The following is a 67,305-nucleotide window of genomic DNA, read 5'->3' as shown; positions in this document are numbered from 1 at the left end:
GAGAGAGAGAGAGAGCGCTGGGTGAGGGGAGAGAGAGAGAGAGAGCGCTGGGTGAGGGGAGAGAGAGAGAGAGAGAGCGCTGGGTGAGGGGAGAGAGAGAGAGAGAGAGCGCTGGGTGAGGGGAGAGAGAGAGAGAGAGCGCTGGGTGAGGGGAGAGAGAGAGAGAGAGCGCTGGGTGAGGGGAGAGAGAGAGAGCGCTGGGTGAGGGGAGAGAGAGAGAGAGAGAGCGCTGGGTGAGGGGAGAGAGAGAGAGAGCGCTGGGTGAGGGGAGAGAGAGAGAGAGAGCGCTGGGTGAGGGGAGAGAGAGAGAGAGAGCGCTGGGTGAGGGGAGAGAGAGAGAGAGAGCGCTGGGTGAGGGGAGAGAGAGAGAGAGCGCTGGGTGAGGGAGAGAGAGAGAGAGAGCGCTGGGTGAGGGGAGAGAGAGAGAGCGCTGGGTGAGGGGAGAGAGAGAGAGAGAGAGCGCTGGGTGAGGGGAGAGAGAGAGAGAGAGCGCTGGGTGAGGGGGAGAGAGAGAGAGAGAGCGCTGGGTGAGGGGAGAGAGAGAGAACGCTGGGTGAGGGTAGAGAGAGAGAGAGCTGGGTGAGGGGAGAGAGAGAGAGAGAGCGCTGGGTGAGGGGAGAGAGAGAGAGAGAGCGCTGGGTGAGGGAGAGAGAGAGAGAGAGAGCGCTGGGTGAGGGGAGAGAGAGAGAGAGAGAGCGCTGGGTGAGGGGAGAGAGAGAGAGCGCTGGGTGAGGGGAGAGAGAGAGAGAGAGCTGGGTGAGGGAGAGAGAGAGAGAACGCTGGGTGAGGGAAGAGAGAGAGAGAGCGCTGGGTGAGGGGAGAGAGAGAGAGAGAGAGCGCTGGGTGAGGGGAGAGAGAGAGAGAGCGCTGGGTGAGGGGAGAGAGAGAGAGAGAGCGCTGGGTGAGGGGAGAGAGAGAGAGAGAGCGCTGGGTGAGGGGAGAGAGAGAGAGAGAGAGCGCTGGGTGAGGGGAGAGAGAGAGAGCGCTGGGTGAGGGGAGAGAGAGAGAGAGAGAGCGCTGGGTGAGGGAGAGAGAGAGAGAGAGCGCTGGGTGAGGGAGAGAGAGAGAGAGAGAGCGCTGGGTGAGGGGAGAGAGAGAGAGAGAGAGCGCTGGGTGAGGGGAGAGAGAGAGAGAGAGAGAGCGCTGGGTGAGGGGAGAGAGAGAGAGAGCGCTGGGTGAGGGAGAGAGAGAGAGAGAGCGCTGGGTGAGGGGAGAGAGAGAGAGAGCGCTGGGTGAGGGAGAGAGAGAGAGAGAGAGAGCGCTGGGTGAGGGAGAGAGAGAGAGAGAGCGCTGGGTGAGGGGAGAGAGAGAGAGAGCGCTGGGTGAGGGGAGAGAGAGAGAGAGAGAGCGCTGGGTGAGGGGAGAGAGAGAGAGAGAGAGCGCTGGGTGAGGGGAGAGAGAGAGAGAGAGCGCTGGGTGAGGGGAGAGAGAGAGAGAGCGCTGGGTGAGGGGAGAGAGAGAGAGAGAGAGCGCTGGGTGAGGGAGAGAGAGAGAGAGAGCGCTGGGTGAGGGAGAGAGAGAGAGAGCGCTGGGTGAGGGGAGAGAGAGAGAGAGAGAGCGCTGGGTGAGGGGAGAGAGAGAGAGAGAGAGCGCTGGGTGAGGGGAGAGAGAGAGAGAGCGCTGGGTGAGGGGAGAGAGAGAGAGAGAGCGCTGGGTGAGGGGAGAGAGAGAGAGCGCTGGGTGAGGGAGAGAGAGAGAGAGAGCGCTGGGTGAGGGGAGAGAGAGAGAGAGAGAGCGCTGGGTGAGGGGAGAGAGAGAGAGAGAGAGCGCTGGGTGAGGGGAGAGAGAGAGAGCGCTGGGTGAGGGTAGAGAGAGAGAGAGCTGGGTGAGGGAGAGAGAGAGAGAGAGCGCTGGGTGAGGGGAGAGAGAAGAGAGAGCGCTGGGTGAGGGGAGAGAGAGAGAGAGAGAGCGCTGGGTGAGGGGAGAGAGAGAGAGAGAGCGCTGGGTGAGGGGAGAGAGAGAGAGAGCGCTGGGTGAGGGGAGAGAGAGAGAGAGCGCTGGGTGAGGGGAGAGAGAGAGAGAGAGCGCTGGGTGAGGGAGAGAGAGAGAGAGCGCTGGGTGAGGGAGAGAGAGACGAGAGAGAGAGCGCTGGGTGAGGGGAGAGAGAGAGAGAGCGCTGGGTGAGGGAGAGAGAGAGAGAGAGCGCTGGGTGAGGGGAGAGAGAGAGAGAGAGAGCGCTGGGTGAGGGGAGAGAGAGAGAGAGAGAGCGCTGGGTGAGGGGAGAGAGAGAGAGAGCGCTGGGTGAGGGGAGAGAGAGAGAGAGAGAGCGCTGGGTGAGGGGAGAGAGAGAGAGAGCGCTGGGTGAGGGAGAGAGAGAGAGAGAGAGCGCTGGGTGAGGGGAGAGAGAGAGAGAGAGAGCGCTGGGTGAGGGGAGAGAGAGAGAGAGAGAGCGCTGGGTGAGGGGAGAGAGAGAGAGCGCTGGGTGAGGGGAGAGAGAGAGAGAGAGAGCGCTGGTGAGGAGAGAGAGAGAGAGCGCTGGGTGAGGGAGAGAGAGAGAGCGCTGGGTGAGGGGAGAGAGAGAGAGAGAGCGCTGGGTGAGGGGAGGAGAGAGAGAGAGAGAGCGCTGGGTGAGGGGAGAGAGAGAGAGAGCGCTGGGTGAGGGGAGAGAGAGAGAGAGAGAGCGCTGGGTGAGGGAGAGAGAGAGAGAGCGCTGGGTGAGGGAGAGAGAGAGAGAGAGAGCGCTGGGTGAGGGGAGAGAGAGAGAGAGAGCGCTGGGTGAGGGGAGAGAGAGAGAGAGAGCGCTGGGTGAGGGGAAGAGAGAGAGAGAGCGCTGGGTGAGGGAGAGAGAGAGAGAGCGCTGGGTGAGGGGAGAGAGAGAGAGAGAGCGCTGGGTGAGGGGAGAGAGAGAGAGAGCGCTGGGTGAGGGAGAAGAGAGAGAGAGAGAGAGCGCTGGGTGAGGGGAGAGAGAGAGAGAGAGAGCGCTGGGTGAGGGGAGAGAGAGAGAGAGAGCGCTGGGTGAGGGGAGAGAGAGAGAGAGAGCGCTGGGTGAGGGAGAGAGAGAGAGAGAGAGCGCTGGGTGAGGGGAGAGAGAGAGAGAGCGCTGGGTGAGGGGAGAGAGAGAGAGAGCGCTGGGTGAGGGGAGAGAGAGAGAGAGCGCTGGGTGAGGGAGCTGAGGGAGAGAGAGAGAGAGCGCTGGGTGAGGGGAGAGAGAGAGAGAGAGCGCTGGGTGAGGGGAGAGAGAGAGAGAGAGCGCTGGGTGAGGGGAGAGAGAGAGAGAGCGCTGGGTGAGGGGAGAGAGAGAGAGAGAGAGCGCTGGGTGAGGGGAGAGAGAGAGAGAGAGAGCGCTGGGTGAGGGGAGAGAGAGAGAGAGAGCGCTGGGTGAGGGGAGAGAGAGAGAGAGAGCGCTGGGTGAGGGGAGAGAGAGAGAGAGCGCTGGGTGAGGGAGAGAGAGAGAGAGAGCGCTGGGTGAGGGGAGAGAGAGAGAGAGAGCGCTGGGTGAGGGGAGAGAGAGAGAGAGAGCGCTGGGTGAGGGGAGAGAGAGAGAGAGAGAGCGCTGGGTGAGGGGAGAGAGAGAGAGAGAGCGCTGGGTGAGGGGAGAGAGAGAGAGAGAGCGCTGGGTGAGGGGAGAGAGAGAGAGAGAGCGCTGGGTGAGGGGAGAGAGAGAGAGAGAGAGCGCTGGGTGAGGGAGAGAGAGAGAGAGAGCGCTGGGTGAGGGGAGAGAGAGAGAGAGCGCTGGGTGAGGGGAGAGAGAGAGAGAGCGCTGGGTGAGGGAGAGAGAGAGAGAGAGAGCGCTGGGTGAGGGGAGAGAGAGAGAGAGAGCGCTGGGTGAGGGTGAGAGAGAGAGAGAGCGCTGGGTGAGGGGAGAGAGAGAGAGAGAGAGCGCTGGGTGAGGGGAGAGAGAGAGAGAGAGAGCGCTGGGTGAGGGGAGAGAGAGAGAGAGAGCGCTGGGTGAGGGGAGAGAGAGAGAGAGCGCTGGGTGAGGGTGAAGAGAGAGAGAGAGCTGGGTGAGGGGAGAGAGAGAGAGAGAGCGCTGGGTGAGGGGAGAGAGAGAGAGAGAGCGCTGGGTGAGGGGAGAGAGAGAGAGAGAGAGAGCGCTGGGTGAGGGGAGAGAGAGAGAGAGCGCTGGGTGAGGGGAGAGAGAGAGAGAGCGCTGGGTGAGGGGAGAGAGAGAGAGAGCGCTGGGTGAGGGGAGAGAGAGAGAGAGAGAGCGCTGGGTGAGGGGAAGAGAGAGAGAGAGAGAGCGCTGGGTGAGGGGAGAGAGAGAGAGAGAGAGCGCTGGGTGAGGGGAGAGAGAGAGAGAGAGAGCGCTGGGTGAGGGAGAGAGAGAGAGAGAGAGCGCTGGGTGAGGGGAGAGAGAGAGAGCGCTGGTGAGGGAGAGAGAGAGAGAGCGCTGGGTGAGGGGAGAGAGAGAGAGAGAGCGCTGGGTGAGGGAGAGAGAGAGAGAGCGCTGGGTGAGGGGAGAGAGAGAGAGAGAGCGCTGGGTGAGGGGAGAGAGAGAGAGAGAGCGCTGGGTGAGGGAGAGAGAGAGAGAGCGCTGGGTGAGGGGAGAGAGAGAGAGAGAGCGCTGGGTGAGGGGAGAGAGAGAGAGAGAGAGCGCTGGGTGAGGGGAGAGAGAGAGAGAGAGCGCTGGGTGAGGGGAGAGAGAGAGAGAGAGCGCTGGGTGAGGGGAGAGAGAGAGAGAGCGCTGGGTGAGGGGAGAGAGAGAGAGAGAGCGCTGGGTGAGGGGAGAGAGAGAGAGAGCGCTGGGTGAGGGGAGAGAGAGAGAGAGAGCGCTGGGTGAGGGGAGAGAGAGAGAGAGAGCGCTGGGTGAGGGGAGAGAGAGAGAGAGAGAGCGCTGGGTGAGGGAGAGAGAGAGAGAGCGCTGGGTGAGGGGAGAGAGAGAGAGAGCGCTGGGTGGGGGAGAGAGAGAGAGAGAGAGCGCTGGGTGAGGGGAGAGAGAGAGAGAGAGCGCTGGGTGAGGGGAGAGAGAGAGAGAGAGCGCTGGGTGAGGGGAGAGAGAGAGAGAGAGAGCGCTGGGTGAGGGAGAGAGAGAGAGAGAGCGCTGGGTGAGGGGAGAGAGAGAGAGAGCGCTGGGTGAGGGGAGAGAGAGAGAGAGCGCTGGGTGAGGGAGAGAGAGAGAGAGCGCTGGGTGAGGGGAGAGAGAGAGAGAGGAGAGCGCTGGGTGAGGGGAGAGAGAGAGAGAGAGAGCGCTGGGTGAGGGGAGAGAGAGAGAGAGCGCTGGGTGAGGGAGAGAGAGAGAGAGAGCGCTGGTGAGTGAGGGGAGAGAGAGAGAGAGAGAGCGCTGGGTGAGGGGAGAGAGAGAGAGAGCGCTGGGTGAGGGGAGAGAGAGAGAGAGAGAGAGCGCTGGGTGAGGGGAGAGAGAGAGAGAGCGCTGGGTGAGGGAGAGAGAGAGAGAGAGAGCGCTGGTGAGGGGGAGAGAGAGAGAGAGCGCTGGGTGAGGGGAGAGAGAGAGAGAGAGAGCGCTGGGTGAGGGGAGAGAGAGAGAGAGCGCTGGGTGAGGGGAGAGAGAGAGAGAGCGCTGGGTGAGGGGAGAGAGAGAGAGAGAGCGCTGGGTGAGGGGAGAGAGAGAGAGAGAGAGCGCTGGGTGAGGGGAGAGAGAGAGAGAGAGCGCTGGGTGAGGGGAGAGAGAGACGAGAGAGAGAGCGCTGGGTGAGGGAGAGAGAGAGAGAGAGAGCGCTGGGTGAGGGGAGAGAGAGAGAGAGAGAGCGCTGGGTGAGGGGAGAGAGAGAGAGAGAGCGCTGGGTGAGGGAGAGAGAGAGAGCGCTGGGTGAGGGAGAGAGAGAGAGAGAGAGCGCTGGGTGAGGGGAGAGAGAGAGAGAGCGCTGGGTGAGGGGAGAGAGAGAGAGAGAGCGCTGGGTGAGGGGAGAGAGAGAGAGAGCGCTGGGTGAGGGAGAGAGAGAGAGAGAGAGCGCTGGGTGAGGGGAGAGAGAGAGAGAGAGCGCTGGGTGAGGGGAGAGAGAGAGAGAGAGCGCTGGGTGAGGGGAGAGAGAGAGAGCGCTGGGTGAGGGGAGAGAGAGAGAGAGAGAGCGCTGGGTGAGGGAGAGAGAGAGAGAGAGAGCGCTGGGTGAGGGGAGAGAGAGAGAGAGAGCGCTGGGTGAGGGGAGAGAGAGAGAGAGAGCGCTGGGTGAGGGGAGAGAGAGAGAGAGAGCGCTGGGTGAGGGGAGAGAGAGAGAGAGAGAGCGCTGGGTGAGGGGAGAGAGAGAGAGAGAGCGCTGGGTGAGGGGAGAGAGAGAGAGAGAGCGCTGGGTGAGGGGAGAGAGAGAGAGAGAGAGCGCTGGGTGAGGGGAGAGAGAGAGAGAGAGCGCTGGGTGAGGGGAGAGAGAGAGAGAGAGCGCTGGGTGAGGGGAGAGAGAGAGAGAGAGCGCTGGGTGAGGGGAGAGAGAGAGAGAGCGCTGGGTGAGGGAGAGAGAGAGAGAGCGCTGGGTGAGGGGAGAGAGAGAGAGAGAGCGCTGGGTGAGGGGAGAGAGAGAGAGAGAGCGCTGGGTGAGGGGAGAGAGAGAGAGAGAGAGCGCTGGGTGAGGGGAGAGAGAGAGAGAGAGCGCTGGGTGAGGGAGAGAGAGAGAGAGAGCGCTGGGTGAGGGGAGAGAGAGAGAGAGAGCTGGGTGAGGGGAGAGAGAGAGAGAGAGCGCTGGGTGAGGGGAGAGAGAGAGAGAGCGCTGGGTGAGGGGAGAGAGAGAGAGAGAGCGCTGGGTGAGGGAGAGAGAGAGAGAGAGCGCTGGGTGAGGGGGAGAGAGAGAGAGAGCGCTGGGTGAGGGGAGAGAGAGAGAGAGAGCGCTGGGTGAGGGGAGAGAGAGAGAGAGAGAGCGCTGGGTGAGGAGAGAGAGAGAGAGAGAGAGCGCTGGGTGAGGGGAGAGAGAGAGAGAGAGCGCTGGGTGAGGGGGAGAGAGAGAGAGAGAGCGCTGGGTGAGGGGAGAGAGAGAGAGAGCGCTGGGTGAGGGGAGAGAGAGAGAGAGAGCGCTGGGTGAGGGGAGAGAGAGAGAGAGAGCGCTGGGTGAGGGAGAGAGAGAGAGAGCGCTGGGTGAGGGAGAGAGAGAGAGAGAGCGCTGGGTGAGGGGAGAGAGAGAGAGAGAGAGCGCTGGGTGAGGGGAGAGAGAGAGAGAGAGCGCTGGGTGAGGGGAGAGAGAGAGAGAGAGCGCTGGGTGAGGGGAGAGAGAGAGAGAGAGAGCGCTGGGTGAGGGGAGAGAGAGAGAGAGCGCTGGGTGAGGGGAGAGAGAGAGAGAGAGCGCTGGGTGAGGGGAGAGAGAGAGAGAGAGCGCTGGGTGAGGGGAGAGAGAGAGAGAGAGCGCTGGGTGAGGGGAGAGAGAGAGAGAGAGCGCTGGGTGAGGGGAGAGAGAGAGAGAGAGAGCGCTGGGTGAGGGGAGAGAGAGAGAGAGAGAGCGCTGGGTGAGGGGAGAGAGAGAGAGAGAGAGCGCTGGGTGAGGGGAGAGAGAGAGAGAGCGCTGGGTGAGGGGAGAGAGAGAGAGAGAGCGCTGGGTGAGGGGAGAGAGAGAGAGAGCGCTGGGTGAGGGGAGAGAGAGAGAGCTGGGTGAGGGGAGAGAGAGAGAGAGCGCTGGGTGAGGGGAGAGAGAGAGAGAGAGCGCTGGGTGAGGGAGAGAGAGAGAGAGCGCTGGGTGAGGGGAGAGAGAGAGAGAGAGAGCGCTGGGTGAGGGAGAGAGAGAGAGAGCGCTGGGTGAGGGGAGAGAGAGAGAGCGCTGGGTGAGGGGAGAGAGAGAGAGAGAGCGCTGGGTGAGGGAGAGAGAGAGAGAGAGAGCGCTGGGTGAGGGGAGAGAGAGAGAGCGCTGGGTGAGGGAGAGAGAGAGAGAGCGCTGGGTGAGGGGAGAGAGAGAGAGAGAGCGCTGGGTGAGGGAGAGAGAGAGAGAGCGCTGGGTGAGGGGAGAGAGAGAGAGAGAGCGCTGGGTGAGGGGAGAGAGAGAGAGAGCGCTGGGTGAGGGGAGAGAGAGAGAGAGCGCTGGGTGAGGGAGAGAGAGAGAGAGAGAGCGCTGGGTGAGGGGAGAGAGAGAGAGCGCTGGGTGAGGGGAGAGAGAGAGAGAGCGCTGGGTGAGGGGAGAGAGAGAGAGAGAGAGCGCTGGGTGAGGGAGAGAGAGAGAGAGCGCTGGGTGAGGGGAGAGAGAGAGAGAGAGCGCTGGGTGAGGGGAGAGAGAGAGAGAGAGCGCTGGGTGAGGGGAGAGAGAGAGAGAGCGCTGGGTGAGGGGAGAGAGAGAGAGAGAGCGCTGGGTGAGGGGAGAGAGAGAGAGAGAGAGCGCTGGGTGAGGGGAGAGAGAGAGAGAGAGAGCGCTGGGTGAGGGGAGAGAGAGAGAGAGAGAGCGCTGGGTGAGGGGAGAGAGAGAGAGAGAGCGCTGGGTGAGGAGAGAGAGAGAGAGAGAGAGCGCTGGGTGAGGGGAGAGAGAGAGAGAGAGAGCGCTGGGTGAGGGAGAGAGAGAGAGAGAGCGCTGGGTGAGGGGAGAGAGAGAGAGAGAGCGCTGGGTGAGGGGAGAGAGAGAGAGAGCGCTGGGTGAGGGAGAGAGAGAGAGAGAGCGCTGGGTGAGGGGAGAGAGAGAGAGAGAGAGAGCTGGGTGAGGGGAGAGAGAGAGAGAGAGAGCGCTGGGTGAGGGGAGAGAGAGAGAGAGAGAGCGCTGGGTGAGGGGAGAGAGAGAGAGAGAGAGAGCGCTGGGTGAGGGAGAGAGAGAGAGAGAGCGCTGGGTGAGGGGAGAGAGAGAGAGCGCTGGGTGAGGGGAGAGAGAGAGAGAGAGAGCGCTGGGTGAGGGGAGAGAGAGAGAGAGAGAGCGCTGGGTGAGGGGAGAGAGAGAGAGAGCGCTGGGTGAGGGGAGAGAGAGAGAGAGAGCGCTGGGTGAGGGGAGAGAGAGAGAGAGAGCGCTGGGTGAGGGGAGAGAGAGAGAGAGAGAGCGCTGGGTGAGGGGAGAGAGAGAGAGAGAGCGCTGGGTGAGGGGAGAGAGAGAGAGCGCTGGGTGAGGGAGAGAGAGAGAGAGCGCTGGGTGAGGGGGAGAGAGAGAGAGAGCGCTGGGTGAGGGGAGAGAGAGAGAGAGAGCGCTGGGTGAGGGAGAGAGAGAGAGAGCGCTGGGTGAGGGGAGAGAGAGAGAGCGCTGGGTGAGGGAGAGAGAGAGAGAGAGAGCGCTGGGTGAGGGGAGAGAGAGAGAGAGCGCTGGGTGAGGGGAGAGAGAGAGAGAGAGCGCTGGGTGAGGGGAGAGAGAGAGAGAGAGAGCGCTGGGTGAGGGGAGAGAGAGAGAGAGAGCGCTGGGTGAGGGGAGAGAGAGAGAGAGAGAGAGCGCTGGGTGAGGGGAGAGAGAGAGAGAGCGCTGGGTGAGGGAGAGAGAGAGAGAGCGCTGGGTGAGGGAGAGAGAGAGAGAGAGAGCGCTGGGTGAGGGGAGAGAGAGAGAGAGAGCGCTGGGTGAGGGGAGAGAGAGAGAGAGCGCTGGGTGAGGGGAGAGAGAGAGAGAGCGCTGGGTGAGGGGAGAGAGAGAGAGCGCTGGGTGAGGGGAGAGAGAGAGAGAGAGAGCGCTGGGTGAGGGGAGAGAGAGAGAGAGCGCTGGGTGAGGGGAGAGAGAGAGAGCGCTGGGTGAGGGGAGAGAGAGAGAGAGCGCTGGGTGAGGGGAGAGAGAGAGAGAGCGCTGGGTGAGGGGAGAGAGAGAGAGAGCGCTGGGTGAGGGGAGAGAGAGAGAGAGAGCGCTGGGTGAGGGGAGAGAGAGAGAGAGCGCTGGGTGAGGGAGAGAGAGAGAGAGCGCTGGGTGAGGGGAGAGAGAGAGAGAGAGAGCGCTGGGTGAGGGGAGAGAGAGAGAGAGAGCGCTGGGTGAGGGGAGAGAGAGAGAGAGAGAGCGCTGGGTGAGGGGAGAGAGAGAGAGAGAGAGCTGGGTGAGGGAGAGAGAGAGAGAGCGCTGGGTGAGGGGAGAGAGAGAGAGAGAGAGCGCTGGGTGAGGGGAGAGAGAGAGAGAGAGAGCGCTGGGTGAGGGAGAGAGAGAGAGAGAGCGCTGGGTGAGGGAGAGAGAGAGAGAGAGAGCGCTGGGTGAGGGGGAGAGAGAGAGAGCGCTGGGTGAGGGGAGAGAGAGAGAGAGAGCGCTGGGTGAGGGGAGAGAGAGAGAGAGCGCTGGGTGAGGGGAGAGAGAGAGAGAGAGCGCTGGGTGAGGGGAGAGAGAGAGAGAGAGAGCGCTGGGTGAGGGGAGAGAGAGAGAGCGCTGGGTGAGGGGAGAGAGAGAGAGAGAGCGCTGGGTGAGGGGAGAGAGAGAGAGAGCGCTGGGTGAGGGGAGAGAGAGAGCGCTGGGTGAGGGGAGAGAGAGAGAGAGAGAGCGCTGGGTGAGGGAGAGAGAGAGAGAGAGAGCGCTGGGTGAGGGAGAGAGAGAGAGAGAGCGCTGGGTGAGGGAGAGAGAGAGAGAGAGAGCGCTGGGTGAGGGGAGAGAGAGAGAGAGAGCGCTGGGTGAGGGGAGAGAGAGAGAGAGAGAGCGCTGGGTGAGGGGAGAGAGAGAGAGAGAGAGCGCTGGGTGAGGGGAGAGAGAGAGAGAGAGCGCTGGGTGAGGGGAGAGAGAGAGAGAGAGCGCTGGGTGAGGGAGAGAGAGAGAGAGCGCTGGGTGAGGGGAGAGAGAGAGAGAGAGAGCGCTGGGTGAGGGAGAGAGAGAGAGAGAGAGCGCTGGGTGAGGGGAGAGAGAGAGAGAGAGCGCTGGGTGAGGGAGAGAGAGAGAGAGAGCGCTGGGAGAGGGGAGAGAGAGAGAGAGAGAGAGCGCTGGGTGAGGGGAGAGAGAGAGAGCGCTGGGTGAGGGGAGAGAGAGAGAGAGAGCGCTGGGTGAGGGAGAGAGAGAGAGAGCGCTGGGTGAGGGGAGAAGAGAGAGAGAGCAGGGAGGGGAGAGAGAGAGAGAGAGAGCGCTGGGTGAGGGGAGAGAGAGAGAGAGAGAGAGCGCTGGGTGAGGGGAGAAAGAGAGAGAGAGCAGGGTGAGGGGAGAGAGAGAGAGAGAGCGCTGGGTGAGGGGAGAGAGAGAGAGAGAGAGCGCTGGGTGAGGGGAGAGAGAGAGAGAGAGAGCGCTGGGTGAGGGGAGAGAGAGAGAGAGAGAGCGCTGGGTGAGGGGAGAGAGAGAGAGAGCGCTGGGTGAGGGGAGAGAGAGAGAGAGAGAAGCGCTGGGTGAGGGGAGAGAGAGAGAGAGCGCTGGGTGAGGGGAGAGAGAGTAGAGAGAGAGAGCGCTGGGTGAGGGGAGAGAGAGAGAGAGAGAGAGCGCTGGGTGAGGGGAGAGAGAGAGAGAGAGAGCGCTGGGAGAGGGGAGAGAGAGAGAGAGAGAGAGCGCTGGGTGAGGGGAGAGAGAGAGAGAGAGAGAGCGCTGGGTGAGGGGAGAGAGAGAGAGAGAGAGCGCTGGGTGAGGGGAGAGAGAGAGAGAGAGAGCGCTGGGTGAGGGGAGAGAGAGAGAGAGAGAGCGCTGGGTGAGGGGAGAGAGAGAGAGAGAGCGCTGGGTGAGGGGAGAGAGAGAGAGAGAGAGCGCTGGGTGAGGGGAGAGAGAGAGAGAGAGCGCTGGGTGAGGGGAGAGAGAGAGAGAGAGAGAGCGCTGGGTGAGGGGAGAGAGAGAGAGAGAGAGCGCTGGGTGAGGGGAGAGAGAGAGAGAGAGAGCGCTGGGTGAGGGGAGAGAGAGAGAGAGAGCGCTGGGTGAGGGGAGAGAGCGGGAGGGAGAGAGAGAGAGAGAGCGCTGGGTGAGGGGAGAGAGAGAGAGAGAGCGCTGGGTGAGGGGAGAGAGAGAGAGAGAGCGCTGGGTGAGGGGAGAGAGAGAGAGAGAGAGCGCTGGGTGAGGGGAGAGAGAGAGAGAGAGCGCTGGGTGAGGGGAGAGAGAGAGAGAGAGCGCTGGGTGAGGGGAGAGAGAGAGAGAGCGCTGGGTGAGGGGAGAGAGAGAGAGAGAGAGCGCTGGGTGAGGGGAGAGAGAGAGAGAGAGAGCGCTGGGTGAGGGGAGAGAGAGAGAGAGAGCGCTGGGTGAGGGGAGAGAGAGAGAGAGAGAGCGCTGGGTGAGGGGAGAGAGAGAGAGAGCGCTGGGTGAGGGGAGAGAGAGAGAGAGCGCTGGGTGAGGGGAGAGAGAGAGAGAGAGCGCTGGGTGAGGGGAGAGAGAGAGAGAGAGCGCTGGGTGAGGGGAGAGAGAGAGAGAGAGCGCTGGGTGAGGGGAGAGAGAGAGAGAGAGCGCTGGGTGAGGGGAGAGAGAGAGAGAGCGCTGGGTGAGGGAGAGAGAGAGAGAGAGAGCGCTGGGTGAGGGGAGAGAGAGAGAGAGAGCGCTGGGTGAGGGGAGAGAGAGAGAGAGAGAGCGCTGGGTGAGGGGAGAGAGAGAGAGAGAGCGCTGGGTGAGGGGAGAGAGAGAGAGAGAGCGCTGGGTGAGGGGAGAGAGAGAGAGAGAGCGCTGGGTGAGGGGAGAGAGAGAGAGAGAGCGCTGGGTGAGGGGAGAGAGAGAGAGAGAGCGCTGGGTGAGGGGAGAGAGAGAGAGAGAGCGCTGGGTGAGGGGAGAGAGAGAGAGAGCGCTGGGTGAGGGAGAGAGAGAGAGAGCGCTGGGTGAGGGGAGAGAGAGAGAGAGAGCGCTGGGTGAGGGAGAGAGAGAGAGAGAGCGCTGGGTGAGGGGAGAGAGAGAGAGAGAGAGAGCGCTGGTGAGGGAGAGAGAGAGAGAGCGCTGGGTGAGGGGAGAGAGAGAGAGAGAGCGCTGGGTGAGGGAGAGAGAGAGAGAGCGCTGGGTGAGGGGAGAGAGAGAGAGAGCGCTGGGTGAGGGAGAGAGAGAGAGAGCGCTGGGTGAGGGGAGAGAGAGAGAGAGAGCGCTGGGTGAGGGGAGAGAGAGAGAGAGAGCGCTGGGTGAGGGAGAGAGAGAGAGAGCGCTGGGTGAGGGGAGAGAGAGAGAGAGAGCGCTGGGTGAGGGGAGAGAGAGAGAGAGCGCTGGGTGAGGGGAGAGAGAGAGAGAGCGCTGGGTGAGGGGAGAGAGAGAGAGAGAGAGCGCTGGGTGAGGGGAGAGAGAGAGAGAGAGCGCTGGGTGAGGGGAGAGAGAGAGAGAGAGCGCTGGGTGAGGGGAGAGAGAGAGAGAGAGCAGGGTGAGGGAGAGAGAGAGAGCGCTGGGTGAGGGGAGAGAGAGAGAGAGAGCTGGGTGAGGGGAGAGAGAGAGAGAGAGAGCGCTGGGTGAGGAGAGAGAGAGAGAGAGAGCGCTGGGTGAGGGGAGAGAGAGAGAGAGCGCTGGGTGAGGGGAGAGAGAGAGAGAGCGCTGGGTGAGGGGAGAGAGAGAGAGAGAGCGCTGGGTGAGGGGAGAGAGAGAGAGAGCGCTGGGTGAGGGGAGAGAGAGAGAGAGAGCGCTGGGTGAGGGGAGAGAGAGAGAGCGCTGGGTGAGGGGAGAGAGGGAGAGAGAGAGCGCTGGGTGAGGGGAGAGAGAGAGAGAGAGCGCTGGGTGAGGGGAGAGAGAGAGAGAGCGCTGGGTGAGGAGAGAGAGAGAGAGAGAGAGAGCGCTGGGTGAGGGGAGAGAGAGAGAGAGAGCGCTGGGTGAGGGGAGAGAGAGAGAGAGAGAGCGCTGGGTGAGGGGAGAGAGAGAGAGAGAGATCGCTGGGTGAGGGGAGAGAGAGGGAGAGCGCTGGGTGAGGGGAGAGAGAGAGAGAGCGCTGGGTGAGGAGAGAGAGAGAGAGCGCTGGGTGAGGGGGGAGCATTGTTCTGGTCTCCTTATACCTTGGTTAGACCACACTTGGAGCACTGTGTACAGTTCTGGTCTCCATATACCTTGGTTAGACCACACTTGGAGCACTGTGCACAGTTCTGGTCTCCATATACCTTGGTTAGACCACACTTGGAACACTGTGCACCGTTCTGGTCTCCATATACCTTGGTAAGACCACACTTGGAGCATTGTGCACAGTTCTGGTCTCCATATACCTTGGTTCGACCACACTTGGAACACTGTGCACAGTTCTGGTCTCCATATACCTGGGTTAGACCACACTTGGAGCACTGTGCACAGTTCTGGTCTCCATATACCTTGGTTAGACCACACTTGGAGCACTGTGCACAGTTCTGGTCTCCATATACCTTGGATCGACCACACTTGGAACACTGTGCATAGTTCTGGTCTCCATATACCTTGGTTAGACCACACTTGGAGCACTGTGCACAGTTCTGGTCTCCATATACCTTGGTTAGACCACACTTGGAGCACTGTGCACAGTTCTGGTCTCCATATACCTTGGTTAGACCACACTTGGAGCACTGTGCACAGTTCTGGTCTCCATATACTTGGTTAGACCACACTTGGAGCACTGTGCACTGTTCTGGTCTCCATATACCTTGGTTCGACCACACTTGGAGCACTGTGCACAGTTCTGGTCTCCATATACCTTGGTTCGACCACACTTGGAGCACTGTGCACAGTTCTGGTCTCCATATACCTTGGTTCGACCACACTTGGAACACTGTGCACAGTTCTGGTCTCCATATACCTTGGTTAGACCACACTTGGAGCACTGTGCACCGTTCTGGTCTCCATATACCTTGGTTAGACCACACTTGGAGCACTGTGCACAGTTCTGGTCTCCATATACCTTGGTTAGACCACACTTGGAGCACTGTGCACAGTTCTGGTCTCCATATACCTGGGTTTGACCACACTTGGAGCACTGTGCACAGTTCTGGTCTCATATACCTTGGTTAGACCACACTTGGAGCACTGTGCACAGTTCTGGTCTCCATATACCTTGGTTAGACCACACTTGGAGCACTGTGCATAGTTCTGATCTCCATATACCTCGGTTAGACCACACTTGGAGCACTGTGCACAGTTCTGGTCTCCATATACCTTGGTTCGACCACACTTGGAGCACTGTGCACAGTTCTGGTCTCCATATACCTTGGTTAGACCACACTTGGAGCACTGTGCACAGTTCTGGTCTCCATATACCTTGATTAGACCACACTTGGAGCATTGTGCACAGTTCTGGTCTCCATATACCTTGGTTAGACCGCACTTGGAGCACTGTGCACAGTTCTGGTCTCCATATACCTTGGTTGGACCACACTTGGAGCACTGTGCATTGTTCTGGTCTCCATATACCTTGGTTAGACCACACTTGGAGCACTGTGCACAGTTCTGGTCTCCATATACCTTGGTTTCGACCACACTTGGAGCACTGTGCACAGTTCTGGTCTCCATATACCTTGGTTCGACCACACTTGGAGCACTGTGCACAGTTCTGGTCTCCATATACCTTGGTTCGACCACACTTGGAGCACTGTGCACAGTTCTGGTCTCCATATACCTTGGTTCGACCACACTTGGAACACTGTGCACAGTTCTGGTCTCCATATACCTTGGTTAGACCACACTTGGAGCACTGTGCACAGTTCTGGTCTCCATATACCTTGGTTAGACCACACTTGGAGCACTGTGCACCGTTCTGGTCTCCATATACCTTGGTTAGACCACACTTGGAGCACTGTGCACAGTTCTGGTCTCCATATACCTTGGTTAGACCACACTTGGAGCACTGTGCACAGTTCTGGTCTCCATATACCTGGGTTTGACCACACTTGGAGCAGTGTGCACAGTTCTGGTCTCCATATACCTTGGTTAGACCACACTTGGAGCACTGTGCACAGTTCTGGTCTCCATATACCTTGGTTAGACCACACTTGGAGCACTGTGCATAGTTCTGATCTCCATATACCTCGGTTAGACCACACTTGGAGCACTGTGCACAGTTCTGGTCTCCATATACCTTGGTTCGACCACACTTGGAGCACTGTGCACAGTTCTGGTCTCCATATACCTTGGTTAGACCACACTTGGAGCACTGTGCACAGTTCTGGTCTCCATATACCTTGGTTAGACCACACTTGGAGCATTGTGCACAGTTCTGGTCTCCATGTACCTTGGTTAGACCCCACTTGAAGCACTTTGCACAGTTCTGGTCTCCATATACCTTGGTTAGACCACACTTGGAGCACTGTGCACAGTTCTGGTCTCCATATACTTGGTTCGACCACACTTGGAGCACTGTGCACAGTTCTGGTCTCCATATACCTTGGTTAGACCACACTTGGAGCACTGTGCACAGTTCTGGTCTCCATATACCTTGGTTCGACCACACTTGGAGCACTGTGCACAGTTCTGGTCTCCATATACCTGGGTTCGACCACACTTGGAGCACTGTGCACAGTTCTGGTCTCCATATACCTTGGTTAGACCACACTTGGAGCACTGTGCACAGTTCTGGTCTCCATATACTTGGTTAGACCACACTTGGAGCACTGTGCACAGTTCTGGTCTCCATATACCTTGGTTTGACCACACTTGGAGCACTGTGCACAGTTCTGGTCTCCATATACCTTGGTTTGACCACACTTGGAGCACTGTGCACAGTTCTGGTCTCCATATACCTTGTTTAGACCACACTTGGAGCACTGTGCACAGTTCTGGTCTCCATATACCTTGGTTAGACCCCACTTGAAGCACTGTGCACAGTTCTGGTCTCCATATACCTTGGTTAGACCACACTTGGAGCACTGTGCACAGTTCTGGTCTCCATATACCTTGGTTCGACCACACTCGGAGCACTGTGCACAGTTCTGGTCTCCATATACCTTAGTTAGACCACACTTGGAGCACTGTGCATAGTTCTGGTCTCCATGCACCTTGGTTCGACCACACTTGGAGCACTGTGCACAGTTCTGGTCTCCATATACCTTGGTTCGACCACACTTGGAGCACTGTGCACAGTTCTGGTCTCCATATACCTTGGTTCGACCACACTTGGAGCACTGTGCACAGTTCTGGTCTCCATATACCTTGGTTCGACCACACTTGGAACACTGTGCACAGTTCTGGTCTCCATATACCTTGGTTAGACCACACTTGGAGCACTGTGCACCGTTCTGGTCTCCATATACCTTGGTTAGACCACACTTGGAGCACTGTACACAGTTCTGGTCTCCATATACCTTGGTTAGACCACACTTGGAGCACTGTGCACAGTTCTGGTCTCCATATACCTGGGTTTGACCACACTTGGAGCACTGTGCACAGTTCTGGTCTCCATATACCTTGGTTACACCACACTTGGAGCACTGTGCACAGTTCTGGTCTCCATATACCTTGGTTAGACCACACTTGGAGCACTGTGCATAGTTCTGATCTCCATATACCTCGGTTAGACCACACTTGGAGCACTGTGCACAGTTCTGGTCTCCATATACCTTGGTTCGACCACACTTGGAGCACTGTGCACAGTTCTGGTCTCCATATACCTTGGTTAGACCACACTTGGAGCACTGTGCACAGTTCTGGTCTCCATATACCTTGGTTAGACCACACTTGGAGCATTGTGCACAGTTCTGGTCTCCATATACCTTGGTTAGACCACACTTGGAGCACTGTGCACAGTTCTGGTCTCCATATACCTTGGTTAGACCGCACTTGGAGCACTGTGCACAGTTCTGGTCTCCATATACCTTGGTTAGACCACACTTGGAGCACTGTGCACAGTTCTGGTCTCCATATCCCTTGGTTAGACCGCACTTGGAGCACTGTGGACAGTTCTGGTCTCCATACACCTTGTTTAGACCACACTTGGAGCACTGTGCACAGTTCTGGTCTCCATATACCTTGGTTAGACCACACTTGGAGCACTGTGCACAGTTCTGGTCTCCATATACCTTGGTTTGACCACACGGGGAACACTGTGCACAGTTCTGGTCTCCATATACCTTGGTTAGACCACACTTGGAGCACTGTGCACAGTTCTGGTCTCCATATACCTTGGTTAGACCGCACTTGGAGCACTGTGCACAGTTCTGGTCTCCATATACCTTGGTTAGACCACACTTGGAGCACTGTGCACAGTTCTGGTCTCCATATACCTGGGTTAGACCACACTTGGAGCACTGTGCACAGTTCTGGTCTCCATATACCTGGGTTAGACCACACTTGGAGCACTGTGCACCGTTCTGGTCTCCATATACCTTGGTTAGACCACACTTGGAGCACTGTGCACAGTTCTGGTCTCCATATACCTGGGTTAGACCACACTTGGAGCACTGTGCACAGTTCTGGTCTCCATATACCTTTGTTAGACCACACTTGAAGCACTGTGCACAGTTCTGGTCTCCATATACCTTGGTTAGACCACACTTGGAGCACTGTGCACAGTTCTGGTCTCCATATACTTGGTTAGACCACACTTGGAGCACTGTGCACAGTTCTGGTCTCCATATACTTGGTTAGACCACACTTGGAGCACTGTGCACAGTTCTGGTCTCCATATACCTTGGTTTGACCACACTTGGAGCACTGTGCACAGTTCTGGTCTCCATATACCTTGGTTAGACCACACTTGGAGCACTGTGCACAGTTCTGGTCTCCATTTACCTTGGTTAGACCCCACTTGGAGCACTGTGCACAGTTCTGGTCTCCATATACCTTGGTTAGACTCCACTTGGAGCACTGTGCACAGTTCTGGTCTCCATATACCTTGGTTAGACCCCACTTGGAGCACTGTGCACAGTTCTGGTCTCCATATACCTTGGTTGGACCACACTTGGAGCACTGTGCACAGTTCTGGTCTCCATATACCTTGGTTAGACCACACTTGGAGCACTGTGTACAGTTCTGGTCTCCATATACCTTGGTTAGACCACACTTGGAGCAGTGTGTACAGTTCTGGTCTCCATATACCTTGGTTAGACCACACTTGGAGCACTGTGCACAGTTCTGGTCTCCATATACCTTGGTTAGACCACACTTGGAGCACTGTGCACAGTTCTGGTCTCCATATACCTTGGTTAGACCACACTTGGAGCACTGTGCACAGTTCTGGTCTCCATATACCTTGGTTAGACCACACTTGGAGCAGTGTGTACAGTTCTGGTCTCCATATCATAAAAAGGATATCGAGGCACTGGAGAAGTTGCAAAAAAGATTCACTCGGATGATACCAGAACTGAGAGGTTGTATCCATCAGAAAAGATTGAACAGGCTGGGGCTCTTTTCTCTGGAAAAGAGAAGACTGAGGGGTGACCTAATAGAGGTCTTTAAGATTATTAAGGGGTTCGATAGGGTTGATATAGAGAAGATATTTCCACTTGTGGGGGAGACCAGAACTAGGGACCATAAATATAAGATCATCACTAATAAATCCAATAGGGAATTGGGAGGAATTTCTTTACCCAGAGAGTGGTGAGAATGTGGAACTCATTATCCAAGGGAGTGACACATTAAGGGGGAGGCTTGATGCATACATGAGGGAGAAAGGATTGGAGGGATATGGGGGCAGGGTGGGAAGAGGTAATTCGAGTGAGGGAGGAGGCTCATGTGGAGCGTTTACACTAGCATAGACCAGTTGGGCCGAATGGCCTGATTCTGTGACGTCGATTCGACGTGGTATTGTGGTTGCAGTAAAAGACACGCTGAGTGCAGTGAGCAGTGAGGGAGTGCCGAGCCCGAGAGCTCTCACTCAGTCCGTCCTCACGGTGTCGAACATCTCGAGCAGTCCCTGACAGCAAGTGTTTTCACTCACCTCTCGAAGTGCTTCCTGCGCCATCGATCGGAAGGACAGGATCACACCGATGATGATCATTCTCTTCACCACATTGTCAGGAGCTGCAAGGCACAAAAAACGGGGTTTGAGGAGCAACTAAAGGGAGGAGGCTAGAGGACAGCACTCACTCCGCGCCCTGCCGGGCGACACTCCACATTCTCCTCAGCTCCCCTCTAATCCTTCTACCAATCACTTTAAATCTATGCCCCCTGGTTATTGACCCCTCTGCTAAGGGAAATAGGTCCTTCCTATCCACTCTATCTCGGCCCCTCATAATTTTATACACCTCAATTAAATCTCCCCTCAGTCTCCTCTGTTCCAAAGAAAACAACCCCAGCCTATCCAATCTTTCCTCACAGCTGAAATTCTCCAGTCCTGGCAACATCCTCGTAAATCTCCTTTGTACTCTCTCTAGTGCAATTACATCCTTCCTGTAATGTGGTGACCAGAACTGTACGCAGTACTCAAGCTGTGGCCTAACTAGTGTTTTATACAGTTCCAGCATAACCTCCCTGCTCTTATATTCGATGCCTCGGCTAATAAAGGAAAGTATCCCGTATGCCTTCATAACCACCTTATCTACCTGTCCTGCTACCTTCAGGGATCTGTGGACATGCACTCCAAGGTCCCTCACTTCTTCTACACCTCTCAGTATCCTCCCATTTATTGTGTATTCCCTTGCCTAGTTTGCCCTCCCCAAATGCATTACCTCACACTTCCCCGGATTGAACTCCATTTGCCACTTTTCTGCCCACCTGACCAGTCCATTGATATCTTCCTGTAGTCTACAGCTTTCCTCCTCACTATCAACCACACGGCCAATCTTTGTGTCATCCGCAAATTTCTTAATCGTGCCCCCTACATTCAAGTCCAAATATATACCACAAGAAGCAAGGGACCGAGTACTGAGCCCTGTGGAACCCCACTGGAAACAGCCTTCCAGTCACAAAAACACCCGTCAACCATTACCCTTTGCTTCCTGCCACTGAGCCAATTTTGGATCCAACTTGCCACTCTCCCTTGGATCCCATGGGCTTTTACTTTCCTGACCAGTCTGCCATGTGGGACCTTGTCAAAAGCCTTGCTAAAATCCATGTAGACTACATCAAATGCACTACCCTCATCGACCCTCCTTGTTACCCCCTCAAAAAATTCAATCAAGTTAGTCACACACGACCTTCCCTCAACAAATCCATGCTGACTGTCCTTGATTAACCAGTGCCTTCCGAAATAACAATTTATCCTGTCCCTCAGAATTGATTCCAATAATTTGCCCACCACTAAGGTTAGACTGACTGGCCTGTAATTACTCGGTCTATCCTTCGCTCCCTTTTTTTAAACAGCGGTACAATGTTAGCAGTCCTCCAATTCTCCGGCACCACGCCTGTATCCAGGGAGGATTGGAAAATGATGGTCAGAGCCTCCGCTATTTCCTCCCTGGCTTCAATTAACAGCCTGGGATACATTTCATCCGGCCCTGGTGATTTATCCACTTTCAAAGATGCTAATCCCCTTAATACTTCCTCTCTCACTGTGTTTATCCCATCTAATATTACACACTCCTCCTCCTTAACTACAATCCCAGTATCATCCCCCTTCTTTGTGAAGACAGATGCAAAGTATTCATTAAGAACCATACCCACATCTTCCGCCTCCACACACAGGTTACCTTTTTGGTCTCTAATAGGCCCTACTCTTTCCTGAGTTATCCTCTTGCTCTTAATGTATTTATAAAATATCTTTGGGTTACAGACGTATCGTTTCAGACAGGTATCGTTTCAGACAGGTATCGTTTCAGACAGGTAAAGGTTCAGACAGGTATTGTTTCAGACAGGTAATGATTCAGACAGGTAAAGGTTCAGACAGGTAATGATTCAGACAGGTATCGTTTCAGACAGGTAACGATTCAGACAGGTAACGATTCAGACAGGTAATGATTCAGACAGGTATCGTTTCAGAAAGGTATCGTTTCAGACAGGTATCGTTTCAGACAGGTGACGATTCAGACAGGTAATGATTCAGACAGGTATCGATTCAGACAGGTAATGATTCAGACAGGTATCGTTTCAGACAGGTAATGATTCAGACAGGTATCGTTTCAGACAGGTATCGTTTCAGACAGGTATCGTTTCAGACAGGTATCGTTTCAGACAGGTAACGATTCAGACAGGTATCGTTTCAGACAGGTATTGTTTCAGACAGGTGATGGTTCAGACAGGTGACGGTTCAGACAGGTGACGGTTCAGACAGGTAATGATTTAGACAGGTAATGATTCAGACAGGTAATGATTTAGACAGGTGACGATTCAGACAGGTAATGATTCAGACAGGTGACGATTCAGACAGGTGACGATTCAGACAGGTAATGATTCAGACATGTGACAATTCAGACAGGTGACGATTCAGACAGGTAATGATTTAGACAGGTGACGATTCAGACAGGTGACGATTCAGACAGGTGACGATTCAGACAGGTAATGATTTAGACAGGTGACGATTCAGACAGGTAATGATTTAGACAGGTGACGATTCAGACAGGTAATGATTTAGACAGGTGACGATTCAGACAGGTGACGATTCAGACAGGTGACGATTCAGACAGCTGACGGTTCAGACAGGTGACGATTCAGACAGGTGACGATTCAGACAGGTGACGATTCAGACAGGTGACGATTCAGACAGGTGACGATTCAGACAGGTGACGATTCAGACAGCTGACGGTTCAGACAGGTGACGATTCAGACAGGTGACGTTTCAGACAGGTGACGATTCAGACAGGTGACGATTCAGACAGGTGACGATTCAGACAGGTGACGTTAAATCACTCACAGGTTAAACGTCGGGCGAGTGCGGCCATCAAGTCAGGTTTGTGAAGGTTGGACCTCACCTGGACCAAAATGTCCATGTTCTCCACAACCAGTTTCTGTTTAAACAAAACAATATTAGAATGTGCATCACTCGCTCCTCACTCACTCCCCCTCTCTCCACCCTCCTCACTCACTCCCCCTCTCTCCACCCTCCTCACTCACTCCCCCTCTCTCCACCCTCCTCACTCACTCCCCCTCTCTCCACCCTCCTCACTCACTCCCCCTCTCTCCACCCTCCTCACTCACTCTCCCTCTCTCCATTCCACTCACCTCGCTCCTCCATCTCTCCTCCCTCCGTCCATTCTAATCCCCTCGCTCATCTATCTCTCCGCCCCCTCCATTCCAATACCCTCGCTCCTCCATCTCTCCACACTCACTCCATTCCAATCCCCTTGCTCTTCCATCTCTCCTCCCTCTCTACACCTCTCTCCTCCCTCCTCACTCACTCCCCCTCTCTCCTCCCTCCTCACTCACTCCCCCTCTCTCCATTCCAATCCCCTCGCTCCTCCATCTCTCCTCCCTCCCTCCATTCCAATCCCTTCGCTCCTCCATCTCTCATCCGTCACTCCATTCCAATCCCCTCGCTCATCCATCTCTCCTCCCTCTCTACACCTCTCTCCTCCCTCCTCACTCACTCCACCTCCCTCTATTCCACTCCCCTCACTCCTCCATCTCATCTCCCTCCCTCCATTCAAATCCTCTCACTCCTCCCTCTATCCTCCCACTCCACTCGCTCCTCCCTCTCTCCTCCCACTCCCCTTGCTCCACCCTCTCTCTTCCCAATCCCTCACTCCTCCCTCTCTCCAACCACTCCTCTCACTCCTCCCACTCCCCTCACTCCTCCCACTCCCCTCGCTCCACCCTCTCTCCTGCCACTCCCCTCGCTCCGCCCTCTATCCTCCCACTCCCCTCGCTCCTCCCTCTCCCCTCATTCCTCCCTCTCTCCTCCCACTCCTCTCGCTCCTCCCTCTCTCCTCCCAATCCTCTCGCTCCTCCCTCTCTCCTCCCACTCCCCACGTTCTGCCCTCTCTCCTCCAACTCCTCTCACTCCCCTCGCTCCACCCTCACTCCTCCCTCTCTCCTCCCACTCGCCTCGCTCCTCCCTCTCTCCTCCCACTCCCCTCGCTCCAACCTCTCTCTTCCCACTCCCCTCGCTCCACCCTCTCTCCTCCCACTCCCCTCGCTCCTCCCTCTCTCCTACCACTCCCCTCGCTCCTCCCTCTATCCTCCCACTCGCCTCGCTCCTCCCTCTCTCCTCCCACTCCTCTCGCTCCTCCCTCTCTCCTCCCACTCCTCTCACTCCTCCCCCTCTCCTCCCTCTCCTCTCACTCCTCCCTCTCTCTTCCCACTCCCCTCGCTCCGCCCTCTATCCTCCCACTCCCCTCGCTCCTCCCTCTCCCCTCATTCCTCCCTCTCTCCTCCCACTCCTCTCGCTCCTCCCTCTCTCCTCCCAATCCTCTCGCTCCTCCCTCTCTCCTCCCACTCCCCACGTTCTGCCCTCTCTCCTCCAACTCCTCTCACTCCCCTCGCTCCACCCTCACTCCTCCCTCTCTCCTCCCACTCGCCTCGCTCCTCCCTCTCTCCTCCCACTCCCTCGCTCCAACCTCTCTCTTCCCACTCCCCTCGCTCCACCCTCTCTCCTCCCACTCCCCTCGCTCCTCCCTCTCTCCTACCACTCCCCTCGCTCCTCCCTCTCTCCTCCCACTCCCCTCGCTCCTCCCTCTCTCCTCCCACTCCCCTCGCGCCTCCCACTCTCCTCCCACTCCCCTCGCTGCTCCCTCTCTCCTCGCTCCTCCCTCTCTCCTCCCACTCCCCTCGCACCTCCCTCTCTCTCCTCCCACTCCCCTCTCTCCTCCCACTCCCCTCGTTCCTCCCTCTGTCCTCCCACTCCCATCGTTCCTCCCTCTCTCCTCCCACTCCTCTCTCTCTCCTCCAACTCCTCTCACTCCCCTCGCTCCTCCCTCTCTCCTCCCACTCCCCTCGTTCCTCCCTCTCTCCTCCCATTCCTCTCTCTCTCCTCCCATTCCTCTCTCTCTCCTCCCATTCCTCTCACTCCCCTCGCTCCTCCCTCTCTCCTTCCACTCCCCTCGCTCCTCCCTCTCTCATCCCACTCCCCTCCCTCCTCCCTCTCTCCTCCCACTCCCCTCGCTCCTCCCTCTCTCCTCCCACTCCCCTCGCTCCTCCCTCTCTCCTCCCTCTCCCCTCGCTCCTCCCCCTCTCCTCCCACTCCCCTCGCTCCTCCCTCTCTCCTACCACTCCCCTCGCTCCTCCCTCTCTCCTCCCACTCCCCTCGCTCCTCCCTCTCTCCTCCCACTCCCCTGGCTCCTCCCACTCTCCTCCCACTCCCCTCGCTCCTCACTCTCCCCTCGCTCCTCCCTCTCTCCTCCCTCTCTCCTCCCACTCCTCTCGCTCCTCCCTCTCTCCTCCCACTCCCCTCGCTCCTCCCACTCTCCTCCCACTCCCCTCGCTCCTCCCACTCTCCTCCCACTACCCTCGCTCCTCCCTTTTCCTCCCACTCCCCTCGCTCCTCCCTCTCTCCTCCCACTCCCCTCGCTCCTCCCTCTCTCCTCCCACTCCCCTCGCTCCTCCCTCTCTCCTCCCACTCCCCACGCTCCTCCCTCTCTCCTCCCACTCCCATCGTTCCTCCCTCTCTCCTCCCACTCCCCTCGCTCCTCCCTCTCTCCTCCCACTCCCCTCGATCCTCCCTCTCTCCTCCCACTCCCCTCGATCCTCCCTCTCTCCTCTCACTCCCCTCGATCCTCCCTCTCTCCTCCCACGACCCTCGCTCCTCCCTCTCTCCTCCCACTCCCCTCGCTCAGCCCTCTCTCCTCCCACTCCTCTCAATCCTCCCTCTCTCCTCCCACTTCTCTCGCTCCTCCCTATCTCCCTCCTCCCTCTCTCCTCCCACTCCCTTCGCTCCTCCCTCTCTCCTCGCTCCTCCCTCTCTCCTCGCTCCTCCCTCTCTCCTCCCACTCCCCTCGCTCCCCCCTCTCTCCTCCCACTCCCCTCTCTCCTCCCACTCCCCTCGCTCCTCCCTCTCTCCTCGCTCGTCCCTCTCTCCTCCCACTCCCCTCTCTCCTCCCACTCCCCTCGCTCCTCCCTCTCTCCTCCCACTCCACTCACTCCCCTCGCTCTCCTCCCACTCTTCTCGCTCCTCCCTCTCTCCTCGCTCCTCCCTCTCTCCTCCCACTCCCCTCGCTCCTCACTCTCTCCTCACACTCCCCTCGCTCCTCCCTCTCTCCTCCCACTCCCCTCGCTCCTCCCTCTCTCCTCCCACTCCCCTCGCTCCTCCCTCTCTCCTCCCACACACCTCGCTCCTCCCTCTCCCCTCGCACTCCCCTCGCTCCTCCCTCTCTCCTCCCACTGCTCTCTCTCTCCTCCCACTCCTCTCACTCCCCTCGCTCTCCTCCCACTCCCCTCGCTCTCCTCCCACTCCCCTCGCTCTCCTCCCACTCCCCTCGCTCTCCTCCCTCTCTCCTCTCACTCCCCTCGCTCCTCCCTCTCTCCTCTCGCTCCTCCCTCTCTCCTCCCACTCCCCTCGCTCCTCCCTCTCTCCTCCCTCTCCCCTCTCTCCTCCCACTCCCCTCACTCTCTTCTCGCTCCTCCCTCTCTCCGACCACTCCCCTCGCTCCTCCCTCTCTCCTCCCTCTCCCCTCGTTCCTCCCTCTCTCCTCCCTCTCCCCTCTCTCCTCCCACTCCCCTCACTCTCTTCTCGCTCCTCCCTCTCTCCTACCACTCCCCTCGCTCCTCCCTCTCTCCTCCCTCTCCCCTCGTTCCTCCCTCTCTCCTCCCACTCCCCTCGTTCCTCCCTCTCTCCTCCCACTCCCCTCATTCCCCTCGCTCTCCTCCCACTCCCCTCGCTCCTCCCTCTCTCCTCCCACTCCCCTCGTTCCTCACTCTCTCGTCCCACTCCTCCCTCTCTCCTCGCTCCTCCCTCTCTCCTCCCACTCCCCTCGCTCCTCCCTCTCTCCTCCCACTCCCCTCGCTCCTCCCTCTCTCCTCCCACTCCCCTCGCTCCTCCCTCTCTCCTCCCACTCCCCTCGCTCCTCCCTCTCTCCTCCCACTCTCCACGTTCCTCCCTCTCTCCTCCCTCTCCCCTCGTTCCTCCCTCTCTCCTCCCACTCCCCTCGCTCCTCCCAAGCTCCTCCTTCTCCCCTCGTTCCTCCCTCTCTCCTCTCACTCCCCTCGCTCTCCTCCCACTCCTCTCGCTCCTCCCACTCCTCCCACTCCCCTCGCTCCTCCCTCTCCCGTCATTCCTCTCTCTCTCCTCCCACTCCTCTCTCTCTCCTCCCACTCCCCTCGCTCCTCCCTCTCTACTCCCACTCCCCTCGCTCCTCCCTCTCTCCTCCCACTCCCCTAGCTCCTCCCTCTCTCCTCCCACTCCCCTCGCTCCTCCCTCTCTCCTCCCACTCCCCTCGCTCCTCCCTCTCTCCTCCCACTCCCCTCGCTCATCCCTCTCTCCTCCCACTCCTCTCGCTCCTCCCTCTCTCCTCCCACGACCCTCGCTCCTCCCTCTCTCCCTCTTCCCTCGCTCCTCCCACTCGCCTCGCTCCTCCCTCTCTCCTCCCACTCCCCTCGCTCCTCCCTCTCTCCTCCCACTCCCCTCGCTCCTCCCTCTCTCCTCCCACTCCCCTCGCTCATCCCTCTCTCCTCCCACTACTCTCGCTCCTCCCTCTCTCCTCCCACGACCCTCGCTCCTCCCTCTCTCCCTCTTCCCTCGCTCCTCCCACTCCCCTCGCTCCTCCCACTCCCCTCGCTCCTCCCACTCCCCTCGCTCCTCCCACTCCCCTCGCTCCCCTCGCTCCTCCCACTCTCCTCCCACTCCCCTCGCTCCCCCCTCTCTCCTCCCACTCCCCTCGCTCCTCCCACTCCCCTCGCTCCTCCCACTCCCCTCGCTCCTCCCACTCCCCTCGCTCCTCCCACTCCCCTCGCTCCTCCCACTCCCCTCGCTCCTCCCACTCCCCTCGCTCCTCCCTCTCTCCTCCCACTCCCCTCGCTCATCCCTCTCTCCTCCCACTCCACTCGCTCATCCCTCTCTCCTCCCACTCCTCTCAATCCTCCCTCTCTCCTCCCACTCCCTTCGCTCCTCCCTCTCTCCTCCCACTCCACTCGCTCATCCCTCTCTCCTCCCACTCCTCTCAATCCTCCCTCTCTCCTCCCACTCCCCTCGCTCCCCCCTCTCTCCTCCCACTCCCCTCTCTCCTCCCACTCCCCTCGCTCGTCCCTCTCTCCTCCCACTCCCCTCTCTCCTCCCACTCCCCTCGCTCCTCCCTCTCCCCTCGCACTCCCCTCGCTCCTCCCTCTCTCCTCCCACTGCTCTCTCTCTCCTCCCACTCCTCTCACTCCCCTCGCTCTCCTCCCACTCCCCTCGCTCTCCTCCCTCTCTCCTCTCACTCCCCTCGCTCCTCCCTCTCTCCTCTCACTCCCCTCGCTCCTCCCTCTCTCCTCTCGCTCCTCCCTCTCTCCTCCCACTCCCCTCGCTCCTCCCTCTCTCCTCCCTCTCCCCTCTCTCCTCCCACTCCCCTCACTCTCTTCTCGCTCCTCCCTCTCTCCTCCCTCTCCCCTCGTTCCTCCCTCTCTCCTCCCACTCCCCTCGTTCCTCCCTCTCTCCTCCCACTCCCCTCATTCCCCTCGCTCTCCTCCCACTCCCCTCGCTCCTCCCTCTCTCCTCCCACTCCCCTCGTTCCTCACTCTCTCGTCCCACTCCTCCCTCTCTCCTCGCTCCTCCCTCTCTCCTCCCACTCCCCTCGCTCCTCCCTCTCTCCTCCCACTCCCCTCGCTCCTCCCTCTCTCCTCCCACTCCCCTCGCTCCTCCCTCTCTCCTCCCACTCCCCTCGCTCCTCCCTCTCTCCTCCCACTCTCCACGTTCCTCCCTCTCTCCTCCCTCTCCCCTCGTTCCTCCCTCTCTCCTCCCACTCCCCTCGCTCCTCCCAAGCTCCTCCTTCTCCCCTCGTTCCTCCCTCTCTCCTCTCACTCCCCTCGCTCTCCTCCCACTCCTCTCGCTCCTCCCACTCCTCCCACTCCCCTCGCTCCTCCCTCTCCCGTCATTCCTCTCTCTCTCCTCCCACTCCTCTCTCTCTCCTCCCACTCCCCTCGCTCCTCCCTCTCTCCTCCCACTCCCCTCGCTCCTCCCTCTCTCCTCCCACTCCCCTCGCTCCTCCCACTCTCCTCCCACTCCCCTCGCTCCTCCCTCTCTCCTCCCACTCCCCTCGCTCCTCCCTCTCTCCTCCCACTCCCCTCGCTCCTCCCTCTCTCCTCCCACTCCCCTCGCTCATCCCTCTCTCCTCCCACTCCTCTCGCTCCTCCCTCTCTCCTCCCACGACCCTCGCTCCTCCCTCTCTCCCTCTTCCCTCGCTCCTCCCACTCGCCTCGCTCCTCCCTCTCTCCTCCCACTCCCCTCGCTCCTCCCTCTCTCCTCCCACTCCCCTCGCTCATCCCTCTCTCCTCCCACTACTCTCGCTCCTCCCTCTCTCCTCCCACGACCCTCGCTCCTCCCTCTCTCCCTCTTCCCTCGCTCCTCCCACTCCCCTCGCTCCTCCCACTACCCTCGCTCCTCCCACACTCCTCCCACTCCCCTCGCTCCCCTCGCTCCTCCCACTCTCCTCCCACTCCCCTCGCTCCCCCCTCTCTCCTCCCACTCCCCTCGCTCCTCCCACTCCCCTCGCTCCTCCCACTCCCCTCGCTCCTCCCACTCCCCTCGCTCCTCCCACTCCCCTCGCTCCTCCCACTCCCCTCGCTCCTCCCACTCCCCTCGCTCCTCCCTCTCTCCTCCCACTCCCCTCGCTCATCCCTCTCTCCTCCCACTCCACTCGCTCAACCCTCTCTCCTCCCACTTCTCTCGCTCCTCCCTCTCTCCCTCTTCCCTCGCTCCTCCCACTCCCCTCGTTCCTCCCACTCCCCTCGCTCCTCCCTCTCTCCTCCCACTCCCCTCGCTCCCCCCTCTCTCCTCCCACTCCCCTCTCTCCTCCCACTCCCCTCGCTCCTCCCACTCTCCTCCCACTCCCCTAGCTCCTCCCTCTCTCCTCCCTCTCTCCTCCCACTCCCCTCGCTCCTCCCTCTCTCCTCCCACTCCCCTCGCTCATCCCTCTCTCCTCCCACTCCCCTCGCTCCCCCCTCTCTCCTCCCACTCCACTCTCTCCTCCCACTCCCCTCGCTCCTCCCTCTCTCCTCCCACTCCCCTCGCTCCTCCCTCTCTCCTCCCACTCCCCTCGCTCCTCCCTCTCTCCTCCCACTCCTCTCGCTCCTCCCTCTCTCCTCCCACTTCTCTCGCTCCTCCCTCTCTCCCTCTTCCCTCGCTCCACCCACTCCCCTCGCTCCTCCCACTCCCCTCGCTCCTCCCACTCCCCTCGCTCCTCCCTCTCTCCTCCCACTCCCCTCTCTCATCCCACTCCCCTCGCTCCTCCCACTCCCCTCCCACTTCTCTCGCTCCTCCCTCTCTCCCTCTTCCCTCGCTCCTCCCACTCCCCTCGCTCCTCCCACTCCCCTCGCTCCTCCCTCTCTCCTCCCACTCCCCTCGCTCCCCCTCTCTCCTCCCACTCCCCTCTCTCCTCCCACTCCCCTCGCTCCTCCCACTCTCCTCCCACTCCCCTCGCTCCTCCAACTCCCCTCGCTCCTCCCTCTCTCCTCCCACTCCCCTCTCTCCTCCCACTCCCCTCTCTCCTCCCACTCTCCTCCCACTCCCCTCGCTCCTCCCTCTCTCCTCCCACTCCCCTCTCTCCTCCCTCTCTCCTCCCACTCCCCTCGCTCCTCCCTCTCTCCTCCCTCTCCTCTCGCTCTCCTCCCACTCCACTCGCTCCTCCCTCTCTCCTCCCACTCCCCTCGCTCCTCCCACTCCCCTCGCTCCTCCCTCTCTCCTCCCACTCCCCTCTCTCCTCCCACTCCCCTCGCTCCTCCCACTCCCCTCGCTCCTCCCACTCCCCTCGCTCCTCCCACTCCCCTCGCTCCTCCCACTCCCCTCGCTCCTCCCACTCCCCTCGCTCCTCCCACTCCCCTCGCTCCTCCCTCTCTCCTCCCACTCCCCTCGCTCATCCCTCTCTCCTCCCACTTCTCTCGCTCCTCCCTCTCTCCCTCTTCCCTCTCTCCTCCCACTCCTCTCACTCCTCCCTCTCTCCTCCCACTTCTCTCGCTCCTCCCTCTCTCCCTCTTCCCTCACTCCTCCCACTCCCCTCGCTCCTCCCACTCCCCTCGCTCCTCCCACTCCCCTCGCTCCTCCCTCTCTCCTCCCACTCCCCTCGCTCCCCCCTCGCTCCTCCCACTCCCCTCGCTCCTCCCACTCTCCTCCCACTCCCCTAGCTCCTCCCTCTCTCCTCCCTCTCTCCTCCCACTCCCCTCGCTCCTCCCTCTCTCCTCCCACTCCCCTCGCTCTCCTCCCACTCCACTCGCTCCTCCCTCTCTCCTCCCACTCCCCTCGCTCCTCCCTCTCTCCTCGCTCCTCCCTCTCTCCTCCCACTCCACTCGCTCCTCCCTCTCTCCTCCCACTCCCCTCGCTCCTCCCACTCCCCTCGCTCCTCCCTCTCTCCTCCCACTCCTCCCTCTCTCCTCCCACTCCTCCCTCTCTCCTCCCACTCCTCCCACTCCCCTCGTTCCTCCCTCTATCCTCCGTCTCTCCTCCCACTCCTCTCTCTCCTCCAACTCCTCTCACTCCCCTTGCTCCTCCCTCTCTCATCCCACTCCCCTCGCACCTCCCTCTCTCCTCCCACTCCCCTCGCTCCTCCCTCTCTCCTCCCACTCCCCTCGCTCCCCCCTCTCTCCTCCCACTCCCCTCTCTCCTCCCACTCCCCTCGCTCCTCCCACTCTCCTCCCACTCCCCTAGCTCCTCCCTCTCTCCTCCCACTCTCCTCCCACTCCCCTCGCTCCTCCCTCTCTCCTCCCACTCCTCTCGATCCTCCCTCTCTCCTCCCACTCCCCTCGCTCCTCCCACTCTCCTCCCACTCCCCTCGCTCCACCCTCTCTCCTCCCACTCCCCTCGCTCCTCCCTCTCTCCTCCCACTCCCCTCGCTCCTCCCTCTCTCCTCCCACTTCTCTCGCTCCTCCCTCTCTCCCTCTTCCCTCTCTCCTCCCACTCCTCTCACTCCTCCCTCTCTCCTCCCACTTCTCTCGCTCCTCCCTCTCTCCCTCTTCCCTCGCTCCTCCCACTCCCCTCGCTCCTCCCACTCCCCTCGCTCCTCCCTCTCTCCTCCCACTCCCCTCGCTCCCCCCTCTCTCCTCCCACTCCCCTCTCTCCTCCCACTCCCCTCGCTCCTCCCACTCTCCTCCCACTCCCCTAGCTCCTCCCTCTCTCCTCCCTCTCTCCTCCCACTCCCCTCGCTCCTCCCTCTCTCCTCCCACTCCTCTTGCTCTCCTCCCACTCCACTCGCTCCTCCCTCTCTCCTCCCACTCCCCTCGCTCCTCCCACTCCCCTCGCTCCTCCCTCTCTCCTCCCACTCCCCTCGTTCCTCCCACTCCCCTCGCTCCTCCCACTCTCCTCCCACTCCCCTCGCTCCTCCCTCTCTCCTCCCACTCCCCTCGCTCCTCCCTCTCTCCTCCCACTCCCCTCGCTCATCCCTCTCTCCTCCCACTTCTCTCGCTCCTCCCTCTCTCCCTCTTCCCTCTCTCCTCCCACTCCCCTCGCTCCCCCCTCTCTCCTCCCACTCCCCTCTCTCCTCCCACTCCCCTCGCTCCTCCCTCTCTCCTCCCTCTCTCCTCCCACTCCCCTCGCTCCTCCCTCTCTCCTCCCACTCCCCTCGCTCTCCTCCCACTCCCCTCGCTCCTCCCTCTCTCCTCCCACTCCCCTCGCTCTCCTCCCACTCCCCTCGCTCCTCCCTCTCTCCTCGCTCCTCCCTCTCTCCTCCCACTCCCCTCGCTCTCCTCCCACTCCCCTCGCTCCTCCCTCTCTCCTCCCTCTCTCCTCCCACTCCCCTCGCTCCTCCCTCTCTCCTCCCACTCCCCTCGCTCTCCTCCCACTCCCCTCGCTCCTCCCTCTCTCCTCGCTCCTCCCTCTCTCCTCCCACTCCCCTCGCTCTCCTCCCACTCCACTCGCTCCTCCCTCTCTCCTCCCACTCCCCTCGCTCCTCCCACTCCCCTCGCTCCTCCCTCTCTCCTCCCACTCCTCCCTCTCTCCTCCCACTCCCCTCGTTCCTCCCTCTATCCTCCGTCTCTCCTCCCACTCCTCTCTCTCCTCCAACTCCTCTCACTCCCCTCGCTCCTCCCTCTCTCATCCCACTCCCCTCGCACCTCCCTCTCTCCTCCCACTCCCCTCGCTCCTCCCTCTCTCCTCCCACTCCCCTCGCTCCCCCCTCTCTCCTCCCACTCCCCTCTCTCCTCCCACTCCCCTCGCTCCTCCCTCTCTCCTCCCTCTCTCCTCCCACTCCCCTCGCTCCTCCCTCTCTCCTCCCACTCCCCTCGCTCCTCCCTCTCTCCTCCCACTCCCCTCGCTCCTCCCTCTCTCCTCCCACTCCCCTCGCTCCTCCCTCTCTCCTCGCTCCTCCCACTCCACTCGCTCCTCCCTCGCTCCTCCCACTCCCCTCGCTCCTCCCTCTCTCCTCCCATTCCCCTCGCTCCCCCCTCGCTCCTCCCACTCCCCTCGCTCCTCCCACTCTCCTCCCACTCCCCTAGCTCCTCCCTCTCTCCTCCCTCTCTCCTCCCACTCCCCTCGCTCCTCCCTCTCTCCTCCCTCTCTCCTCGCTCCTCCCTCTCTCCTCGCTCCTCCCTCTCTCCTCCCACTCCACTCGCTCCTCCCTCTCTCCTCCCACTCCCCTCGCTCCTCCCACTCCCCTCGCTCCTCCCTCTCTCCTCCCACTCCTCCCTCTCTCCTCCCACTCCCCTCGTTCCTCCCTCTATCCTCCGTCTCTCCTCCCACTCCTCTCTCTCCTCCAACTCCTCTCACTCCCCTTGCTCCTCCCTCTCTCATCCCACTCCCCTCGCACCTCCCTCTCTCCTCCCACTCCCCTCGCTCCTCCCTCTCTCCTCCCACTCCCCTCGCTCCTCCCTCTCTCCTCCCACTCCCCTCGCTCCGCCCTCTCTCCTCCCACTCCCCTCGCTCCTCCCTCTCTCCTCCCACTCCCCTCGCTCCTCCCTCTCTCCTTCCTCTCCCCTCGTTCCTCCCTCTCTCCTCCCACTCCCCTCGCTCCTCCCACTCCCCTCGCTCCTCCCTCTCTCCTCCCACTCCCCTCGCTCCTCCCACTCCCCTCGCTCCTCCCTCTCTCCTCCCACTCCTCTCACTCCTCCCTCTCTCCTCCCACTTCTCTCGCTCCTCCCTCTCTCCCTCTTCCCTCGCTCCTCCCACTCCCCTCGCTCCTCCCACTCCCCTCGCTCCCCTCTCTCCTCCCACTCCCCTCGCTCCTCCCACTCTCCTCCCACTCCCCTCGCTCCACCCTCTCTCCTCCCACTCCCCTCGCTCCTCCCTCTCTCCTCCCACTCCCCTCGCTCCTCCCTCTCTCCTCCCACTTCTCTCGCTCCTCCCTCTCTCCCTCTTCCCTCTCTCCTCCCACTTCTCTCGCTCCTCCCTCTCTCCCTCTTCCCTCGCTCCTCCCACTCCCCTCGCTCCTCCCACTCCCCTCGCTCCTCCCTCTCTCCTCCCACTCCCCTCGCTCCCCCCTCTCTCCTCCCACTCCCCTCTCTCCTCCCACTCCCCTCGCTCCTCCCACTCTCCTCCCACTCCCCTAGCTCCTCCCTCTCTCCTCCCTCTCTCCTCCCACTCCCCTCGCTCCTCCCTCTCTCCTCCCACTCCTCTCGCTCTCCTCCCACTCCACTCGCTCCTCCCTCTCTCCTCCCACTCCCCTCGCTCCTCCCACTCCCCTCGCTCCTCCCTCTCTCCTCCCACTCCCACTCCCCTCGCTCCTCCCACTCTCCTCCCACTCCCCTCGCTCCTCCCTCTCTCCTCCCTCTCCCCTCGCTCCTCCCTCTCTCCGCCCACTCCCCTCGCTCATCCCTCTCTCCTCCCACTTCTCTCGCTCCTCCCTCTCTCCCTCTTCCCTCTCTCCTCCCACTCCTCTCACTCCTCCCTCTCTCCTCCCACTTCTCTCGCTCCTCCCTCTCTCCCTCTTCCCTCGCTCCTCCCACTCCCCTCGCTCCTCCCACTCCCCTCGCTCCTCACTCTCTCCTCCCACTCCCCTCGCTACCCCCTCGCTCCTCCCACTCCCCTCGCTCCTCCCACTCTCCTCCCACTCCGCTAGCTCCGCCCTCTCTCCTCCCACTCCCCTCGCTCCTCCCTCTCTCCTCCCACTCCCCTCGCTCTCCTCCCACTCCACTCGCTCCTCCCTCTCTCCTCCCACTCCCCTCGCTCCTCCCTCTCTCCTCGCTCCTCCCTCTCTCCTCCCACTCCACTCGCTCCTCCCTCTCTCCTCCCACTCCCCTCGCTCCTCCCACTCCCCTCGCTCCTCCCTCTCTCCTCCCACTCCTCCCTCTCTCCTCCCACTCCTCCCTCTCTCCTCCCACTCCCCTCGTTCCTCCCTCTATCCTCCGTCTCTCCTCCCACTCCTCTCTCTCCTCCAACTCCTCTCACTCCCCTTGCTCCTCCCTCTCTCATCCCACTCCCCTCGCACCTCCCTCTCTCCTCCCACTCCCCTCGCTCCTCCCTCTCTCCTCCCACTCCCCTCGCTCCTCCCTCTCTCCTCCCACTCCCCTCGCTCCTCCCTCTCTCCTTCCTCTCCCCTCGTTCCTCCCTCTCTCCTCCCACTCCTCTCACTCCTCCCTCTCTCCTCCCACTCCCCTCGCTCCTCCCACTCCCCTCGCTCCTCCCTCTCTCCTCCCACTCCCCTCGCTCCCCCCTCTCTCCTCCCACTCCCCTCTCTCCTCCCACTCCCCTCGCTCCTCCCTCTCTCCTCCCTCTCTCCTCCCACTCCCCTCGCTCCTCCCTCTCTCCTCCCACTCCCCTCGCTCCTCCCTCTCTCCTCGCTCCTCCCTCTCTCCTCCCACTCCACTCGCTCCTCCCGCTCTCCTCCCACTCCACTCGCTCCTCCCACTCCCCTCGCTCCTCCCTCTCTCCTCCCACTCCTCCCTCTCTCCTCCCACTCCTCCCTCTCTCCTCCCACTCCCCTCGTTCCTCCCTCTATCCTCCGTCTCTCCTCCCACTCCTCTCCCTCTCCTCCAACTCCTCTCACTCCCCTCACTCCTCCCTCTCTCATCCCACTCTCCTCGCACCTCCCTCTCTCCTCCCACTCCCCTCGCTCCTCCCTCTCTCCTCCCTCTCTCCTCGTTCCTCCCTCTCTCCTCACACTCCCCTCGCTCCTCCCTCTCTCCTCCCTCTCCCCTCGTTCCTCCCTCTCTCCTCCCACTCCTCTCACTCCCCTCGCTCTCCTCCCACTCCCCTCGCTCCTCCCTCTCTCCTCCCACTCCCCTCGCTCCTCCCTCTCTCCTCTCGCTCCTCCCTCTCTCCTCCCACTCCCCTCGTTCCTCCCTCTCTCCTCCCACTCCCCTCACTCCCCTCACTCTCCTCCCACTTCTCTCGCTCCTCCCTCTCTCCCTCTTCCCTCGCTCCTCCCACTCCCCTCGCTCCTCCCACTCCCCTCGCTCCTCCCTCTCTCCTCCCACTCCCCTCGCTCCCCCCTCTCTCCTCCCACTCCCCTCTCTCCTCCCACTCCCCTCGCTCCTCCCACTCTCCTCCCACTCCCCTAGCTCCTCCCTCTCTCCTCCCTCTCTCCTCCCACTCCCCTCGCTCCTCCCTCTCTCCTCCCACTCCTCTCGCTCTCCTCCCACTCCACTCGCTCCTCCCTCTCTCCTCCCACTCCCCTCGCTCCTCCCACTCCCCTCGCTCCTCCCTCTCTCCTCCCACTCCCACTCCCCTCGCTCCTCCCACTCTCCTCCCTCTCCCCTCGCTCCTCCCTCTCTCCTCCCTCTCCCCTCGCTCCTCCCTCTCTCCGCCCACTCCCCTCGCTCATCCCTCTCTCCTCCCACTTCTCTCGCTCCTCCCTCTCTCCCTCTTCCCTCTCTCCTCCCACTCCTCTCACTCCTCCCTCTCTCCTCCCACTTCTCTCGCTCCTCCCTCTCTCCCTCTTCCCTCGCTCCTCCCACTCCCCTCGCTCCTCCCACTCCCCTCGCTCCTCACTCTCTCCTCCCACTCCCCTCGCTCCCCCCTCGCTCCTCCCACTCCCCTCGCTCCTCCCACTCTCCTCCCACTCCGCTAGCTCCGCCCTCTCTCCTCCCACTCCCCTCGCTCCTCCCTCTCTCCTCCCACTCCCCTCGCTCTCCTCCCACTCCACTCGCTCCTCCCTCTCTCCTCCCACTCCCCTCGCTCCTCCCTCTCTCCTCGCTCCTCCCTCTCTCCTCCCACTCCACTCGCTCCTCCCTCTCTCCTCCCACTCCCCTCGCTCCTCCCACTCCCCTCGCTCCTCCCTCTCTCCTCCCACTCCTCCCTCTCTCCTCCCACTCCTCCCTCTCTCCTCCCACTCCCCTCGTTCCTCCCTCTATCCTCCGTCTCTCCTCCCACTCCTCTCTCTCCTCCAACTCCTCTCACTCCCCTTGCTCCTCCCTCTCTCATCCCACTCCCCTCGCACCTCCCTCTCTCCTCCCACTCCCCTCGCTCCTCCCTCTCTCCTCCCACTCCCCTCGCTCCTCCCTCTCTCCTCCCACTCCCCTCGCTCCTCCCTCTCTCCTCCCACTCCCCTCGCTCCTCCCTCTCTCCTTCCTCTCCCCTCGTTCCTCCCTCTCTCCTCCCACTCCTCTCACTCCTCCCTCTCTCCTCCCACTCCCCTCGCTCCTCCCACTCCCCTCGCTCCTCCCTCTCTCCTCCCACTCCCCTCGCTCCCCCCTCTCTCCTCCCACTCCCCTCTCTCCTCCCACTCCCCTCGCTCCTCCCTCTCTCCTCCCTCTCTCCTCCCACTCCCCTCGCTCCTCCCTCTCTCCTCCCACTCCCCTCGCTCCTCCCTCTCTCCTCGCTCCTCCCTCTCTCCTCCCACTCCACTCGCTCCTCCCGCTCTCCTCCCACTCCACTCGCTCCTCCCACTCCCCTCGCTCCTCCCTCTCTCCTCCCACTCCTCCCTCTCTCCTCCCACTCCTCCCTCTCTCCTCCCACTCCCCTCGTTCCTCCCTCTATCCTCCGTCTCTCCTCCCACTCCTCTCCCTCTCCTCCAACTCCTCTCACTCCCCTCACTCCTCCCTCTCTCATCCCACTCTCCTCGCACCTCCCTCTCTCCTCCCACTCCCCTCGCTCCTCCCTCTCTCCTCCCTCTCTCCTCGTTCCTCCCTCTCTCCTCACACTCCCCTCGCTCCTCCCTCTCTCCTCCCTCTCCCCTCGTTCCTCCCTCTCTCCTCCCACTCCTCTCACTCCCCTCGCTCTCCTCCCACTCCCCTCGCTCCTCCCTCTCTCCTCCCACTCCCCTCGCTCCTCCCTCTCTCCTCTCGCTCCTCCCTCTCTCCTCCCACTCCCCTCGCTCCTCCCTCTCTCCTCCCTCTCCATTCGTTCCTCCCTCTCTCCTCCCACTCCCCTCACTCCCCTCACTCTCCTCCCAATTTTCTCGCTCCTCCCTCTCTCCTACCACTCCCCTCGCTCCTCCCTCTCTCCTCCCTCTCCCCTCGTTCCTCCCTCTCTCCTCCCACTCCCCTCGCTCCTCCCTCTCTCCTCCCACTCCTCTCTCTCTCCTCCCACTCCCCTCGCTCCTCCCTCTCTCCTCCCTCTCCCCTCGCTCCTCCCTCTCTCCTCCCACTCCCCTCGCTCCACCCTCTCCCCTCCTCTCGCTCCTCCCTCTCTCCTCCCACTCCCCTCGCTCCTCCCTCTCTCCTCCCACTCCCCTCGCTCCTCCCTCTCTCCTCCCTCTCTCCTCCCACTCCCCTCGCTCCTCCCTCTCTCCTCCCTCTCCCCTCGTTCCTCCCTCTCTCCTCCCACTCCCCTCCCTCTCTCCTCCCTCTCCCCTCGTTCCTCCCTCTCCCCTCCCACTCCTCTCGCTCCTCCCTCTCTTCTCCCACTCCCCTCGCTCCTCCCTCGCTCCTCCCTCTCCCCTCGCTCCTCCCTCTCTCCTCCCTCTCCCCTCGTTCCTCCCTCTCCCCTCCCACTCCTCTCGTTCCTCCCTCTCTTCTCCCACTCCCCTCGCTCCTCCCTCTCTCCTCCCTCTCCCGTCGCTCCTCCCTCTCTCCTCCCTCTCCCCTCGTTCCTCCCTCTCCCCTCCCACTCCTCTCGCTCCTCCCTCTCTTCTCCCACTCCCCTCGCTCCTCCCTCTCTCCTCCCTCTCCCCTCGCTCCTCCCTCTCTCCTCCCACTCCCCTCGGTCCTCCCTCTCTCCTCCCTCACCCTTCGCTCCTCCCTCTATCCTCCCACTCCCCTCGCTCCTCCCTCTCTCCTCCCACTCCCCTCGCTCCTCCCTCTCTCCTCCGTCTCCCCTCGTGCCTCCCTCTCCCCTCCCACTCCTCTCGCTCCTCCCTGTCTTCTCCCACTCCCCTCGCTCCTCCCTGTCTTCTCCCACTCCCCTCGCTCCTCCCTCTCTCCTCCCTCTCCCCTCGCTCCTCCCTCTCTCCTCCCACTCCCCTCGGTCCTCCCTCTCTCCTCCCTCACCCTTCGCTCCTCCCTCTATCCTCCCACTCCTCTCGCTCCTCCCACTCCCCTCGCGCCTCCCACTCTCGTCCCACTCCCCTCGCTCCTCCCTCTCTCCTCCCACTCCCCTCGCTCCTCCCTCTCTCCTCCCACTCCTCTCGCTCCTCCCTCTCTCCTCCCACTCCCCTCGCTCCTCCCTCTCTCCTCCCACTCCCCTCGCTCCTCCCTCTCTCCTCCCACTCCCCTCGCTCCTCCCACTCCCCTCGCTCCTCCCTCTCTCCTCCCTCTCTCCTCCCACTCCCCTCTCTCCTCCCTCTCTCCTCCCACTCCCCTCGCTCCTCCCTCTCTCCTCCCACTCCCCTCGCTCCTCCCTCTCTCCTCCCACTCCTCTCGCTCCTCCCTCTCTCCTCCCACTCCCCTCGCTCCTCCCTCTCTCCTCCCACTCCTCTCGCTCCTCCCTCTCTCCTCCCACTCCCCTCGCTCCTCCCACTCCCCTCGCTCCTCCCTCTCTCCTCCCTCTCTCCTCCCACTCCCCTCGCTCCTCCCTCTCTCCTCCCACTCCACTCGCTCCTCCCACTCCCCTCGCTCCTCCCTCTCTCCTCCCACTCCTCCCTCTCTCCTCCCACTCCTCCCTCTCTCCTCCCACTCCCCTCGTTCCTCCCTCTATCCTCCGTCTCTCCTCCCACTCCTCTCCCTCTCCTCCAACTCCTCTCACTCCCCTCGCTCCTCCCTCTCTCATCCCACTCTCCTCGCACCTCCCTCTCTCCTCCCACTCCCCTCGCTCCTCCCTCTCTCCTCCCTCTCTCCTCGTTCCTCCCTCTCTCCTCACACTCCCCTCGCTCCTCCCTCTCCCCTCGTTCCTCCCTCTCTCCTCCCAATTTTCTCGCTCCTCCCTCTCTCCTACCACTCCCCCTCGCTCCTCCCTCTCTCCTCCCTCTCCCCTCGTTCCTCCCTCTCTCCTCCCACTCCCCTCGCTCCTCCCTCTCTCCTCCCACTCCTCTCTCTCTCCTCCCACTCCCCTCGCTCCTCCCTCTCTCCTCCCTCTCCCCTCGCTCCTCCCTCTCTCCTCCCACTCCCCTCGCTCCACCCTCTCCCCTCCTCTCGCTCCTCCCTCTCTCCTCCCACTCCCCTCGCTCCTCCCTCTCTCCTCCCACTCCCCTCGCTCCACCCTCTCCCCTCCTCTCGCTCCTCCCTCTCTCCTCCCACTCCTCTCGCTCCTCCCTCTCTTCTCCCACTCCCCTCGCTCCTCCCTCTCTCATCCGTCTCCCCTCGCTCCTCCCTCTCTCCTCCCTCTCCCCTCGTTCCTCCCTCTCCCCTCCCACTCCTCTCGCTCCTCCCTCTCTTCTCCCACTCCCCTCGCTCCTCCCTCTCTCCTCCCTCTCCCCTCGCTCCTCCCTCTCTCCTCCCACTCCCCTCGGTCCTCCCTCTCTCCTCCCTCACCCTTCGCTCCTCCCTCTATCCTCCCACTCCCCTCGCTCCTCCCTCTCTCCTCCCACTCCCCTCGCTCCTCCCTCTCTCCTCCGTCTCCCCTCGTGCCTCCCTCTCCCCTCCCACTCCTCTCGCTCCTCCCTGTCTTCTCCCACTCCCCTCGCTCCTCCCTGTCTTCTCCCACTCCCCTCGCTCCTCCCTCTCTCCTCCCTCTCCCCTCGCTCCTCCCTCTCTCCTCCCACTCCCCTCGGTCCTCCCTCTCTCCTCCCTCACCCTTCGCTCCTCCCTCTATCCTCCCACTCCTCTCGCTCCTCCCACTCCCCTCGCTCCTCCCTCTCTCCTCCCACTCCCCTCGCTCCTCCCTCTCCCCTCGCTCCTCTCACTCCCCTCTCTCCTCCCTCTCTCCTCCCACTCCCCTCGCTCCTCCCTCTCTCCTCCCACTCCCCTCGCTCCTCCCTCTCTCCTCCCACTCCTCTCGCTCCTCCCTCTCTCCTCCCACTCCTCTCGCTCCTCCCTCTCTCCTCCCACTCCCCTCGCTCCTCCCTCTCTCCTCCCACTTCCCTCGCTCCTCCCTCTCTCCTCCCACTCCACCCGCTCCCCTCGCTCTCCACCCACTCCCCTCGCTCCTCCCTCTCTCCTCCCACTCCCCTCGCTCCTCCCTCTCTCCTCCCACTCCTCTCGCTCCTCCCTCTCTCCTCCCACTCCCCTCGCTCCTCCCTCTCTCCTCCGACTCCTCTCACTCCCCTCGCTCTCCTCCCTCTCTCCTCCCACTCCCCTCGCTCCTCCCTCTCTCCTCCCACTCCCCTCGCTCCCCTCGCTCTCCTCCCACTCCCCCCTCTCCCCTCGCTCTCCTCCCACTCCCCTCGCTCCTCCCTCTCTCCTCCCATTCCCCTCGCTCCTCCCTCTCTCCTCCCACTCCTCCCTCTCTCCTCCCACTCCCCTCGCTCCTCCCTCTCTCCTCTCTCTCCACCCACTCCCCTCGCTCCCCCCTCTCTCCTCCCTCTCCCCTCGCTCCTCCCTCTCTCCTCCCTCTCCCCTCGCTCCTCCCTCTCCTCTCGCTCCTCCCTCTCCTCTCGCTCCTCCCTCTCTCCTCCCACTCCCCTCGCTCCTCCCTCTCTCCTCCCTCTCCCCTCGCTCCTCCCTCTCTTCTCCCACTCCCCTCGCTCCTCCCTCTCTCCTCCCTCTCCCCTCGCTCCTCCCTCTCTCCTCCCACTCCTCTCGCTCCTCCCTCTCTCCTCCCACTCCCCTCGCGCCTCCCACTCTCGTCCCACTCCCCTCGCTCCTCCCTCTCTCCTCCCTTCCCCTCGCTCCTCTCACTCGCCTCGCTCCTCCCTCTCTCCTCCCACTCCCCTCGCTCCTCCCTCTCTCCTCCCACTCCCCTCGCTCCTCCCTCTCTCCTCCCACTCCTCTCGCTCCTCCCTCTCTCCTCCCACTCCCCTCGCTCCTCCCTCTCTCCTCCCACTCCTCTCGCTCCTCCCTCTCTCCTCCCACTTCCCTCGCTCCTCCCTCTCTCCTCCCACTCCCCTCGCTCCCCTCGCTCTCCACCCACTCCCCTCGCTCCTCCCTCTCTCCTCCCACTCCCCTCGCTCCTCCCTCTCTCCTCCCACTCCTCTCGCTCCTCCCTCTCTCCTCCCACTCCCCTCGCTCCTCCCTCTCTCCTCCCACTCCTCTCGCTCCTCCCTCTCTCCTCCCACTCCCCTCGCTCCTCCCTCTCTCCTCCCACTCCCCTCGATCCTCCCTCTCTCCTCCCACTCCCCTCGATCCTCCCTCTCTCCTCCCACGACCCTCGCTCCTCCCTCTCTCCTCCCACTCCCCTCGCTCCTCCCTCTCTCCTCCCACTCCTCTCGCTCCTCCCTCTCTCCTCCCACTCCCCTCGCTCCTCCCTCTCTCCTCTGACTCCTCTCACTCCCCTCGCTCTCCTCCCACTCCCCTCGCTCCTCCCTCTCTCCTCCCACTCCCATCGGTCCTCCCTCTCTCCTCCCACTGCCCTCGCTCCCCTCGCTCTCCTCCCACTCCCCTCGCTCCCCTCGCTCTCCTCCCACTCCCCTCGCTCCTCCCTCTCTCCTCCCATTCCCCTCGCTCCTCCCTCTCTCCTCCCACTCCTCCCTCTCTCCTCCCACTCACCTCGCTCCTCCCTCTCTCCTCTCTCTCCTCCCACTCCCCTCGCTCCTCCCTCTCTCCTCCCACTCCCCTCGCTCTCCACCCACTCCCCTCGCTCCCCCCTCTCTCCTCCCTCTCCCCTCGCTCCTCCCTCTCTCCTCCCACTCCTCTCGCTCCTCCCTCTCTCCTCCCACTCCCCTCGCTCCTCCCTCTCTCCTCCCTCTCCCCTCGCTCCTCCCTCACTCCTCCCTCTCCCCTCGCTCCTCCCTCTCTCCTCCCACTCCCCTCGCTCCTCCCTCTCTCCTCCCACTCCCCTCACTCCCCTCGCTCTCCACCCACTCCCCTCGCTCCTCCCTCTCTCCTCCCACTCCCCTCGCTCCCCTCGCTCTCCACCCACTCCCCTCGCTCCTCCCTCTCTCCTCCCTCTCCCCTCGCTCCTCGCTCTCTCCTCCCTCTCCCCTCGCTCCTCACTCTCTCCTCCCACTCCCCTCGCTCCTCCCTCTCTCCTCCCACTCCCCTCGCTCCCCTCGCTCTCCACCCACTCCCCTCGCTCCTCCCTCTCTCCTCCCTCTCCCCTCGATCCTCCCTCTCTCCTCCCACTCCCCTCTCTCCTCCCTCTCTCCTCACACTCCTCTCGCTCCTCCCTCTCTCCTCACACTCCTCTCGCTTCTCCCTCTCTCCTCACACTCCCCTCACTCCCCTCGCTCTCCTCTCGCTCCCCTCGCTCTCCACCCACTCCCCTCGCTCCTCCCTCTCTCCTCACACTCCTCTCGCTCCTCCCTCTCTCCTCACAGTCCTCTCGCTTCTCCCTCTCTCCTCCCACTCCCCTCACTCCCCTCGCTCTCCTCTCACTCCCCTCGCTCTCCTCCCACTCCTCTCACTCCCCTCGCTCTCCACCCACTCCCCTCGCTCTCCACCCACTCCCCTCGCTCTCCTCCGTCTCCCCTCGCTCTCCTCTCACTCCCCTCCCACTCCCCTCGCTCCTCCCTCTCTCCTCTCACTCCTCCCACTCTCCTCCCACTCCTCTCACTCCCCTCGCTCTCCTCCCACTCCTCTCGCTCCTCCCTCTCTCCTCCCACTCCCCTCGCTCCTCCCTCTCTCCTCCCACTCCCCTCGCTCCTCCCTCTCTCCTCCCACTCCCCTCGCTCCCCTCGCTCTCCTCCCACTCCCCTCGCTCCCCTCGCTCTCCTCCCACTCCCCTCGCTCCTCCCTCTCTCCTCCCACTCCCCTCGCTCCTCCCTCTCTCCTCCCACTCCCCTCGCTCCCCTCGCTCTCCACCCACTCCCCTCGCTCCTCCCTCTCTCCTCCCACTCCCCTCGCTCCTCCCTCTCTCCTCCCACTCCTCTCGCTCCTCCCTCTCTCCTCCCACTCCCCTCGCTCCTCCCTCTCTCCTCCCACTCCCCTCGCTCCTCCATCTCTCCTCCCACTCCCCTCGCTCCTCCCTCTCTCTTCCCACTCCCCTCACTCCCCTCGCTCTCCACCCACTCCCCTCGCTCCTCCCTCTCTCCTCGCTCCTCCCTCTCTCCTCCCACTCCTCTCGCTCCTCCCTCTCTCCTCCCACTCCTCTCGCTCCTCCCTCTCTCCTCCCACTCCCCTCGCTCCTCCCTCTCTCTTCCCACTCCCCTCACTCCCCTCGCTCTCCACCCACTCCCCTCGCTCCTCCCTCTCTCCTCGCTCCTCCCTCTCTCCTCCCACTCCTCTCGCTCCTCCCTCTTTCCTCCCACTCCCCTCGCTCCTCCCTCTCTCCTCCCTCTCCCCTCGCTCCTCCCTCGCTCCTCCCTCTCCCCTCGCTCCTCCCTCTCTCCTCCCACTCCCCTCGCTCCTCCCTCTCTCCTCCCACTCCCCTCGCTCCTCCCTCTTTCCTCCCACTCCCCTCGCTCCCCTCGCTCTCCACCCACTCCCCTCGCTCCTCCCTCTCTCCTCCCTCTCCCCTCGCTCCTCGCTCTCTCCTCCCTCTCCCCTCGCTCCTCCCTCTCTCCTCCCACTCCCCTCGCTCCTCCCTCTCTCCTCCCACTCCCCTCGCTCCCCTCGCTCTCCACCCACTCCCCTCGCTCCTCCCTCTCTCCTCCCTCTCCCCTCGCTCCTCCCTCTCTCCTCCCACTCCCTCGCTCCTCCCTCTCTCCTCTCACTCCTCCCTCTCTCCTCTCACTCCTCCCTCTCCCCTCGCTCTCCTCCCACTCCTCTCGCTCCTCCCTCTCTCCTCCTCTCCCCTCGCTCCTCGCTCTCTCCTCCCTCTCCCCTCGCTCCTCCCTCTCTCCTCCCACTCCCCTCGCTCCTCCCTCTCTCCTCCCACTCCCCTCGCTCCCCTCGCTCTCCACCCACTCCCCTCGCTCCTTCCTCTCTCCTCCCTCTCCCCTCGCTCCTCCCTCTCTCCTCCCACTCCCCTCGCTCCTCCCTCTCTCCTCTCACTCCTCCCTCTCTCCTCCCACTCCTCTCACTCCCCTCGCTCCTCCCTCTCTCCTCCCACTCCCCTCCCTCCTCCCTCTCTCCTCCCACTCCTCTCGTTCCTCCCTCTCTCCTCCCACTCCCCTCGCTCCTCCCTCTCTCCTCCGACTCCTCTCACTCCCCTCGCTCTCCTCCCACTCCCCTCGCTCCTCCCTCTCTCCACCCACTCCCCTCGCTCCTCCCTCTCTCCTCTCACTCCTCCCTCTCTCCGCCCACTCCCCTCGCTCCTCCCTCTCTCCTCCGACTCCTCTCACTCCCCTCGCTCTCCTCCCACTCCCCTCGCTCCTCCCTCTCTCCTCCCACTCCCCTCCCTCCTCCCTCTCTCCTCCCACTCCTCTCGCTCCTCCCTCTCTCCTCCCACTCCCCTCACTCCCCTCTCTCCTCCCACTCGCCTCGCTCCTCCCTCTCTCCTCCCACTCCTCTCGCTCCTCCCTCTCTCCTCCCACTCCTCTCGCTCCTCCCTCTCTCCTCCCACTCCCCTCGCTCCTCCTCTCTCCTCTCACTCCCCTCGCTCCTCCCTCTCTCCTCCCACTCCCCTCCCTCCTCCCTCTCTCCTCCCACTCCTCTCGCTCCTCCCTCTCCTCCCTCTCCCCCACTCCCCTCACTCCCCTCTCTCCTCCCACTCGCCTCGCTCCTCCCTCTCTCCTCCCTCTCCCCTCGCTCCTCCCTCTCTCCTCCCACACCTCTCGCTCCTCCCTCTCTCCTCCCACTCCTCTCGCTCCTCCCTCTCTCCTCCCACTCACCTCGCTCCTCCCTCTCTCCTCTCTCTCCTCCCACTCCCCTCGCTCCTCCCTCTCTCCTCTGACTCCTCTCACTCCCTCGCTCTCCTCCCACTCCCCTCGCTCCTCCCTCTCTCCTCCCACTCGCCTCGCTCCTCCCTCTCTCCTCCCACTCCCCTCGCTCCCCTCGCTCTCCTCCCACTCCCCTCGCTCCCCTCGCTCTCCTCCCACTCCCCTCGCTCCTCCCTCTCTCCTCCATTCCCCTCGCTCCTCCCACTCCTCCCTCTCTCCTCCCACTCACCTCGCTCCTCCCTCTCTCCTCTCTCTCCTCCCACTCCCCTCGCTCCTCCCTCTCTCCTCCCACTCCCCTCGCTCTCCACCCACTCCCCTCGCTCCCCCCTCTCTCCTCCCTCTCCCCTCGCTCCTCCCTCTCTCCTCCCACTCCTCTCGCTCCTCCCTCTCTCCTCCCACTCCCCTCGCTCCTCCCTCTCTCCTCCCTCTCCCCTCGCTCCTCCCTCTCTCCTCCCTCTCCCCTCGCTCCTCCCTCTCTCCTCCCACTCCCCTCGCTCCTCCCTCTCTCCTCCCACTCCCCTCACTCCCCTCGCTCTCCACCCACTCCCCTCGCTCCTCCCTCTCTCCTCCCACTCCCCTCGCTCCCCTCGCTCTCCACCCACTCCCCTCGCTCCTCCCTCTCTCCTCCCTCTCCCCTCGCTCCTCGCTCTCTCCTCCCTCTCCCCTCGCTCCTCACTCTCTCCTCCCACTCCCCTCGCTCCTCCCTCTCTCCTCCCACTCCCCTCGCTCCCCTCGCTCTCCACCCACTCCCCTCGCTCCTCCCTCTCTCCTCCCTCTCCCCTCGATCCTCCCTCTCTCCTCCCACTCCCCTCTCTCCTCCCTCTCTCCTCACACTCCTCTCGCTCCTCCCTCTCTCCTCACACTCCTCTCGCTTCTCCCTCTCTCCTCACACTCCCCTCACTCCCCTCGCTCTCCTCTCGCTCCCCTCGCTCTCCACCCACTCCCCTCGCTCCTCCCTCTCTCCTCCCACTCCCCTCACTTCCCTCGCTCTCCTCTCACTCCCTCGCTCTCCTCCCACTCCTCTCACTCCCCTCGCTCTCCACCCACTCCCCTCGCTCTCCACCCACTCCCCTCGCTCTCCTCCGTCTCCCCTCGCTCTCCTCTCACTCCCCTCCCACTCCCCTCGCTCCTCCCTCTCTCCTCTCACTCCTCCCACTCTCCTCCCACTCCTCTCACTCCCCTCGCTCCTCCTCCCACTCCTCTCGCTCCTCCCTCTCTCCTCCCACTCCCCTCGCTCCTCCCTCTCTCCTCCCACTCCCCTCGCTCCTCCCTCTCTCCTCCCACTCCCCTCGCTCTCCTCCCACTCCCCTCGCTCCCCTCGCTCTCCTCCCACTCCCCTCGCTCCTCCCTCTCTCCTCCCACTCCCCTCGCTCCTCCCTCTCTCCTCCCACTCCCCTCGCTCCCCTCGCTCTCCACCCACTCCCCTCGCTCCTCCCTCTCTCCTCCCACTCCCCTCGCTCCTCCCTCTCTCCTCCCACTCCTCTCGCTCCTCCCTCTCTCCTCCCACTCCCCTCGCTCCTCCCTCTCTCCTCCCACTCCTCTCGCTCTCCTCCCTCCTCTCTCCCTCCCACTCCCCTCGCTCCTCCCTCTCTCTTCCCACTCCCCTCACTCCCCTCGCTCTCCACCCACTCCCCTCGCTCCTCCCTCTCTCCTCGCTCCTCCCTCTCTCCTCCCCACTCCTCTCGCTCCTCCCTCTTTCCTCCCACTCCCTCGCTCCTCCCTCTCTCCTCCCTCTACCCTCGCTCCTCCCTCGCTCCTCCCTCTCCCCTCGCTCCTCCCTCTCTCCTCCCACTCCCCTCGCTCCTCCCTCTCTCCTCCCACTCCCTCGCTCCTCCCTCTTTCCTCCCACTCCCCTCGCTCCCCTCGCTCTCCACCCACTCCCCTCGCTCCTCCCTCTCTCCTCCCTCTCCCCTCGCTCCTCGCTCTCTCCTCCCTCTCCCCTCGCTCCTCCCTCTCTCCTCCCACTCCCCTCGCTCCTCCCTCTCTCCTCCCACTCCCCTCGCTCCCCTCGCTCTCCACCCACTCCCCTCGCTCCTCCCTCTCTCCTCCCTCTCCCCTCGCTCCTCCCTCTCTCCTCCCACTCCCCTCGCTCCTCCCTCTCTCCTCTCACTCCTCCCTCTCTCCTCTCACTCCTCCCTCTGGCCTCGCTCTCCTCCCACTCCTCTCGCTCCTCCCTCTCTCCTCCCTCTCCCCTCGCTCCTCGCTCTCTCCTCCCTCTCCCCTCGCTCCTCCCTCTCTCCTCCCACTCCCCTCGCTCCTCCCTCTCTCCTCCCACTCCCTCGCTCCCCTCGCTCTCCACCCACTCCCCTCGCTCCTTCCTCTCTCCTCCCTCTCCCCTCGCTCCTCCCTCTCTCCTCCCACTCCCCTCGCTCCTCCCTCTCTCCTCTCACTCCTCCCTCTCTCCTCCCACTCCTCTCACTCCCCTCGCTCCTCCCTCTCTCCTCCCACTCCCCTCCCTCCTCCCTCTCTCCTCCCACTCCTCTCGTTCCTCCCTCTCTCCTCCCACTCCCTCGCTCCTCCCTCTCTCCTCCGACTCCTCTCACTCCCCTCGCTCTCCTCCCACTCCCCTCGCTCATCCCTCTCTCCACCCACTCCCCTCGCTCCTCCCTCTCTCCTCTCACTCCTCCCTCTCTCCGCCCACTCCCCTCGCTCCTCCCTCTCTCCTCCGACTCCTCTCACTCCCCTCGCTCTCCTCCCACTCCCCTCGCTCCTCCCTCTCTCCTCCCACTCCCCTCCCTCCTCCCTCTCTCCTCCCACTCCTCTCGCTCCTCCCTCTCTCCTCCCACTCACCTCACTCCCCTCTCTCCTCCCACTCGCCTCGCTCCTCCCTCTCTCCTCCCACTCCTCTCGCTCCTCCCTCTCTCCTCCCACTCCTCTCGCTCCTCCCTCTCTCCTCCCACTCCCCTCGCTCCTCCCTCTCTCCTCTCACTCCCCTCGCTCCTCCCTCTCTCCTCCCACTCCCCTCCCACTCCCCTCCCTCCTCCCACTCCTCTCAGCTCCTCCCTCTCTCCTCCCACTCCCCTCACTCCCCTCTCTCCTCCCACTCGCCTCGCTCCTCCCTCTCTCCTCCCACTCCCCTCGCTCCTCCCTCTCTCCTCCCACTCCTCTCGCTCCTCCCTCTCTCCTCCCACTCCCTCGCTCCTCCTCTCTCCTCTGACCTCCTCTCACTCCCCTCGCTCTCCTCCCACTCCCCTCGCTCCTCCCTCTCTCCTCCCACTCGCCTCGCTCCTCCCTCTCTCCTCCCACTCCCCTCGCTCCCCTCGCTCTCCTCCCACTCCCCTCGCTCCCCTCGCTCTCCTCCCACTCCCCTCGCTCCTCCCTCTCTCCTCCCATTCCCCTCGCTCCTCCCTCTCTCCTCCCACTCCTCCCTCTCTCCTCCCACTCACCTCGCTCCTCCCTCTCTCCTCTCTCTCCTCCCACTCCCCTCGCTCCTCCCTCTCTCCTCCCACTCCCCTCGCTCCCCTCGCTCTCCACCCACTCCCCTCGCTCCCCCCTTTCTCCTCCCTCTCCCCTCGCTCCTCCCTCTCTCCTCCCACTCCTCTCGCTCCTCCTCTCTCCTCCCACTCCCCTCGCTCCTCCCTCTCTCCTCCCTCTCCCCTCGCTCCTCCATCTCTCCTCCCTCTCCCCTCGCTCCTCCCTCTCTCCTCCCACTCCCCTCGCTCCTCCCTCTCTCCTCCCTCTCCCTCGCTCCTCGCTCTCTCCTCCCTCTCCCCTCGCTCCTCACTCTCTCCTCCCACTCCCCTCGCTCCTCCCTCTCTCCTCCCACTCCCCTCGCTCCCCTCGCTCTCCACCCACTCCCCTCGCTCCTCCCTCTCTCCTCCCTCTCTCCTCACACTCCTCTCGCTCCTCCCTCTCTCCTCACACTCCTCTCGCTTCTCCCTCTCTCCTCCCACTCCCCTCACTCCCCTCGCTCTCCTCTCGCTCCCCTCGCTCTCCACCCACTCCCCTCGCTCCTCCCTCTCTCCTCACACTCCTCTCGCTCCTCCCTCTCTCCTCACAGTCCTCTCGCTTCTCCCTCTCTCCTCCCACTCCCCTCACTCCCTCTCGCTTTCCTCTCACTCCTCTCCCTCGCTCTCCACCCAGTCCCCTCGCTCTCCACCCACTCCCCTCGCTCTCCACCCACTCCCCTCGCTCTCCTCCGTCTCCCCTCGCTCTCCTCTCACTCCCCTCCCACTCCCCTCGCTCCTCCCTCTCTCCTCTCACTCCTCCCTCTCTCCTCTCACTCCTCCCTCTCTCCTCCCACTCCTCTCACTCCCCTCGCTCTCCTCCCACTCCTCTCGCTCCTCCCTCTCTCCTCCCACTCCCCTCGCTCCTCCCACTCCCCTCGCTCCTCCCTCTCTCCTCCCACTCCCCTCGCTCCCCTCGCTCTGCTCCCACTTCCCTCGCTCCCTCGCTCTCCTCCCACTCCCCTCGCTCCTCCCTCTCTCCTCCCACTCCCCTCGCTCCTCCCTCTCTCCTCCCACTCCCCTCGCTCCTCCCTCTCTCCTCCCACTCCCCTCGCTCCTCCCTCTCTCCTCCCACTCCCCTCGCTCCTCCCTCTCTCCTCCCACTCCTCTCGCTCCTCCCTCTCTCCTCCCACTCCCCTCGCTCCTCCCTCTCTCTTCCCACTCCCCTCGCTCCTCCCTCTCTCCTCCCACTCCTCTCGCTCCTCCCTCTCTCCTCCCACTCCCCTCGCTCCTCCCTCTCTCTTTCCACTCCCCTCACTCCCCTCGCTCTCCACCCACTCCCCTCGCTCCTCCCTCTCTCCTCCCTCTCCCCTCGCTCCTCCCTCTCTCCTCCCACTCCTCCCTCTCTCCTCCCACTCCCCTCGCTCCTCCCTCTCTCCTCCCTCTCCCCTCGCTCCTCCCTCTCTCCTCCCTCTCCCCTCGCTCCTCCCTCTCTCCTCCCACTCCCCTCGCTCCTCCCTCTTTCCTCCCACTCCCCTCGCTCTCCACCCACTCCCCTCGCTCCTCCCTCTCTCCTCCCTCTCCCCTCGCTCCTCGCTCTCTCCTCCCTCTCCCCTCGCTCCTCCCTCTCTCCTCCCACTCCCCTCGCTCCTCCCTCTCTCCTCCCACTCCCCTCGCTCCTCCCTCTCTCCTCCCTCTCCCCTCGCTCCTCCCTCTCTCCTCCCACTCCCCTCGCTCCTCCCTCTCTCCTCTCACTCCTCCCTCTCTCCTCCCACTCCCCTCGCTCCCCTCGCTCTCCACCCACTCCCCTCGCTCCTACCTCTCTCCTCCCTCTCCCCTCGCTCCTCCCTCTCTCCTCCCTCTCCCCTCGCTCCTCCCTCTCTCCTCCCTCTCCCCTCGCTCCTCCCTCTCTCCTCTCACTCCTCCCTCTCTCCTCCCACTCCTCTCACTCCCCTCGCTCCTCCCTCTCTCCTCCCACTCCCCTCCCTCCTCCCTCTCTCTCCTCCCTCCCACTCCTCTCGTTCCTCCCTCTCTCCTCCCACTCCCCTCGCTCCTCCCTCTCTCCTCCGACTCCTCTCACTCCCCTCGCTCTCCTCCCACTCCCCTCGCTCCTCCCTCTCTCCACCCACTCCCCTCGCTCCTCCCTCTCTCCTCTCACTCCTCCCTCTCTCCGCCCACTCCTCTCACTCCCCTCGCTCCTCCCTCTCTCCTCCCACTCCCCTCCCTCCTCCCTCTCTCCTCCCACTCCTCTCGCTCCTCCCTCTCTCCTCCCACTCCCCTCACTCCCCTCTCTCCTCCCACTCGCCTCGCTCCTCCCTCTCTCCTCCCTCTCCCCTCGTTCCTCCCTCTCTCCTCCCTCTCCCCTCGCTCCTCCCTCTCTCCTCCCACTCGCCTCGCTCCTCCCTCTCTCCTCCCTCTCCCCTCGTTCCTCCCTCTCTCCTCCCACTCCCCTCGTTCCTCCCTCTCTCCTCTCACTCCCCTCGCTCTCCACCCACTCCCCTCGCTCCTCCCACTCCCCTCTCTCCTCCCACTCCCCTCGCTCCTCACTCTCTCCTCCCACTCCCCTCGCTCCTCCCTCTCTCCTCTCACTCCCCTCGCTCTCCTCCCACTCCCCTCGCTCCTCCCTCTCTACTCTCACTCCCCTCGCTCTCCTCCCACTCCCCTCGCTCCTCCCTCTCTCCTCTCACTCCTCTCGCTCCTCCCTCTCTCCTCCCACTCCTCTCGCTCCTCCCTCTCTCCTCTCACTCCCCTCGCTCCTCCCTCTCTCCTCCAACTCCCCTCGCTCCTCCCTCTCTCCTCCCACTCCCCTCGCTCCTCCCTCTCTCCTTCCACTCCCCTCGCTCCTCCTTCTCTCCTCCCACTCCTCTCACTCCTCCCTCTCTCCTCCCACTCCCCTCGCTCCTCCCTCTCTCCTTTCACTCCCCTCGCTCTCCTCCCACTCCTCTCACTCCCCTCGCTCCTCCCTCTCTCCTCCCACTCCCCTCGCTCCTCCCTCTCTCCTTTCACTCCCCTCGCTCTCCACCCACTCCCCTCGCTCTCCATCCACTCCCCTCGCTCTCCTCCGTCTCCCCTCGCTCTCCTCTCACTCCCCTCCCACTCCCCTCGCTCCTCCCTCTCTCCTCTCACTCCTCCCTCTCTCCTCTCACTCCTCCCTCTCTCCTCCCACTCCTCTCACTCCCCTCGCTCTCCTCCCACTCCTCTCGCTCCTCCCTCTCTCCTCCCACTCCCCTCGCTCCTCCCACTCCCCTCGCTCCTCCCTCTCTCCTCCCACTCCCCTCGCTCCCCTCGCTCTCCTCCCACTCCCCTCGCTCCCCTCGCTCTCCTCCCACTCCCCTCGCTCTCCTCCCACTCCCCTCGCTCCCCTCGCTCTCCTCCCATTCCCCTCGCTCCTCCCTCTCTCCTCCCACTCCTCCCTCTCTCCTCCCACTCCTCCCTCTCTCCTCCCACTCTCCTCTCTCTCCTCCCACTCCCCTCGCTCCTCCCTCTCTCCTCCCACTCCCCTCGCTCCCCTCGCTCTCCACCCACTCCCCTCGCTCCCCCCTTTCTCCTCCCTCTCCCCTCGCTCCTCCCTCTCTCCTCCCACTCCTCTCGCTCCTCCCTCTCTCCTCCCACTCCCCTCGCTCCTCCCTCTCTCCTCCCTCTCCCCTCGCTCCTCCCTCTCTCCTCCCTCTCCCCTCGCTCCTCCCTCTCTCCTCCCACTCCCCTCGCTCCTCCCTCTCTCCTCCCTCTCCCCTCGCTCCTCGCTCTCTCCTCCCTCTCCCCTCGCTCCTCACTCTCTCCTCCCACTCCCCTCGCTCCTCCCTCTCTCCTCCCACTCCCCTCGCTCCCCTCGCTCTCCACCCACTCCCCTCGCTCCTCCCTCTCTCCTCCCTCTCTCCTCACACTCCTCTCGCTCCTCCCTCTCTCCTCACACTCCTCTCGCTTCTCCCTCTCTCCTCCCACTCCCCTCACTCCCCTCGCTCTCCTCTCGCTCCCCTCGCTCTCCACCCACTCCCCTCGCTCCTCCCTCTCTCCTCACACTCCTCTCGCTCCTCCCTCTCTCCTCACAGTCCTCTCGCTTCTCCCTCTCTCCTCCCACTCCCCTCACTCCCCTCACTCCCCTCGCTTTCCTCTCACTCCCCTCGCTCTCCACCCAGTCCCCTCGCTCTCCACCCAGTCCCCTCGCTCTCCACCCACTCCCCTCGCTCTCCTCCGTCTCCCCTCGCTCTCCTCTCACTCCCCTCCCACTCCCCTCGCTCCTCCATCTCTCCTCTCACTCCTCCCTCTCTCCTCTCACTCCTCCCTCTCTCCTCCCACTCCTCTCACTCCCCTCGCTCTCCTCCCACTCCTCTCGCTCCTCCCTCTCTCCTCCCACTCCCCTCGCTCCTCCCACTCTCCTCGCTCCTCCCTCTCTCCTCCCACTCCCCTCGCTCCCCTCGCTCTGCTCCCACTCCCCTCGCTCCCCTCGCTCTCCTCCCACTCCCCTCGCTCCTCCCTCTCTCCTCCAACTCCCCTCGCTCCTCCCTCTCTCCTCCCACTCCCCTCGCTCCTCCCTCTCTCCTCCCACTCCCCTCGCTCCTCCCTCTCTCCTCCCACTCCCCTCGCTCCTCCCTCTCTCCTCCCACTCCTCTCGCTCCTCCCTCTCTCCTCCCACTCCCCTCGCTCCTCCCTCTCTCTTCCCACTCCCCTCGCTCCTCCCTCTCTCCTCCCACTCCTCTCGCTCCTCCCTCTCTCCTCCCACTCCCCTCGCTCCTCCCTCTCTCTTCCCACTCCTCTCACTCCCCTCGCTCTCCACCCACTCCCCTCGCTCCTCCCTCTCTCCTCCCTCTCCCCTCGCTCCTCCCTCTCTCCTCCCACTCCTCTCGCTCCTCCCTCTCTCCTCCCACTCCCCTCGCTCCTCCCTCTCTCCTCCCTCTCCCCTCGCTCCTCCCTCTCTCCTCCCTCTCCCCTCGCTCCTCCCTCTCTCCTCCCACTCCCCTCGCTCCTCCCTCTCCCCTCCCACTCCCCTCGCTCCTCCCTCTTTCCTCCCACTCCCCTCGCTCTCCACCCACTCCCCTCGCTCCTCCCTCTCTCCTCCCTCTCCCCTCGCTCCTCGCTCTCTCCTCCCTCTCCCCTCGCTCCTCCCTCTCTCCTCCCACTCCCCTCGCTCCTCCCTCTCTCCTCCCACTCCCCTCGCTCCTCCCTCTCTCCTCCCTCTCCCCTCGCTCCTCCCTCTCTCCTCCCACTCCCCTCGCTCCTCCCTCTCTCCTCTCACTCCTCCCTCTCTCCTCCCACTCCTCTCACTCCCCTCGCTCTCCTCCCACTCCGCTCACTCCTCCCTCTCTCCTCCCTCTCCACTCGCTCCTCCCTCTCTCCTCCCACTCCCCTCGCTCCTCCCTCTCTCAACTCACTCCTCCCTCTCTCCTCTCACTCCTCCCTCTCTCCCCTCGCTCTCCACCCACTCCCCTCGCTCCTACCTCTCTCCTCCCTCTCCCCTCGCTCCTCCCTCTCTCCTCCCTCTCCCCTCGCTCCTCCCTCTCTCCTCCCACTCCCCTCGCTCCTCCCTCTCTCCTCTCACTCCTCCCTCTCTCCTCCCACTCCTCTCACTCCCCTCGCTCCTCCCTCTCTCCTCCCACTCCCCTCCCTCCTCCCTCTCTCCTCCCACTCCTCTCGTTCCTCCCTCTCTCATCCCACTCCCCTCGCTCCTCCCTCTCTCCTCCGACTCCTCTCACTCCCCTCGCTCTCCTCCCACTCCCCTCGCTCCTCCCTCTCTCCACCCACTCCCCTCGCTCCTCCCTCTCTCCTCTCACTCCTCCCTCTCTCCGCCCACTCCTCTCACTCCCCTCGCTCCTCCCTCTCTCCTCCCACTCCCCTCCCTCCTCCCTCTCTCCTCCCACTCCTCTCGCTCCTCCCTCTCTCCTCCCACTCCCCTCACTCCCCTCTCTCCTCCCACTCGCCTCGCTCCTCCCTCTCTCCTCCCTCTCCCCTCGTTCCTCCCTTCTCCTCCCTCTCCCCTCGCTCCTCCCTCTCTCCTCCCACTCGCCTCGCTCCTCCCTCTCTCCTCCCTCTCCCCTCGTTCCTCCCTCTCTCCTCCCACTCCCCTCGTTCCTCCCTCTCTCCTCTCACTCCCCTCGCTCTCCACCCAAGCCCCTCGCTCCTCCCACTCCCCTCTCTCCTCCCACTCCCCTCGCTCCTCACTCTCTCCTCCCACTCCCCTCGCTCCTCACTCTCTCCTCTCACTCCCCTCGCTCTCCTCCCACTCCCCTCGCTCCTCCCTCTCTCTCCTCTCACTCCTCTCGCTCCTCCCTCTCTCCTCCCACTCCTCTCGCTCCTCCCTCTCTCCTCTCACTCCCCTCGCTCCTCCCTCTCTCCTCCAACTCCCCTCGCTCCTCCCTCTCTCCTCCCACTCCCCTCGCTCCTCCCTCTCTCCTTCCACTCCCCTCGCTCCTCCCTCTCTCCTCCCACTCCTCTCACTCCTCCCTCTCTCCTCCCACTCCCCTCGCTCCTCCCTCTCTCCTTTCACTCGCCTCGCTCTCCTCCCACTCCCCTCGCTCCTCCCTCTCTCCTCCCACTCCCCTCGCTCCTCCCTCTCTCCTTTCACTCCCCTCGCTCTCCACCCACTCCCCTCGCTCTCCACCCACTCCCCTCGCTCTCCTCCGTCTCCCCTCGCTCTCCTCTCACTCCCCTCCCACTCCCCTCGCTCCTCCCTCTCTCCTCTCACTCCTCCCTCTCTCCTCCCTCTCCTCCCTCTCTCCTCCCACTCCTCTCACTCCCCTCGCTCTCCTCCCACTCCTCTCGCTCCTCTCGCTCCTCCCTCTCTCCTCCCACTCCCCTCGCTCCTCCCACTCCCCTCGCTCCTCCCTCTCTCCTCCCACTCCCCTCGCTCCTCCCTCTCTCCTCCCACTCCCCTCGCTCCCCTCGCTCTGCTCCCACTCCCCTCGCTCCCCTCGCTCTCCTCACACTCCCCTCGCTCCTCCCTCTCTCCTCCCACTCCCCTCGCTCCTCCCTCTCTCCTCCCACTCCCCTCGCTCCTCCCTCTCTCCTCCCACTCCCCTCGCTCCTCCCTCTCTCCTCCCACTCCTCTCGCTCCTCCCTCTCTCCTCACACTCCCCTCGCTCCTCCCTCTCTCTTCCCACTCCCCTCGCTCCTCCCTCTCTCCTCCCACTCCTCTCGCTCCTCCCTCTCTCCTCCCACTCCCCTCGCTCCTCCCTCTCTCTTCCCACTCCCCTCACTCCCCTCGCTCTCCACCCACTCCCCTCGCTCCTCCCTCTCTCCTCCCTCTCCCCTCGCTCCTCCCTCTCTCCTCCCACTCCTCTCGCTCCTCCCTCTCTCCTCCCACTCCCCTCGCTCCTCCCTCTCTCCTCCCTCTCCCCTCGCTCCTCCCTCTCTCCTCCCTCTCCCCTCGCTCCTCCCTCTCTCCTCCCACTCCCCTCGCTCCTCCCTCTCTCCTCCCACTCCCCTCGCTCCTCCCTCTTTCCTCCCACTCCCCTCGCTCTCCACCCACTCCCCTCGCTCCTCCCTCTCTCCTCCCTCTCCCCTCGCTCCTCGCTCTCTCCTCCCTCTCCCCTCGCTCCTCCCTCTCTCCTCCCACTCCCCTCGCTCCTCCCTCTCTCCTCCCACTCCCCTCGCTCCCCTCGCTCTCCACCCACTCCCCTCGCTCCTCCCTCTCTCCTCCCTCTCCCCTCGCTCCTCCCTCTCTCCTCCCACTCCCCTCGCTCCTCCCTCTCTCCTCTCACTCCTCCCTCTCTCCTCCCACTCCTCTCACTCCCCTCGCTCTCCTCCCACTCCGCTCGCTCCTCCCTCTCTCCTCCCTCTCCCCTCGCTCCTCCCTCTCTCCTCCCACTCGCCTCGCTCCTCCCTCTCTCCTCCCTCTCCCCTCGTTCCTCCCTTCTCCTCCCTCTCCCCTCGCTCCTCCCTCTCTCCTCCCACTCGCCTCGCTCCTCCCTCTCTCCTCCCTCTCCCCTCGTTCCTCCCTCTCTCCTCCCACTCCCCTCGTTCCTCCCTCTCTCCTCTCACTCCCCTCGCTCTCCACCCACTCCCCTCGCTCCTCCCACTCCCCTCTCTCCTCCCACTCCCCTCGCTCCTCACTCTCTCCTCCCACTCCCCTCGCTCCTCCCTCTCTCCTCTCACTCCCCTCGCTCTCCTCCCACTCCCCTCGCTCCTCCCTCTCTCCTCTCACTCCTCTCGCTCCTCCCTCTCTCCTCCCACTCCTCTCGCTCCTCCCTCTCTCCTCTCACTCCCCTCGCTCCTCCCTCTCTCCTCCAACTCCCCTCGCTCCTCCCTCTCTCCTCCCACTCCCCTCGCTCCTCCCTCTCTCCTTCCACTCCCCTCGCTCCTCCCTCTCTCCTCCCACTCCTCTCACTCCTCCCTCTCTCCTCCCACTCCCCTCGCTCCTCCCTCTCTCCTTTCACTCGCCTCGCTCTCCTCCCACTCCCCTCGCTCCTCCCTCTCTCCTCCCACTCCCCTCGCTCCTCCCTCTCTCCTTTCACTCCCCTCGCTCTCCACCCACTCCCCTCGCTCTCCACCCACTCCCCTCGCTCTCCTCCGTCTCCCCTCGCTCTCCTCTCACTCCCCTCCCACTCCCCCTCGCTCCTCCCTCTCTCCTCTCACTCCTCCCTCTCTCCTCCCTCTCCTCCCTCTCTCCTCCCACTCCTCTCACTCCCCTCGCTCTCCTCCCACTCCTCTCGCTCCTCTCGCTCCTCCCTCTCTCCTCCCACTCCCCTCGCTCCTCCCACTCCCCTCGCTCCTCCCTCTCTCCTCCCACTCCCCTCGCTCCTCCCTCTCTCCTCCCACTCCCCTCGCTCCCCTCGCTCTGCTCCCACTCCCCTCGCTCCCCTCGCTCTCCTCCCACTCCCCTCGCTCCTCCCTCTCTCCTCCCACTCCCCTCGCTCCTCCCTCTCTCCTCCCACTCCCCTCGCTCCTCCCTCTCTCCTCCCACTCCCCTCGCTCCTCCCTCTCTCCTCCCACTCCTCTCGCTCCTCCCTCTCTCCTCCCACTCCCCTCGCTCCTCCCTCTCTCTTCCCACTCCCCTCGCTCCTACCTCTCTCCTCCCACTCCTCTCGCTCCTCCCTCTCTCCTCCCACTCCCCTCGCTCCTCCCTCTCTCTTCCCACTCCCCTCACTCCCCTCGCTCTCCACCCACTCCCCTCGCTCCTCCCTCTCTCCTCCCTCTCCCCTCGCTCCTCCCTCTCTCCTCCCACTCCTCTCGCTCCTCCCTCTCTCCTCCCACTCCCCTCGCTCCTCCCTCTCTCCTCCCTCTCCCCTCGCTCCTCCCTCTCTCCTCCCTCTCCCCTCGCTCCTCCCTCTCCCCTCCCACTCCCCTCGCTCCTCCCTCTCTCCTCCCACTCCCCTCGCTCCTCCCTCTTTCCTCCCACTCCCCTCGCTCTCCACCCACTCCCCTCGCTCCTCCCTCTCTCCTCCCTCTCCCCTCGCTCCTCGCTCTCTCCTCCCTCTCCCCTCGCTCCTCCCTCTCTCCTCCCACTCCCCTCGCTCCTCCCTCTCTCCTCCCACTCCCCTCGCTCCCCTCGCTCTCCACCCACTCCCCTCGCTCCTCCCTCTCTCCTCCCTCTCCCCTCGCTCCTCCCTCTCTCCTCCCACTCCCCTCGCTCCTCCCTCTCTCCTCTCACTCCTCCCTCTCTCCTCCCACTCCTCTCACTCCCCTCGCTCTCCTCCCACTCCGCTCGCTCCTCCCTCTCTCCTCCCTCTCCCCTCGCTCCTCCCTCTCTCCTCCCACTCCCCTCGCTCCTCCCTCTCTCCTCTCACTCCTCTCTCTCTCCTCCCACTCCCCTCGCTCTCCACCCACTCCCCTCGCTCCTACCTCTCTCCTCCCTCTCCCCTCGCTCCTCCCTCTCTCCTCCCTCTCCCCTCGCTCCTCCCTCTCTCCTCCCACTCCCCTCACTCCTCCCTCTCTCCTCTCACTCCTCCCTCTCTCCTCCCACTCCTCTCACTCCCCTCGCTCCTCCCTCTTCTCCTCCCACTCCCCTCCCTCCTCCCTCTCTCCTCCCACTCCTCTCGTTCCTCCCTCTCTCCTCCCACTCCCCTCGCTCCTCCCTCTCTCCTCCGACTCCTCTCACTCCCCTCGCTCTCCTCCCACTCCCCTCGCTCCTCCCTCTCTCCACCCACTCCCCTCGCTCCTCCCTCTCTCCTCTCACTCCTCCCTCTCTCCGCCCACTCCTCTCACTCCCCTCGCTCCTCCCTCTCTCCTCCCACTCCCCTCCCTCCTCCCTCTCTCCTCCCACTCGCCTCGCTCCTCCCTCTCTCCTCCCTCTCCCCTCGTTCCTCCCTCTCTCCTCCCTCTCCCCTCGCTCCTCCCTCTCTCCTCCCACTCGCCTCGCTCCTCCCTCTCTCCTCCCTCTCCCCTCGTTCCTCCCTCTCTCCTCCCACTCCCCTCGTTCCTCCCTCTCTCCTCTCACTCCCCTCGCTCTCCACCCACTCCCCTCGCTCCTCCCACTCCCCTCTCTCCTCCCACTCCCCTCGCTCCTCACTCTCTCCTCCCACTCCCCTCGCTCCTCCCTCTCTCCTCTCACTCCCCTCGCTCCTCCCTCTCTCCTCCAACTCCCCTCGCTCCTCCCTCTCTCCTCCCACTCCCCTCGCTCCTCCCTCTCTACTCTCACTCCCCTCGCTCTCCTCCCACTCCCCTCGCTCCTCCCTCTCTCCTCTCACTCCTCTCGCTCCTCCCTCTCTCCTCCCACTCCTCTCGCTCCTCCCTCTCTCCTCTCACTCCCCTCGCTCCTCCCTCTCTCCTCCAACTCCCCTCGCTCCTCCCTCTCTCCTCCCACTCCCCTCGCTCCTCCCTCTCTCCTTCCACTCCCCTCGCTCCTCCCTCTCTCCTCCCGCTCCTCTCACTCCTCCCTCTCTCCTCCCACTCCCCTCGCTCCTCCCTCTCTCCTTTCACTCCCCTCGCTCTCCTCCCACTCCTCTCATTCCCCTCGCTCCTCCCTCTCTCCTCCCACTCCCCTCGCTCCTCCCTCTCTCCTTTCACTCCCCTCGCTCTCCTCCCACTCCTCTCGCTCCTCCCTCTCTACTCTCACTCCCCTCGCTCTCCTCCCACTCCCCTCGCTCCTCCCTCTCTCCTCTCACTCCTCTCGCTCCTCCCTCTCTCCTCCCACTCCTCTCGCTCCTCCCTCTCTCCTCTCACTCCCCTCGCTCCTCCCTCTCTCCTCCAACTCCCCTCGCTCCCTCCTCTCTCCTCCCACTCCCCTCGCTCCTCCCTCTCTCCTTCCACTCCCCTCGCTCCTCCCTCTCTCCTCCCACTCCTCTCACTCCTCCCTCTCTCCTCCCACTCCCCTCGCTCCTCCCTCTCTCCTTTCACTCCCCTCGCTCTCCTCCCACTCCTCTCACTCCCCTCGCTCCTCCCTCTCTCCTCCCACTCCCCTCGCTCCTCCCTCTCTCCTTTCACTCCCCTCGCTCTCCTCCCACTCCTCTCACTCCCCTCGCTCCTCCCTCTCTCCTCCCACTCCCCTCGCTCCTCCCTCTCTCCTTTCACTCCCCTCGCTCTCCTCCCACTCCTCTCACTCCCCTCGCTCCTCCCTCTCTCCTCCCACTTCTCTCGCTCCTCCCTCTCTCCTCCCACTCCCCTCGCTCCTCCCTCTCTCCTCCCACTTCTCTCGCTCCTCCCTCTCTCCTCCCACTCCTCTCACTCCTCCCTCTCTCCTCCCACTCCCCTCGCTCCTCCCTCTCTCCTCCCACTGCTCTCGCTCCTCCCTCTCTCCTCCCACTCCCCTCACTCCTCCCTCTCTCCTCCCACTCCCCTCGCTCCTCCCTCTCTCCTCCCTCTCCCCTCGCTCCTCCCTCTCTCCTCCCTCTCCCCCTCGCTCCTCCCTCTCTCCTCCCTCTCCCCTCGCTCCTCCCTCTCTCCTCCCTCTCCCCTCGCTCCTCCCACTCCCCTCGCTCCTCCCTCTCCCCTCGCTCCGCACTCTCCCTTCGCTCCTCCCTCTCTCCTCCCACTCCCCTCGCTCCTCCCACTCCCCTCGCTCCTCCCACTCCCCTCGCTCCTCCCACTCTCCTCCCACTCCCCTCTCTCCTCCCTCTCTCCTCCCTCTCCCTTCGCTCCTCCCTCTCTCCTCCCTCTCCCCTCGCTCCTCCCTCTCTCCTCCCTCTCTCCTCCCACTCCCCTCGCTCCTCCCTCTCTCCTCCCACTCCCCTCTCTCCTCCCTCTCTCCTCCCTCTCCCTTCGCTCCTCCCTCTCTCCTCCCTCTCCCTTCGCTCCTCCCTCTCTCCTCCCTCTCCCCTCGCTCCTCCCACTCCCCTCGCTCCTCCCTCTCCCCTCGCTCCTCCCTCTCCCTTCGCTCCTCCCTCTCTCCTCCCTCTCCCCTCGCTCCTCCCTCTCTCCTCCCTCTCTCCTCCCACTCCTCTCGCTCCCCTCGTTCTCCTCCCTCTCCCCTCGCTCCTCCCTCTCTCCTCCCACTCCTCTCACTCTCCTCCCACTCCCCTCGCTCCTCCCTCTCTCCTCCCACTCCTCTCACTCCTCCCTCTCTCCTCCCACTCCTCCCTCTCTCCTCCCACTCCTCCCTCTCTCCTCCCACTCCTCCCTCTCTCCTCCCACTCCTCCCTCTCTCCTCCCACTCCTCTCACTCCCCTCGCTCCTCCCTCTCTCCTCCCTCTCTCCTCCCTCTCCCCTCGTTCCTCCCTCTCCCCTCCCACTCCCCTCGCTCCTCCCTCTCTCCTCCCACTCCTCTCGCTCCTCCCTCTCTCCTCCCTCTCCCCTCGCTCCTCCCTCTCTCCTCCCTCTCTCCTCCCTCTCTCCTCCCACTCCTCTCGCTCCCCTCGTTCTCCTCCCTCTCCCCTCGCTCCTCCCTCTCTCCTCCCACTCCTCTCACTCTCCTCCCACTCCCCTCGCTCCTCCCTCTCTCCTCCCACTCCTCTCACTCCTCCCTCTCTCCTCCCACTCCTCCCTCTCTCCTCCCACTCCTCCCTCTCTCCTCCCACTCCTCTCACTCCCCTCGCTCCTCCCTCTCTCCTCCCTCTCCCCTCCCTCTCTCCTCCCACTCCCCTCGCTCCTCCCTCTCTCCTCCCTCTCCCCTCGTTCCTCCCTCTCCCCTCCCACTCCTCTCACTCCCCTCCCTCTCTCCTCCCTCTCCCCTCGTTCCTCCCTCTCCCCTCCCACTCCTCTCCCTCCCCTCCCTCTCCCCTCCCACTCCCCTCGCTCCTCCCTCTCTCCTCACACTCCTCTCACTCCTCCCTCTCTCCTCCCACTCCTCTCACTCCTCCCTCTCTCCTCCCACTCCTCTCACTCCCCTCGCTCTCCTCCCACTCCCCTCGCTCCTCCCTCTCTCCTCTCGCTCCTCCTCCCTCTCTCCTCTCGCTCCCCTCACTCCTCCCTCTCTCCTCCCACTCCTCTCACTCCCCTCGCTCTCCTCCCACTCCCCTCGCTCCTCCCTCTCTCCTCTCGCTCCTCCCTCTCTCCTCTCGCTCCCCTCCTCACTCCTCCCTCTCCTCCCACTCCCCTCGCTCTCCTCCCACTCCTCTCACTCCCCTCCCTCTCTCCTCCCTCTCCCCTCGTTCCTCCCTCTCTCCTCCCACTCCTCTCCCTCCCCTCCCTCTCCCCTCCCAATCCCCTCGCTCCCCTCGCTCTCCTCCCACTCCTCCCTCTCTCCTCCCACTCCCCTCGCTCCTCCCTCTCTCCTCCCAATCCCCTCGCTCCTCCCTCTCTCCTCCCACTCACCTCGCTCCTCCCTCTCTCCTCCCACTCCCCTCGCTCCTCCCTCTCTCCTTCCACTCCCCTCGCTCCTCCCTCTCTCCTCCCACTCCTCTCGCTCCTCCCTCTCTCCTCCCACTCCCCTCGCTCCTCCCACTCTCCTCCCTCTCCCCTCGCTCCCCTCGCTCTCCTCCCACTCCTCTCACTCCTCCCTCTCTCCTCCCACTCCCCTCGCTCCTCCCTCTCTCCTCCCACTCCCCTCGCTCCTCCCTCTCTCCTCCCACTCCTCTCACTCCTCCCTCTCTCCTCCCACTCCCCTCGCTCCTCCCTCTCTCCTCCCACTCCTCTCACTCCTCCCTCTCTCCTCCCACTCCTCTCACTCCTCCCTCGCTCCTCCCACTCCCCTCGCTCCTCCCTCTCTCCTCCCACTCCCCTCGCTCCTCCCTCTCTCCTCCCACTCCTCTCACTCCTCCCTCTCTCCTCCCACTCCTCTCACTCCTCCCTCTCTCCTCCCACTCCTCTCACTCCTCCCTCTCTCCTCCCACTCCTCTCACTCCTCCCTCTCTCCTCCCACTCCTCTCACTCCTCCCTCGCTCCTCCCACTCCCCTCGCTCCTCCCTCTCTCCTCCCACTCCCCTCGCTCCTCCCTCTCTCCTCCCACTCCTCTCACTCCTCCCTCTCTCCTCCCACTCCTCTCACTCCTCCCTCTCTCCTCCCACTCCTCTCACTCCTCCCTCTCTCCTCCCACTCCTCTCACTCCTCCCTCTCTCCTCCCACTCCTCTCACTCCTCCCTCTCTCCTCCCACTCCTCCCACTCCTCCCACTCCCCTCGCTCTCCTCCCACTCCCCTCGCTCTCCTCCCACTCCCCTCGCTCCTCCCTCTCTTCTCCCTCTCCCCTCGCTCCTCCCTCTCTCCTCCCACTCCTCTCACTCCCCTCGCTCTCCTCCGACTCCCCTCGCTCCTCCCTCTCTCCTCCCACTCCCCTCGCTCCTCCCTCTCTCCTCCCTCTCCCCTCGCTCCTCCCTCTCTCCTCCCACTCCCCTCGCTCCTCCCTCTCTCCTCCCTCTCCCCTCGTTCCTCCCTCTCCCCTCCCACTCCTCTCACTCCCCTCCCTCTCTCCTCCCACTCCTCTCGCTCCTCCCTCTCTCCTCCCACTCCTCTCTCGCTGCTCCCACTCCTCTCCCTCTCCTCCCACTCCCCTCACTCCCCTTGCTCCACCCTCTCTCATATGAACATAGGAACAGGAGGAGGCCATTCAGCCCCTCGTGCCTGCTCCGCCATTTGATATGATCATGGCTGATCTGTGATCTAACTCCATATACCTGCCTTTGGCCCATATCCCTTAATACCTTTGGTTGCCAAAAAGCCATCTATCTCACATTTAAATTTAGCAATTGAACTGGTATCAATTGCCGTTTGCGGAAGAGAGTTCCAAACTTCTACCACCCTTTGTGTGTAGAAATGTTTTCTAATCTCACTCCTGAAAGGTCTGGCTCTAATTTTTAGACTGTGCCCCCTACTCCTTGAATCCCCAACCAGCGGAAATAGTTTCTCTCTATCCACCCTATCTGTTCCCCTTAATATCTTATAAACTTCGATCAGATCACCTCTTAACCTTCGAAACTCCAGAGAATACAACCCCAATTTGTGAAATCTCTCCTCGAAACTTAACCCTTGAAGTCCGGGTATCATTCTAGTAAACCTACGTTGCACTCCCTCCAAGGCCAATATGTCCTTCCGAAGGTGCGGTGCCCAGAACTGCTCACAGTGCTCCAGGTGCGGTCTAACCAGGGGGTTTTGTACAGCTGCAGCATAACTTCTGCCCCCTTGTACTCTAGTCCACTAGATATAAAGGCCAGCATTCCATTAGCCTTATTGATTATTTTCTGCTCCTGTTCATGACACTTCAATGATCGATGTACCTGAACCCCTAAGCCCCTTTGGACATCCACTGCCTCTCTCCTCCCACTCCCCTCTCTCCTTCCTCAACCTGTCCCTCCCTCTCTCCCTCCCCTTCCCCTCCCTTCCCTCCTCCCGAACTCCTCCTCGCTGCACCCTCTCTCCTAACTCCCGCTTCCTAAACCCTCCCTCCTCCTCCCTCCTCTCTCCTCCCTCCTCCTTCCTTCCTTCATTCTCTCTCCTCCCTCCCTCCCCTCCTCCCCTCCCTCCTTCCTCTCTCTCCTCCCTCCCCCCTTGCTCTTTCTCTCCCTCCTTCCCCTCTCTATCCTCCCTCCTTCCTCTCTCTCCTCCCTCTCTCTCTCTCACTCCTCTCTCCTCCCATTCCCTCTCTCTCCTCCCTCCCCCTCTCTCTCTCCTCCCTCCACTTCTCTCTCCCCACCCTGCCCCTCTCTCTCCTCTCTTCCACCTCTCTCCTCCCTTCCCCTCTCTCTCCTCCCTCCCCCTCTCTTTCCTCTCTTCCCCTCTCCCCTCCCTCTCACTCCCTCCTCCCTGCCCCCCCTCTCTCTCTCCTCCCACCCCCTCTCTCTCTCCTCCCACCCCCTCCCTCATCCTTGCCCTCTCTCTCTCCTAGCTCCCTCTCACTCTCTCCTCCCTCCCCTCTCACTCTCTCCTCCCTCCCCTCTCACTCTCCTTCCACCTCTCTCTCTCTCCTCCCTTCCACCTCTCTCTCATCCCACCACCTCTCTCTCTCCTCCCTACCCCCTCTCTCTCTCCTCCCTACCCCCTCTCTCTCCATCTCTCCCTCTTTCCCCTCTCTCTCTTCCCTCCCCTTCTCTCCCTCTCTCTCCCACTCCTACTCCTCTCTCTTTTTCTCACTCCTCTCTCTCTCCTCCATCCCCTTTTCTCTCCTCCCTCCCAACCGCTCTCTCTTTCCCACTCCCCTCTCTCCTCCCTCCCCCTCTCTCTCCCCCTCGCTCTCTCCTCTCTCCCACTCTCTCCCTCTCCCTCTCTCTCCTCTCTCCCACTCTCTCCCTCTCCCTCTCTCTCCCTCTCACTCTCTCTCCCTCCTCCTCCCTCTTTCCTCCCTCCCTCTTTCCTCCCTCCCCCTCACTCTTTCCTCCTTCCCCCTCCCCTCTATTCCACTCTCCTCCCTCCCCCTCTCTCTTTCCTCCCTCCCCCTCCCCCTTTCCTCCCTCCCCCTTTCTCTCCTCCCTCCCCCTCTCTCTCCTCCCTCTCCCTCCCCCCCCCCTCCTCTCTCTCCTTCCTCTCCCTCTCCTCTCTCTCCTCCCTCCCTTCCACTCGTCCCTCCCCCTCCGCCCTCCCCTCCCCCCGGTGGAAGGTACCACTCTGTCAGGTACTCCTCAGTGATCACAGAAAGCCCCGTGGGCAGCACGGTGCCTCTTACCTTCAGCTCGTTGACCTGTGATGTGATATGCCACATTAGGTGCTCACTCAGGTGTTTCATTCCATACGGTCCAATCAGTTCTGCCAACGCCTGCATTTCTGTTAAATTCGGAGACATTGATTGAAATCAGAAACGGCAAAAAACAAAACCAGCCCGAGCTTCACTCAGAGAGAGCAGGTGAGGCCAATGGGGGAAATTCAGTGATGGTCGAATTTCAGATATTTCAACGAATTTATCCCAGTGGGCAGTGAAAGGATCATTCATTGCAGTACGAGATCTCGGCAGCACCACTGCTGGGACCCAGTGATCAGAGACCCATTGGGATCCCAGTGATCAGAGTCCCATTGGGATCCCAGTGATCAGAGTCCCATTGGGATCCCAGTGATCAGAGTCCCATTGGGATCCCAGTGATCAGAGTCCCATTGGGATCCCAGTGATCAGGGTCCCATCGGGATCCCAGTGATCAGGGTCCCATCGGGATCCCAGTGATCAGAGTCCCATCGGGATCCCAGTGATCAGAGTCCCATCGGGATCCCAGTGATCAGGGTCCCATCGGGATCCCAGTGATCAGGGTCCCATCGGGATCCCAGTGATCAGAGTCCCATCGGGATCCCAGTGATCAGAGTCCCATCGGGATCCCAGTGATCAGGGTCCCATCGGGATCCCAGTGATCAGGGTCCCATCGGGATCCCAGTGATCAGAGTCCCATCGGGATCCCAGTGATCAGGGTCCCATCGGGATCCCAGTGATCAGGGTCCCATCGGGATCCCAGTGATCAGGGTCCCATCGGGATCCCAGTGATCAGAGTCCCATCGGGATCCCAGTGATCAGAGTCCCATCGGGATCCCAGTGATCAGAGTCCCATCGGGATCCCAGTGATCAGGGTCCCATCGGGATCCCAGTGATCAGGGTCCCATCGGAATCCCAGTGATCAGAGTCCCATCGGGATCCCAGTTATCAGAGTCCCATCGGGATCCCAGTGATCAGAGTCCCATCGGGATCCCAGTTATCAGGGTCCCATCGGGATCCCAGTGATCAGGGTCCCATCGGGATCCCAGTGATCAGGGTCCCATCGGGATCCCAGTGATCAGGGTCCCATCGGGATCCCAGTGATCAGGGTCCCATCGGGATCCCAGTGATCAGGGTCCCATCGGGATCCCAGTGATCAGGGTCCCATCGGATCCCAGTTATCAGAGTCCCATCGGGATCCCAGTGATCAGAGTCCCATCGGGATCCCAGTGATCAGAGTCCCATCGGGATCCCAGTGATCAGGGTCCCATCGGGATCCCAGTGATCAGAGTCCCATCGGAATCCCAGTGATCACAGTCCCATCGGGATCCCAGTGATCACAGTCCCATCGGGATCCCAGTGATCAGGGACTCATCGGAATCCCAGTGATCAGAGTCCCATTGGGATCCCAGTGATCAGGGTCCCATTGGGATCCCAGTGATCAGGGTCCCATTGGGATCCCAGTGATCAGAGTCCCATTGGAAACCCAGTGATCAGAGTCCCATTA

At 63.1% G+C, this 67,305-nt stretch overlaps 1 protein-coding gene across 1 annotated transcript; it reads right to left on the bottom strand.

Annotated features, from left to right (window-relative positions):
- Positions 1-19,413: 19,413 nt before the first annotated feature.
- LOC137319965 (nck-associated protein 1-like) lies at positions 19,414-65,887 on the bottom strand (the record flags this gene model as incomplete). Its single annotated transcript, XM_067981830.1, has 3 exons — positions 19,414-19,496; positions 22,264-22,357; positions 65,790-65,887. Coding segments are annotated over 3 exons (275 nt in total), but the record flags the coding sequence as incomplete, so codon positions are not given.
- Between the last annotated feature and the right edge of the window lie 1,418 nt (positions 65,888-67,305).

The sequence above is a fragment of the Heptranchias perlo genome, unplaced genomic scaffold (genome assembly GCF_035084215.1).
Source record: "Heptranchias perlo isolate sHepPer1 unplaced genomic scaffold, sHepPer1.hap1 HAP1_SCAFFOLD_952, whole genome shotgun sequence".
Classification (NCBI taxonomy): domain Eukaryota; kingdom Metazoa; phylum Chordata; class Chondrichthyes; order Hexanchiformes; family Hexanchidae; genus Heptranchias; species Heptranchias perlo.
Note: the sequence above shows the minus strand (reverse complement) of the source record. Positions and strands in the feature narration are given on the sequence as shown.